Below are 69,070 nucleotides of genomic sequence, written 5' to 3'. Positions count from 1 at the left end.
TCGAGCCTGTGCAGCCGGCCGGTGGCGACGCTGGCGGCCCGGAGCAGGTCCTGCACGGTGGGGGCGGCGCGGAGCAGGTCGGCGACCTCCGCCTCGATGAGCTCATCCCGCGTCTTGGTGTTGCCCTTGATGATCACGTCGTGGACGCGGATGCCCACGGGGTCGGACGACAGCCTCCGGAACACGGACTGCACCCGCTCCCGCTCCGCCGCCGCGGCCGCGGGCCCGTCCAGCTCCTCCTCCTCCTCCTCCTCGTACTCCTCTCCATCCTCTTCGTACTCTTCCTCCGCGAACTCGGCTCCGGCTTCGGCAGTGGGCTCGTGGGGCTTGGCGTCCTTAGGCTTAGGGTTTTGGTCGGCGGCGGGTTCGGCGGCGGCAGACATGGTTGGGGTTTGGGGTAAGGTGGGGAGAGCGGCGCTTCTTCGTGTTTAGCAAGACGTGCGCCCCCCGTGGCGAATAAGCCGAATGAGCTGCCATTAAAGGATGGGCCTTGGGCTTTAGCGGGCTGGATTTGCACCGAACGCACCGGTGGCGCCTGACGGCCCACTTAAAATCAGGAAAAGAAGAACATTTCTGTGTCCCAATACAAATAGCAGAAATAAACACTCTTGGTTAAACCACACTTGCAGGATGTAACTATGTAAGTAGGAGCCAGTAGGTTGTTCTGAGATTTCACAGGTACATGATGCATTAAAACACTAGTCAAGTCAGCACCGTAACACATAATGAGAAACGATAATTAACCTCAGTAGGATGTTGTCAAGTCAGTAGTAGCACAAACAGCAACAGCATTTAACACCTCGTCCCCGCGTAAACCATCACCTAAAATTTGCTGCCGCTGATTCAGTACCTGTACTGCCAATGTTACTGTCATGTCCTGTGCTGGATCTGATCTGTTCGTCTAAAAACACTTGGGATTATATGCGGTTCTGCATCCACAGCGTCGATCTTCAGCGACAGCGAGCACAAATTCTCTTCTAGAATTGGACAGCACATTCTCAGCTGTAGCTCAACTCTTGTGTAGTTAGAGCAATCGAAATAATACTTTATCCAGTCACATCTTACATTTTGACCACCATTGATCTATTCTAATATGCTAACAAATAGAATAAATTTATGATGTTACGGAAGTATTTTTCAAGATGATCTATGAATATGATTTTTTTATGTTTCCGAACCACTTACTTTGAAAACCATTCATAATCAAAAGTTTCAAAATTTTGAACGAAAGCTGCTCAACAAGCGGCTGTGCAAGTGGTGGAGCCGTGGAGGTGCACACTTGCAAATAAGATAACCTTTCGCCACAAGCGCGCCGCGCGCGCCAGCTCCCCTTTCGGCAACCTCCATCGAGGCCTATAAACGCCTTCACGAGAAGTAGGGAGCTCACTCCATGGAGGTCCAACCGACCAACGCCCAACCACCATCGTCTCTAGAGCCTTTGCCGATTCGCTCCAGCAGTGCCCGCGCCCGCGCGCATATCGATCTCCAACCACCGGACCACGCAGCGCCTGCCTTTTATACGCCTCCCGCGTTGGTGGTGCGTGCATGCGATGCCGCCGTAGTAGTTGCTGCTGCTTACGGGGAGCGGCGGGCGGCGGCGGAATGGACGTCGCGGTGACCGTTGGCCCCGATCACCGGAGGCGGCGGAAGGGCAGCAGCGGGCACGTCGTCGCGCAGCTGCTCGAGTCGCCGCTCCCGACGCCGCGCCGCTCGTGCTGCGGGCGGGCCGCCGACGCGTCGCCCGCCTCGCGCCGCGGCCGCGCCGACGCGTCCCCGCAGCGCGGCCATGTGCCGTTCAAGTGGGAGAGCTCGCCGGGCGTGCCCAAGAGCGCGGCGTGTGCTGGCGGAGGAGGCAAGGAGCGGGAGGTGCCGCTGCTGCCGAAGCCACCGCCGGGGCGGTGCGGCGGCCCGTGCCGCGCGCGGGCCTGCCACCACAGCAACACCACCGACTCGAGCAGCGTCCATGACGACGACACCTTCTCCGAAGCTCTTGACAGGATCTCGTCCTCCGACCGGCTCGCCGCGCTCTCCGCACGGCTGAGCGCCATCGACGGCGTCTTCGGCTCGCGCCGCTCGCCGAGCTTCATCATGGACCGCTTCCTCCCGGCCGCCAATGCCATCGCCACCACGTCCGCGGACAAGCACCCGAGGAGGCGGTCGCCCTTGCTGCGCTCCAAGTCAAGGCACGCCAAGGACGCCGAGGCCCCGGCCAGAGCCAGGCACGACGTCGCGCACATACGGCGCCGCGCTCTCGCCCGCGAGCAGCCCAAACACACCCTGCCGCGCCAGTGCACGGACGCGGCAGCGGCACAGGCGCAGCCCCCGCCGCGCGTCAACGAGGACGCGCAAGGCGACCGGATGACCCCGAGGGCGTGCGGGTTCATGTTCTTCGTCCCCTGGAGCGCCAAGCCGGTGCTCCTCGGTTTCCAGCGTAGCCCGGCGCGTTCCCGGACGCCGCGCGCCGACGTCGTCTCTGCCGCCGCGTCCTCTCCTCCTCGCCGGAGCATCACGCTAGGCGATGTCCTGGAGAAGGAGCGGAAGCTACGCGACAGCGGCCTGTCGCGCTGGCACGATGAGAAGAGCGGCAGTGGCAAGGAGTGGTCGAATCCAGGGTGGGGCATGGCGCTCCTCGGCACGAGCAAGAGGTACTGCGCCGACGCAAGGAAGGCTCTGAGCAGGCTGACCCGCTCTGGAACGGACGGCGGCGACAGCCCAAGGATCGGCAGGGAGAGGCGGAGCGGTAAGCCAGGGGCCTCGATGCTGCGCTCGATGTCGGTCAAGATGCCGCCGTTGTCGCCGCCGTCCGAGTCGTGGCTCACCAACGCGCGGAGAAGCAATGCGGGGAATAACAGAAGATGATGGCACTTTTGATCGACGTGAGAGCCAAATTGCACATATTAGGGATGGCTGTTTTCATGTTTCTTTTCATATTCCACGCCTTCAATAAAACCAGCCGGTGATTGCCAATTTGCCTTTGGCATGCCACATGTATCGATTTCAAAACTGTGGAAATTAACAAATGTTTTTCAGTAGGAATGCTGAGAACACATATGCATGTGTTCACTTTGCTCATATTTGACTGATACAAGAAATGGTATAAACTTTACAGGTTTTCCAAGATTTATCTGCTCCTCATAGAGCAAAGAATGAAAGAATGCTTGGTAAATAAAAAAGAATGAAAGAATGGCGTACTCAGGCATATCTGTACAACTGTAAGCCCTGCCTAAAAGTACTAAACTGTACAATCTTCTATATTTCTCCTAGCAAATGGTCAGAATTGCAGAGTTGCTGCAAGTTAGCACAATTGACTGTCTCTATGCCGAAATGATTTCAAGTTCAGCCCACCACAGAGCACTTTTCCTCGGAATCGCCTGATCTTGAGTGATCCCAGTGATTTCTTGCATCCTCTTGGTTAGCTCTGCCATTGTCGGTCTCCGCCTTCGGTCCTCGGTTATGCATAAACGAATCAGCTCTGAGAATGCCCTGACATGCTCCTCAGGGACTGAATTTAGCGTTGGGTCGACCATACCCATCACGGGGCTAACACCATTAAGATATCTCTGTGACCATAGAACAAGGAGGCCATCATCGTCAGAATATGGACGCCTTCCAGAGATCGTCTCAAGTAGTAGCAAAGCGAACTTATACACTGTGCTGTACTCATCAGGAGCATCATCTTCATCTTCATCTTCATCTTCTTTCTTGCCAGCGCCAAAGCTGATGTCTGAAACCTTTGTGGCATCATCTTCAGTCAAGTATATGCATGAACTGTTTAGACTCCTTAGGGTTACAGGAATGTTCTGCTGGTGCCTGTAGCTCAGACAGTACACTACTCCCATAGCTATCCGTAGGCGCGATTGCCAATCCAAGTGCTCGGCTTCTTTAACTGCAATAACAATGTTTTGATGGTGCTTAGCAAAATACTAATATGAATATCACGTCAACAGTTGCTAATTCCATAAGCCCTAGTGTGAAGACTGTCAATAACAGATAACAAGGTCTTTGCAGCCTCACAATACCCCACAATGTACCCTTAAAACAAAAAGGTAGCTCACAATTGAATTTACCATGCAAGCGCTCGAATAGTGATCCATTTGAAACATATTCGAACACCATCATCCGAATAAATGGTGTTTCATCTTCACAGTAACCCACAAGGTTCATAAGATTCTTATGGTTTACCTTTGATAATGCTTCCACCTAGAAATGCAAAGTATAATCATGCTCAAAAACCAGCTCTTACAGTTTGGAAAAGGAATGGGAGAGAAAAACCAACTTATACCTTGTTCATGAAATGTGCTTCAGCTATAGCAGACCAACCTCCCGCGTAAGCTACCATTGTAGACACCACAGCTATTTCCGCTCCGCAGGGGAGAGTTCCTTTATACAGTGTAAATCCAGGTAGTGTGCCAATTATGTTGCTGAAACCTTCACAGGCTGTTTCAAGCTCAGACCGTCTGAATATAGTTATCCCTGCATAAATAGGGGTTAGAATTTGCCTCTGTTCTGTTTGTGTATTGGAGTAAAGCAATATGCAATGTTCACCCTAGCCATAAGCAAACTACAGAAATAGAAACGACTACAGAAAAGTTAGCATTGAACAAAACTGCATGGCAAAACATTAGCACATCTACCAACCTTCCATGGCAGTGGTTTGTAATTGCTTGCTTGAAGTGGTTGCAGACAAGGGTACAACAGTGCTAGTCTTCCTGTGGCAGTAGTAAAAGAAGCATACAGCTGACAAGGCTACCACCAAAAACCCAAAAGTTGCTCCAATCGATGCATATATTTTTGAACTACTGTTGCTCTTGTTCTCTTTGCTTTTAGTTTGCTCTATGGGGGGTGATGCAGGAGGGGTTGGAATGGGTTCAGGAGGAGATGGTGCCAGTGGAGAATTCAGCGGTGGAAACCCCCTCTGGAAGGGGGGTATCCTTACTCGATGCTCTGGAATGTGAATCATTTCGGAATCTTTTCGTTTGCTCAGTAACAGTCTTCTGACTCTGATCGTAGCAAACCTTGCAGTGAGTACCCTGTTTAACCAATTTATGTCTTGATTTTCAGATTCACATATCCTAGTTAGCTCATGTAATCCAACCGGTAAACCCCCGGAAAGCCTGTTGCCTTTAAGAAATCTGTACCTCGAACAATGAAATCAATGTCAGGTAGTGAAGTTAATCTGAGAGAAACACTTGTTACATGAAGTTCTCACTCACAGAAATTCTAGGGATAAAATGTTTTGCAAATCTGATGGAATTGATCCACTGAAATTATTATATCCCAGATCCAGCATCTTTATATCCTGTAGATGTCCTATTTCTGTAGGTATGATACCATAGAACGAGTTGTTGTGAAGAATGCTGTATGGGAAAACAAAACTAAATCAGGATACCAAGCAGTTGGTAAACCTTCCAAAAAGGCAAATACAAAACTGCAGATACAAACATTGAAATAAGATCTTTTTGGTTGAGTAGGCATGCACTATTCATCAGATGAACTTCCAACTGATGATAGGAAGAAGTTCTTTAAATTCAAATTTGTAAACCACAGGCTACAATAACCAAGGATTTTTTATTTTAAGAAAAAGGTCATCCAAGATAGGATTTGTAAGTGGATATTTGCATGACAACAGCTTATCTTTCTTTTTTTTTTTCAAACCCATTCTAAGGTATTCATTTGTTTAAGTTCCAACTAAACTCAAAGGTTTATTACAGTAAGCGCATCAAATAAGAAACAACCCTGCTTTATCTAACTAGATACTCAGAAAGAAAACTAAAACACTAGATGACATTCCTGAATTTACATCTGAAAGGCTTAAGATCCTGAGGCCATCAAAATTTAGAATTAAGAAATCATACTGATTAAAAGTTTCCAAATCAATGTGTAAAATACGCATCAGCAAAAGCAAAATACTCCTGAAGCAAGTATAGAATGTGCTTACAGAGATTTCATATGCACAAGCTTTCCAATCTCAGGAGGTAAAACACCCTTTAGACCAAGATTTGCTAAGTTCCTGCATAATTGCATACTCAGATTTAGGGTAACACATAGACATGATTAATTAGAAACAACCACATAGTATTACGCTCTAAATTCAAGCACAAAATAAATATCGCTACTTTACACTAGAGAAAACACGAATGCGTAGACGGACACCTCCACGGACTAAGCTATGATTCCTAACATCACAGGTTATTTTAGATAGTTCATAAATATATATCCACAAATGATTTTTTTTTGTGTGTACTTGTCTTTTGCTGTGCAAAAGAGAACAACTTACAGGGTCATGACCAGTCCATCATCAGAGCACTCCACACCGAACCAAGAACAAGGGCTCATACTCCCTTCATCCCAACTCTTGAGAGCGCCATACGGGTCCGCATCGACCACCTCTTTAAATTTCAGCAGAGCAGCACCTGCAATTCAGCAAAGAACCCCCAAAACATTGTCAAAACAAAGGTTGGAGGGACAAAAGAGTGAAAGACCCACCCAAGCAAGCGATCCAGACCACAAACCCAGTACCTTCATGATTGAGAGACGCGCACAGCTGAAACCCCATCAAGAACCAGAAGAAGAAACACACCGCCGGGACTCTCCTCCGACAAGTCCCCATGCCTGAAGTCTTAAGAGCAACTTCGCAAGAACACAACCCTAAAGAAGCACCAAAACCCGCTGGTTTTCCTCGAAGAACGAGTTGCTCCTCCAAGAATCAGCGCCGAAGATCCTACCTTTCCTCCGCCCTTGAGATGGATTCCACAAGAACAAGCCGCGTGGTTTGGGTCGGTGGCCAGAAAATGGAGAAGCGGATTACGGGAAGAAAGCCAATAGGACAGGCTAAAGAATTTCACAATAGCCGCCAGGAACGAGTCAATAAGCGGGCAGCTGCCCAATCCGCTCCTCCGAGAAGGACCCTATCTTGATGGATCGGTGGGGAAAAAAAATGCTGCCGGTGCTTTTCTTTAGCGGAAAATTGCGACCAGTACTTGCAGTAGACAAGGAAAAGGAGAGGCAAGAACAGGGGAAAGTGTGAAATGCAGGTGGAATGGAAAAGCGGAACGGGACGCGGAGTCCGACGTCACGTGGTCGTGGAAGTGGAAGCGCACGCTAAAGTGAAGGGAAACGTTCAAGTCGGTTGCGGGGAAGAGGCGGCTTCAGTTGATCAGTTCCTGTCGCTCTAAAGAATCAAAGCTATACTAGGCAATATAAAGGACGCGTTTGGAGGAGTTCCGGCCGGCTCCGGTTCCTGCTGACACCCGCACTGTTGTGTTAGAGGTTGGAGCCGGAGGATGCATAATTTGTTGCTCGATCGGCTCCTCCAATGTCGGTGAAGGAAGGAGAAGAGAGGAAATCAGCTCCTGTAATTAGTATCACTGTAGCACATGAACAATAATATATTAGGTGGAGCTGGAGCCGGCGAAAGCTCCACGAAATTGGCTCAAAATTGTGGGTTCTTCTGTTGACCAAGTCTAGAATATAATCCACGTTCTCATATACGGTATATCCACTTGGGTACAATTGAATTAGCCAGTTCCGACTGAGACTTTGGTCAATGGTTGTTGTCTTGTTGGAATGCGGACTGGGGGATGTTGCACGCGGATAGAGACGTATTTCGTGTGAAATGTGCGTGAATCTGCAGGTGGTATTAGTGTTTTTTCCCCTGTATAAGAGGGTTTTCTCAAAATTTAGGCGTTTTCCAGAATTTTTATCGTTTTCAAACCACTACACGAGTCACCGATGAGTTTTTTTCCCCTATAAGGTCAAAGTAACTGAAGATTTTACATCAGTACCTCTTTAAATATTGAAATCGGAAAACTACGAAACGTAACAAAGAAGAGGCCCGTGGCCGTCTTGGATTCCTGTTTGCCTATCGATTCAACTTATCGAGTGATTCCTGTCTCGTGAATTAGACTCCATCTGTGCAATTAGTTTTGTAATTAGACTATATTTAATACTCCTAATTAGTATCCAAACATTCGATGTGATAGGTACTAAAGTTTAGAGGGTGTATCCAAACACCCCCTTAATGATCAGACAAATAGAGCAAGATTGAACTGCTAGCCCACAAGCATAACAAAACCCGGTCTGGATCGGATATGGTCATGAGAGGTCAAGAGGAGAGTTTGGTTGGCCTCATTTGATAATACAAGAAAGATTTTCTGGCGGAAAATATGGTATTTATATATTTTTTCATCTCAGATTACTTGGTTTGGTTTTTTCTGATCATCATAAATTGTGACCAAGGTATTTTAAAATTGCAGGTGGTGATGAAAATTGAAAATGTTGATCCAGCAGAACATAAAAGGCAAAAGATGAAGTTCGAATATAGAAGAAAACAAGTACACAATGTGCATTACTTGATGTTTTTGATGATTTGAAAATTATTTTCAAATTGTGTGTGTGGGGTAGGGGTTGTTATTTATTATTTCTTATGCGCAACTTTGCCATCACACATCACAGTTTTGCCATACCGAGAGTGGTCGTACAACTATAAGTGGTTGTTATTTTAATGCAAATATTATACAATTGAAGAAGTATATTTGTCATTCATGGTAACACAAAGGAGGGAGGGAGATGCGGAAGGCACCGAGAGGACGGTGGCGGCATGGGTCCAATACGCCGGACGGTAGCGGGCGCATGGCTCGTTGGGTACTAGGGAAAAGGAAGGAGGGAACCAAGGCGAACTTCATCTGCTACATATGAGTATGGCTCGGACTACGCATCTGCTACATATGAGTATGGCTCGGACTGCGTAGGAGACAAGCGGCCTGCCCATTGTTTCCTCCTTGCACTAAGCGGTTTATGTGGTAAGTGACAATTGACGAATAAGGTATACACTAGGACTGTGCCCGTGCGTTGCTACGGGCAAAACAAATCATATCATCCGTTATTGAAAACCACTGTTAAAGTACCATTGCTTGATTGGAGAGAAGGTGTTATATCTTTACTGTGACAAACATAAGTCAAAACATTATTCAAAGAACTGACAACCTCCTTTTAGAGTTCCAGGGAGAAATCCCCAGCCCTTCACATTCATCAGGACCAATAGAGGTTTAAGTGACATTTTATAGCTGACAAATATAGCAAGACTCACTTGTCTATAGGTTATGGCTCTCAGCAAAAAAAAAACACAAAAAGCAACAGAAATGTTCTTAACATCACAGCTACATCCTGCATTATGAGAAAATAAGGCATCCACACCACAATCAGCTAGGAGATTTAACATGAGATACTATTTTGGATTTTGAACTGCTCAAATATCTACTATAGTACCATTGATAAGTAATACTGACCTGTATAACTTCTCTGAGTCTCTAATTGCAACCACGCAGCATGGAGAAAACACCAACTTCACAGTTGGTCTCAAATTGAATACCTAAAGGGTTTACATGCCAGAAGGTGCAGAGTAAAACATTCAAACACTAAGCTTCAAGAGCATCAAAGTATAGAAAAAAAAATCAACCTAAAAAGAATTTGCCATTTTCAGAAACATTACAATGAACAGGTTGCTGCTTTTTCTTTTATCAGACAAGCATGTTGGGTCAAATAAGCGAATTAGATCGAATGTAAACCAAATGTCTGAAGCCAAGAATGAACATAATTTTTTTAAGATAACAGATACTTTCTTCAGACAGAAAAATGACAGTTTCCTAAATCATGATTTTATCAACTTAAGCCCATATTAAGCCGCATTCAGATAGAGTAGAGAAGTAGAGATGAGCACTCCCTAGCTTTGCACAGGGTCAAATTATGCTCAGCAGATTGGTACTATCTATATGAATTATCCTATGCACGTCAACTCAAATAAGTTCAGTTGTAAGCAATGAAATTGCCCAATCTAGGACCCAATAAGCAGAAATGTAAACAAAGGCGAGGCACCTAATTTCCATTTGAGAGCTAAGCTACATATCTATCACAAGCTGCAACTTTGCACAAAATTCAACTGCAAGCAGTCAGCGTAGCTATATTCCAAAATTCATATTATACCTTTGATATTTGAAACCACAAGCAATATATGTCTGTATGTAGTGCTGCTGACCAAGCTGCATATAGGAAAACATTAGCTCCGCGCATGCATACAAGTACAATTTTTCTTCCCAGCTCAATACAAAGTCAACAATTACCCCTCATTCAGTAAAAATAGCTAGCTTTCAGTAATAGATGCAACCTGATATCCCACCATTCTTAAATAACCCATGACTTACCATTATTCCAGTAGAAACCAGTGGCTCCTTTCTAGAATAATTGAGCAAACATATGAGTTCTGTAGCAAAGCCCCTCATATTATGATATTGCATAAAGTATAATTTAGTCTAATTAAATGGAATTGAAGCTTGTACAAATTTGGGCTGGCTGGTATGAATCATCCTTGTGTAGCCAATGGCAAGGGTCATCCTACTCCACGTTGTCCATGAATCAATTTTTTAAAAGGCAATGAAATAAGGTCAGTAAGAAAATTAAGAAACCTGCCGCCGAAGGGCAAAATAATGCACTCTTCATGTGCACAATGAAATAATGAACCCACCACTGATGGATACATACTTTTTATAAACTTGTTTGATGCCTTGTGGAACTAAGATCATTTGACCCAGTTGTACATCTTTCAGTCAATTTGGTATTCATATAAACAGATAGCTCCATGCACCAGGGCTGATATATGGTCCATAAAAGAGAAGAACTAACCTTGACAACAATGTCCGACTTTGCTTCAGCCAGTGAATCCCTCAGGTCCTGAGCTTGGGCGGGACCCTGCAAAACGAACATCGATCTGTCGAGAACCAGAGTACAGAAATGGAGGAAGAAGTGATTATCTTGCCCCGAACCCAAATAGCAGTACAAATCCATCTGAAAATCGGTGCCATCTACTACATATGACAAAAAGTACTGACTTGCCCTCGTAGAATCCTCTCCCAGTAGCTTTGTGCACGATCCCATAGCTCACAGCACGGGGTAATGCCCGTCAATGCTGAAGTTGGACGCACTCTTCTGCCACTGCTTGTACAATACCCCGTATCTCTTCTTCCCTTCATTCTTCAGCAGTCCCTGGAAATCAGAATCACCAGCTGCTCATCGCACTCAGGCATTTCCACAAGCACCTGATTAGGAATCAGCAAGTTAGCAGAACTGAATTCGGGCAAGCATTCCCACAAACACCCTGCCAGCATTGAACAGATTACATGGTATGCAAAAATCAGATCGATCTCGCGGAGGTCGGAGTCCGGGATGAGGTCATCGTCACGTCCTTCCCAGATGATCTCGGCGGTGCGGCGGGAGCGCGCGAGCGGGCTGGTGAAGCAGGCGTGAAAGGAGTCGAAGAGGAGCATCTGGCGGGAGGTCTCGGCCTGATACTCACCCTTGGCCGTGAGCACGGATATGTCGGAGCTCCCCTGGATGCGGCCCTCCGCATTCCACGTGCTCTGCCACTGCCCGTGCCGCACCAGCACCACCCGCTTCGCCGCTCGCAATGGCGGGAGCGACGAGCCCGGGCGAGGGGCAGGGGACTTCTCTAGCTCGTACTGCAATCAAGATGCAATCTAGATGATTTCTCAAAAGCATTCAGATTATGAGATTGAATTGAAGCATTTCTTGCAAGTACATAGAACTCAAATACATAGAACCTGGCTCGTTGGCGCCGTGTCCCCGGCGAGGAGAGGAGGAGGGCGGGCTGGCGGCGTCGGCTATGTAGGGAGACCGTGCCGAGGAGGAGGGCGGGCGGGCAGCACCGGCTGCGCAGTGCGATGGAGGAGAGGAGGAGGACGGGCGAGGCTGGCTGCGCAGTGGTGGTGGCGGCGGCTGCAGCGGCGGCGGCGAAGCAGGCCGAGGGAGCCGAGGTCAGGTGGAATGCGGGCGGCGGCGGCGTTACAGGTCGAGCGAGCAGAGGTCAGGCGGATTGCGGGCGGCGTTGCAGGCCGAGCGAGACGAAGTGATGCGGATTGCAGGTGACGGCGGCGATGCAGGGCGAGGGAGGAGGAGTAGGCGAGCAAGGGTAACATCGGATGGCCGAGCGTGAAGCGCGGGGATGGAGTAGGAGCAGCGGACAGTGCGCGCGTTGGGCTTCAGATGGCGTTTCATCGGAGGGCGGACCGGGTTGTGCGGAGGACGCAGGAGCCAACGGACGAGTGAACGGAGTGGATGACAGACGACGTACGAAGTTTTTTCTCCTCTTTGGTTTTTTAGGAGTAGAGATTTGGGTAGGATTATTCTCACTTGTTTTTGCTGGTAAGCGGTTTATAATTCTAATCAAAGTTCTATAAAAGACATGTTCAGTAAATTTTTTTTAAATACGTGCGTGTCGCACCTGCGGTATACTAGTAACACCAATCCAGACCTCTGGATTGGTAAAACTGCAGGGGGCTCACGCGGGAACCAACCGCCCCGCCCGCCACCATGCTTTTCCCACCGGCGACTCCTCCAGCCGCCGGATCTCATAGCTGACCTCGCCGCCCGCCTGGCCTCACCCTCCAAAACTGATTTGCCCTCAACCAGCCCCTCCGCCGCACAACTCGCCGCCTCAATTGGAGGTCATCCTCCGATGAGCGTCGGCGCATGCAGAGCTCAATTTGGGGGCAACGGCTCCAGCCCGGCGGCGCGCCTCCGGCCACGGCCCGGCGCCACGCCTCCAGCCCCGCCGCCGGCAGCGACCTCGGGCAGCTCCGCCGGCCACGACCCCGCCGTGGGAGAAGCAGAGGAGCTAGCGGCGCGGGCTGAGCAGCGGCGGGCTGGCGCGGTCGGAGCAGGGGGCAGCCTGCGCGGGGAGGCCGAGGGGAGCTGCGGTTGGCCGGCGTGGGGAGAGCGGCCGCGCGGGGAGGAGCAGCGGGTGGCGATGGCCGGGAGTAGAGGACGGCGGGGGAGGAGAGCAGAGGATAAGGAGAAGAGAGCGGCGGGGAGGAAGAGGATAGGGAGAGGAGAAATCAATTTTGCAAATTAGGGGGTGCTTGATCTTTAGTCTGGACTAAAGTTATCGAATATTCGGAGGCTAATTAGCATGAGCTAATTATAAAACTAATTACACATGGAGGCTTATTCGCGAGATGAATCTATTAAGCCTAATTAATCCATCATGAGCACATGTTTACTGTAGTATCACATTGTCAAATTATGGACTAATTAGTCTTAATAGATTCGTCTCGCAAATTAGCCTCCATCTGTGCAATTAGTTTTGTAATTAGTCTATGTTTAATACTCCTAATTAGTATCTAAACATTCGATGTGATAGGAACCTTAGAGCAACTTCAAAAGTTCCCCAAAAAATTCTTCCCAAAATGAGGTATTGGGGGCTATGCTAAAAAATTTTCCCCCAAAAAACATATGAGGTCACAGCAGAATACTAAAAACTACTCTCCAATATTTTCCACGTCATCGTAATTGGGCCTACCTTCGAAACGAAGCCCCCTCTACCTTTGGATCTTCATCCAGATTTGCGCTAAAAAGGTTTGATTCAAGCTGCAGAGGGGCTTTTGTATCTTGAACAGTTTCTTCAACGCTCGAATCAACTAAAGGGGGTGTTTGGCTCCCCTAAGCTAAATTTTAGCCCCTATCACATCGGATGTTTGACACTAATTAGGAGTATTAAATATAGACTAATTACAAAACTAATTGCACAATCCCTAGGCTAAATTGCGAGACGAATCTATTAAGCCTAATTAGTCCATGATTTGATAATGTGTTGCTACAGTAACCATTCGCTAATGATGATTAATTAGGCTTAATTGATTCGTCTCGCGATTTAACCTAGGGATTCTGCAATTAATTTTTTAATTAACTTATGTTTAGTCCTCCTAATTAACATCCAAACATTTGATGTGACAGAGCAAAAGTTTAGCTCCTATCCCCAAAGTTTTGCTCTTCTCAATTGCATCCATGCCATTGTCATTGAAGAAGCTGAAGAATGGACAAGAGCTGAATTCTTCGTTTGAGAAGCTTGACATCAGTGTTCTTGGGCTGGATGAAGGAAGCATCCAATCCTCCATCAATGTTCTGTGGTTGTCAGTTCTGACCGAAACTTTTAAAGCAAAGTTGCAAACCGCGAGGTGAGGGACGCCCAGCCCGGCGCAGGTGTGGAGCACTGCGGGAGGAGGAACCTGTCCGGCACAGCACCCGCAGCGCGCATGAACACGAACGCCTCGCACCACGCGCGGACGCAGGTGCCAATCTCCCGCGCGTAGGGCCCGGCGAGGTCTCGCTCCCGCTCCTGCGTTGGCCGCGCATGCGCGTGGCACGGCTGACACATGCCCCTGGCTCCGCGGCGCGCCGTCGAGCAGGTAGTGGTGCTGCGCGTGGGTGGATGGGCGGCGGGAGGATGGAAAGAGGAGAAAAAAATGATGGATTGGGGGAGGAACGGCAATGCTAAAATATACGCGGTGGCAGACTATTTTTTAGCATCACTAAAAAATTGGGGAAGGTTTGAGTGTACTATTGGAGTTCGTTTTCTCTCTCTTTTTTTCCCCTAAAACAAGTATTGGAGGTAAGATTAACAGTCTCTTCGAGTTACTCTTAAGACTTAAGAGGGACTAAAGAATCCATCGGGACTTTAGCCTAAAAAAGATTTTGTTTGCGGAATAGTCCTTGGATGAATATTCATTTACCAAAGCTGTTGGAGAAGAGCACACTAATTATCTAAAATTTTTCTCTATCCTATACCTAAAATAAATTTTAGATCCGTTGAAGATGCTCTAAGAATGTGGGCAATCCGTGGAGATGCATATGCAGCCACCCAACATTTTGGGCAGCCGGAATCGCAAAGCAATACGCCAGCGCAAACCCTGAGCCGGCGCTGACTTTGTTGCCGCCGTGCCGAAACCGAACCGGACTTTATGTGTCTCCAGATTTCGCCCACGAGTTGCCAAGGAACCGACGGGATCTAGGGATCCACGGGCGACCTGGCGCTGGCGGCTGCTGCCTGAGCCTGACGACCTCCTCCCGAACGGGCGTCCTGGACCCGGCCGCCTCGCCGCGTCCGGCTGTGTTTCGGCAAAGCGTGGCGCGTCATCATCGTCGACGCCCTCCGTTTGCTGCGCACGGATCTCCTGCTGCTCTGCAGACGTGAGAGCCCTTCGCCAATCCGAGATCTATGCAACGGCCTCCTCTCGTTTATCCGAGCGGGCAGGCCAAGCCTAAACCACTGGGTAGCAGAATTTGTCGCGTGCCCAAGCCATTGATTACGATACGATCACAGAAAGAAATAGATGACCATAATGTCTTTTCTTTTCGTATGGTATCCTACTTCTCATTAATATGGAAACTATCTAGTTCTATGAATTACTCCAATTAATATATGAAAACAATTTAAATGGCTGGTGGGCTGGCATTCATCCATCAGCACCTCTGGACGTGAGTGCGTGCGCGCATAAAGAGGTAGAGATTGCATCCAGGCTTCTCTCCTCAGCGTGGTGGCAGAAATGGGGATGGCAAGGAAGGCGATGGCTTCAGGTCTCCTCACTCTGCTACTCCTCTTGAACTCAGGTAATACGGCGGCGTATCTTTCCGGACAATGTCTCATCAAGTCGCATGAAACCCCAAGCATCTGAGAACCCACTGCCGGTCTCTGGATCATGTGAAAATTAACTTAAATCTGCAGGCTTGGCGCCGGCTGTTCTTGGGTCGTCGGACGACGACTGCTGGGTGGACGACCACGTGCACTACGTCGTCTGCCTGAAGACGGAGAAGTGCCGGAGCAGCTGCGTGGAGCACGGCTCCGTGGACGGGCGCTGCCAATGGGGGTTCCCCAACCTGCTGCCCTTCTGCCAGTGCCTGCGCCCCAACTGCCCTCCAGAAGCGACGGGTGCTTCCGGTTAATTCAGCAGCAGCAAATAGCGAGGCGGCCATATTTGTTTCATAATTTGAAAATAAATTTAAACTTTTTTTATTTTTTCATTTTATTGTTATTGTTTTGTTCAAATGGCCCATACCAAGTATCATCTTTTTAATCATTATATTTTTTGGCATGAAACATGAATTGGTAATGATATTAATAACGATAGGGAATACCTTATTTAGAAATATACTTTTTTTTATCAAAAGTAATATATTTTTGCCTCGTAATGTGAATTTCTATCTGATAGTTTAGTCTGGGTGACAAAATATTCCTAGGTTTATGAAGAGGATATAGTTAAGATTGGGTCTTTACGTAGTGTTGAGAGGAGTCGTAAATAGACTTCAGTCTGACCTGGCCCATGGACCCGACCTGAGTCCCCTGCGATTTGGCCCGCCCACACTAGCTTCATGGACGGGTTTGGTCAATGAAAATCAGGTTCGAAAATTTTGGCCCAGCCCGAACCCACTTAGATAATTTATTTTATTTATTTTTCAACTAAAAAAGAACGGGAAGTCCGAGTCTGGTCAAAAAATTAGCACAACAATATTTACGGGACGATAGTGAGCCTACATTTTCAGTGCGTCCCGCAAAATGCTCATGCCTAGTCCTACATTTTCAGTGCGTCCCGCAAAATGCTCATGCCTAGTCATAAATACAGTCCGAACCCACTCAGCCCAATTATATTTCTAGTTGGGCTAGTTTCAAGCACATATTATTTCACTGGCCTCTTCAATTTTGTACTTGCACAGTGAGTTGGACAACCTACCCTCTAGCCATGATAATGTTGCATCTCCACTTTGTGTGCAGTTGGTGTGGTATCCAGGGGTTGATCTTATTAAATTCCCTCAACTCTTCCGCTTAGCAAATCATACCATCTACCTTTCTCTTTCTCTGATGTTGTTTTCACGGTGAATGTGGTGGTTTATTTTAGTATTAAGGGTGTATTTGGTTGCATGTATCATTTGATTCATATATGAAATGATTCAAAAATAAATAGTTATATTTTATTTGGTTGGACGAATTGTACCAACTCGTATAGGATAATATCATCCCACTTGGTATAACTATCTATTAAGAGGGGTGAACCGTATGGTTCAAGCAAATTGGTTAAACCATACCATCCAGGATCATCTATACATATATTATACGATGCATTCAACCAAACATACCCTAAGGATCTGTTTGGTTGGTTGGCTTCTAACCTGGCTAGAATATGGAGGAGCCTGGCTAATGGGTCTAACTAGGCAACCAAAAATAGGTTGGTTGGATCTGGGGAGCCTGGCTAGCCCTTAGCGAGGCAACCAAACATACCCTATGGTACTAAGATATACATATATACTCCATCCACTCTATAAAGCAGGTGTATTTTGTTTTAAAAGAATAAAACTTTGCAAATTTCAGAAAATAGAATTGTGGTTCATTTCCTTGTAGTATAACCAACCATTTTGGGTTTAAATCCTATATTCCGTACATGTGTTCCTATTTTTTTGTGGATTTAGCAATACTATTCTTTTAGTGGTTAGCGATGTGCCCATTGCTAACGACACGCTTGTGGGTGCGTTCGTCAATCTCAAATATGTCGGCCAATCCCCCTGAGGTTCTCATAGAGGAAGGTGTGTGCATACGTTCATAGGTTTGATTGCGCGTACATGTGTATAAGTGGTTGGAAAAATAAGTTTACACAATGACTTGAGCGCCAGCTCGTGAGAATCAATCCGGCTAGTGGGAGAATTCGAGTTGTACTCGGACTCGTTCCCGGAGCCATAGAATAGGTCGAAAATTTCGTTGAATTTTTTGACGAAATCCTTCAAAGCTTGGCGATGAAGGTTAATGTCGTAGTGCTTCTCCTCCGGAGCCGGCGTGATGTGACAGTGGAAGTTTCCAGCGCCATCTGCAACACAGACCCAAGAGCCGAAAACGAAAGTCGCGCCCGCTTCGAATGCGCAAAGGCAGAACGGATGCATTCCAAAGGAATGCTAGTGAGGAGAAAGGATCTGCAGTTCCTGATCATGGTTAAACTTGGTTAAAAAAAAAGAACCACAAAAAGTCAAGAAGATGTACTAAAAAAAATTTCAAACTGTACATGAGCTTTGTATAATGCGTTTATTTTAGAAGTAGGCATCATACATTCAGATGTAGCCAGATAGGACTACAACTATCAAAAATATACAATGATCAGGGTATCATTCTATTTAAAATTTAACGAGGAAAAATGATGTGAACTTGCAGGCTAAGGCAGTTGTGTCAAAAATATATTGTGTTCACAAACTTTTAAGGGTGGTGTTGGATTATTAGAAATTTCAGATCTCAGACGATCAAATGTTCAGATTGGAGCCACTTCCTACATCCAAAATTAACAAAAACTCAAGACTGAAAAGTATACTCAACCCACCCAAAACGAAGATATGCAGTTGGCCCTGTCAGACCCGGCAACCTACCAAGGGGTATTCGAGGTAGTGTTTTATGTACGGGGCTCGCCGAGATTAGAAACTCGATGGTGAACTCGAACACACGATTTAGACAGGTTCGGGACTGTGCGAGGGGTTTCTGGGCATCGAGCCCAACTTCTCGCTGTGGAAGTACTTCTTCACGGTGAGCCTGTACCAGAAGACGGAGAGGAGGGGGAACCAGCAGCGGTCGCCCCCGGTGCCGATCGGGTGCGTCGAAATCCACCTCCGCCATACTCGCTCCAAGGAGTATATGGCGATGAAGACCGCGGCGTCCCACAAGGGGTGGCACAACCAGTGGTTCTATCTGAAGAACTACTCAAACTCCCCCCTGCCGGAGTTCACCGGCCGCACCATCGACGTGGCGCCGGAGGTGTGGTCGTACGGCCCGGTTGAGAAGGAGAAGAAGCGGATCCTCGACCTGCTGCAGGCTATCGAGCAGTTGAAGCAGAGGGGGCTTACCGGCGCCGGGGTCATTGGGGCGTACCATGCCCGGCGGGTGGTGCCGCTGATGCTCCGGGTCCGTTCGCTCGCCGCCATGACTCCGGGCGCACCGACCGAGGGCACCGCTCTGGTGGCAGGCGCGCTCGCCGCCTCCGAGATCCAACAGCGGATTCGGGAGGCGTTGGAGGACAAGGACGCTGACTACCCGGTGCCTGGACACCCGCCGATGCACCTGGATGAGGGCTTCGTCGACCTGGTAATGGATTGGGGTGCCGACCTTCTTTTTTCGTGTTTCTTGGTCGTTGCTCTGACGCGAGGCTATCTCGTGTTTGTAGGGCATGCTGACCCGGGTTGTGGACTCGCGTCCGCCGGTGCCGGAGGACGCCGATCGGCGAACGCAAAACTGTCTCCTTGCCGAGGAGCAGAAGCGCCGTAAGGACAAGGAGACGGCGAAAAACAGGAAGAGGGCCGCCAAGGAGTTCCAACGGCGGCGGAGAGGGCAGGTCGTGTCAGATGACGACGACGACGATGACGATGATGATGATGAGGAAGATGAGGAAGATGATGAAGAGGAGGAAGAGCTGGTCTTATCCCCTCGGTCGGGTGCGCTCATAATCCGGGAGACGCGCCTGCAAGCGGCCGTGATGGATGAGGCGGAAGGACCGTCTGTCCGGGGCTCAGTTCCGCAAGGCTCCAGGGCCACGCCCCAGGGGTCGGTGCGGGGCGCCCCCCCAGGGGTCGGCGCGGGGCGCCTCCCAGGAGCCGGCACGGAGCGCCCCCCGGAGGTCTTTGGAGCCCGCCCCCGCCGTCGCCCAGGAGCCGACGCGGGACGTCCCCCCGGAGTCAGCGCGGAGCGCTCCCCGGAGGTCCACGGAGCCCGCCCCCGCTATCGCGCCTGAGACTCGAGGGCAGCGGAGCGGCGACAAGCGGCCGCTGCCAGATGCCCCGGGGTCGGCGTCCGGCTCCGAGGCGAAGCGCGCGCGCCGTCCTTGCTCCGGAGGAACGTAAGTTTGACTTCCTCGTGAACCTCGCTCTTGCCCCCCCCTTGCGTTCGTTTCCACTAACATTTATTTGTTGTTTGGTAGCGCCGCCCCCCGTGGTCTTGTCCTGCAGCTGGCGCCCAAGAAGGCGCTGCGGGTGTCGTCCGCCTCTGCAGGGCGGACCGCGGTCCCGCCCGTGGCGAGCGGCGGGGTCCCCGGTGGGGTCGCGGGTCCCACCGAGGAAGCGGCCCCTGTGACGGCGACCGGCGGAGAGGCGGCGTCATCAGGCGCGGGAGAGGGTGTGGACCCCGCTCCACCTTCCGCTTCCCCGGTCAACCCCTCGGTGCAGAGCGTCACTCCCCAGGGTCCTCAGGCTGGGGAAGTGATCGACCTCGACGCCGACGAGGCGGAGGGAACGGCGGCGACAGGAACAGGGACTGATGTTCCTGCAGCTGCGATGGGGACAGCGGCGGCGACGGAGGAGAGAGTGTCTGCCTCCGCGGTTGCGGCGGAGGGGGTAGCGGTGACGAAGGTGGGGACCTCTGCCCCGGAGGTCCCGGCTGAGGTGGCATTGGCGGCGGAGGCGGAAGTGCCCGCTCGAGGGGCTCCGGCAGGAGCGGAGGAGCCTCCCTCGGCGGTTGCGGTGGAGGGCGAGGTAGACGCGAGGATACCTGTTCCGTCGCCTGCGTCGGAGGCAGTGACGCCGTCGGGCGACCCCGTGGCGGCCCCGACGGCAACAGGTGCGCAGGCGCCGGGGCCGTCGGTGAACCCAGCGGCTTCCGGGATGGTGGAGTCTGCTTCGACGGCGGCGCCAGGATCGGCTCCCGCCTCGGCCTTGGCCGCTACCGTTCCCAGGGCGTGGAGAGGGTCTGTCCTGCGTTGGACGTCCCGTGAGGACCCGCCGAGGCACCTCTTCACCCTGGATGACGCCGCGGAGTGGCGCAAGTGGCAGGCGGTGCAGGGTGGCCTCACCAACGCCCGCGCGGCTCTGTCCTCGGTGATGGGGGCTTTGGACAACGTCATCCTCCCTGGTAGCTAGGTACGTCGCCCCTTTTGTCGATGATTGTCCCTTTCCCGTTGCCTTGCCCCTGATGGTGTATTGCTTTGCAGGCTCTCCAAGAGTGCAGTCGGGGGAAATCTGATTTCCTCCGGCTGGAGCGGGGGCTCTGGGAGCGCTTCAACTTGGAGAGGGAGTGAACCAAGGAGCTATCCATGCAGGTTGCTGCCGCCCAGGGGGTCATCAACGACCTGCAAAGGCGCGAGCAAGCGGCGTGGGAGGAGGCGCGGCGGTCGGAAGCCAAACTCCAAGCCGTCGTCGACAAGGCCCACCTCGATCGCGAGTTCCAGGCCGCTGCCGAAAAGGCCCGCCACGACGCCGAGGAGCTCGCACGGCTGAAGGGGGAGCATGAAGCCCTTCAGAAGACCGTCAAGCGCGTCCGGCGCGAGCGGCAAAAGGTTTGGCAGGACCGGGACGCTGAGAAGGTCCAGAAGGAGGAGGCCGAGAAGGTGGCGACTGACCTTGGGGTGGAGGTCGTCCAGCTTCAAGCGCAAGCGCGGGAGCTTCAGGCCTCTGTGGCACAGGGGCTCGACCGGGAGCGCCAGCTGAAGGCCCAGTCTGAGGGTAAGACTCTGTTCATTTCTTTTGTCTTTGTGATGTTGCGGTGATTTTCGATTTAGCGGGTTCTTCTGGGTGATCCTTGCAGGCGAGCTCACCCGGCTGAGGGAGGCGCTCGACGCGGAACGCATTGAGCACGGCGCCCTGCGGGATGCGGTCCGCGTCGTTTGCGACGACCTCGGCGTGGTCCAGGGGGAGGGGACGAGCTCGCTGGCAACTCGTGTCCTCGGGACGTACCGCCGGGCCCGCGAGATAGCCCTAGAGGCGCTCCATACCAGCGTGAGGCGAGCCTTTGGGGTCTCCGGCTCCAATTACTCCAGCATCAACTTCGCCGGGATGAGCGGGGGGTATGCCGCCGGCTACTCCGAGGCCGAGCTGGACGAGATCGACGCGTCGGTGCTCGACCCAGCGGAGGCCTTGGCGAAGCTCCTCGAGGATGAAGCCGTCCCGCCCGAAGATCCCCGGACGAGTTAACTGTATTGGGCTGGCGCCCCAGATGTAAATACATTAGTTTCAGACTTGTTTTGTGGTGGCCATAGAGGCCTCTTCTATAAATTGTCGCGAAAAAGTTTTCGATCCCCTTTCTAATTTTTTTGGCTTATAAAGTTTAGAGTGCTTTGTCGGGTGTGTCAGTAAGCATTGATGAGCGAAGGCATCGTAGCCGCTGTGGCGTAGGTTTTTTCGCAGTCCGATCAGTCTTGCCTGAACACCAGTCGTGCACTCTCTCCTTTTCATGCCCGAAAGTTCAGAAAGAGGGTCGGCCCGGGAAGAGAAAGTGTTTTGAGAGGATGTCAAGTGGCTTGGGCCGGAGCCCTTGATAGACCCCGAGGGATGTGCGACCCTGAGGCAGAGCCAGGGTCGGATATCCCTGAGTTCGAAGCGAAACTTGAATGGATCCAACTCAAAATTCTTTTTTCCGTAAAATTTTTAATTTACAGAAGCGTCTATGTACAAAACTTGAAAACAAAAGCTAGGGGTAGAAGCGTCTTAGCTGTTCTATGTTCCAAGCATTGCCGAAGATCTGCCCGTCGGGGGTCGCTAGCTTGTAGGTGCCTAGTCATAGTACTTGCGCGATGATGAAAGGACCTTCCCAGGGGGAGTTACCTTGTGCCGACCCGTGTTATCCTGGACGAGGCGGAGCACCAGGTCGCCGACGTTGAAGGCTCGGCCTTGTACCTTGCGGCTGTGGTAACGCCGTAGGGCCTGCTGATACTTAGCCGAGTGCAGCAGGGCTACGTCTCGTGCCTCGTCGAGTTGATCTCGTGCGTCTTCAAGCGATGTCTGGTTCCCTTGTTCGTCGTACGCCTTGACCCTCGGCGATCCGTATTCCAGATCGGTGGGCAGGATGGCCTCGGACCCGTAAACCATGAAGAACGGGGTGAAGCCAGTCGCCCGACTGGGGGTTGTCCTCAGGCTCCAAAGGACTGCGGGAAGCTCGGCGACCCATCGTCCGCCAAACTTTTTGAGGCGGTCGAAGATCCGCGGCTTGAGACCCTGGAGTATCATGCCGTTGGCTCGCTCGACCTGCCCGTTCGTGCGGGGGTGTGCCATGGCCGACCAGTCCACTCGGATGTAGTGGTCGTCGCAGAACTGAAGGAATTTCTTCCCGGTGAACTGCGTGCCGTTGTCGGTGATGATGGAATTGGGGATTCCGAAGCGGTGGATGATGTCAGTGAAGAACTGTACCGCCTGCTCGGACTTGATTTGCACCACCGGTCTTGCTTCGATCCACTTAGAGAACTTGTCAACGACGACAAGTAGGTGGGTGAAGCCCCCGGGCGCTTTCTTGAAGGGCCCGACGAGATCCAGCCCCCAGACCGTGAACGACCACGTGATGGGGATGGTTTGTAGCGCCTGCGCGGGCAGGTGAGTTTGGCACGCAAAGAATTGGCACCCCTCACAGGTGCGGACTACCTGGGTGGCGTCGGCGACCGCCGTCGGCCAGTAGAAACCTTGCCGGAAGGCGTTACCAACGAGGGTCCTTGGCGCAGCATGGTGGCCGCAGGCTCCGGCGTGGATGTCCTGGATCAGTGCCTTTCCCTGTTCGATCGGGATGCAGCGCTGGAGGATGCCGGTGTGGCTTCTCTTGTAGAGCTCCTGATCGATAACGGCGAAGGATTTGGCGCGACGCGCGATCCTACGGGCCTCTGTTTGTTTTGCCGGGAGCGTGTCGTGGACAAGGTAGTCGAGGTATGGGGCTCTCCAGTCGGCTGGGGGTTGGGCCCCGCCGCGGGGTCTGCCGCGATTTCCATGACCATGGGGCCAGAGGGATCGGCTTCCGGGGCCGAGTCAGGCGAAGCGGAGCCGACCCTGTCGTGGCTAATGTTCGGGCCTAGGACGGGTGGCGCGCTGCCGACCTCTCCTAAGTCGGGGTCCGACCCCGGGACCGGGGGTGCTTCGCTGACCCTCGCCGGCTCTGGGTGACGGATTGAAGGCTTGAACTGGTCGCTGACGAAGACGCCGTCGGGGACGGGCATTCGGCCGGATGCTGCCTTCGCCAGCTCGTCGGCGGCTTCGTTGAAGCGCCTTGCGATGTGATTGAGCTCCAGCCCGTCGAACTTGTCTTCAAGCTTGCGAACCTCATTGCAGTAGGCTGCCATCTTGGGGTCGTGGCAGCTCTACTCCTTCATGACTTGTTCGACGACTAGCTGGGAGTCGCCCCGGATGTCTAGCCGACGGATGCCCAGCTCGATGGCGATGTGCAGCCCGTTGAGGAGGGCCCCGTACTCGGCGACATTGTTGGATGCAGGAAAGTGGAGGCGGATCATGTACCTGATGCGCACGCCTAGAGGAGAGACGAAGACGAGACCCGCTCCGGCACGGGCCCTCATCAGCGACCCGTCGAAGTACATCGTCCAGTACTCCTGCTTCTCCGGCGCTGAAGGCATTTGGATCTCCGTCCACTCTACTACGAAATCGGCGAGTACCTAGGACTTGATGGCGGTGCGGGGAGCGTAGGTGATCCCCTGGTCCATGAGCTCGAGCGCCCACTTTGCGATCCATCCCGTGGCGTCTTGGTTCCGGATCACTTCACCTAGTGGGAACGACGAAACAACCGTTACCGGGTGGGAGGTGAAGTAGTGGCGCAGCTTCCTCTTCGTGATGAGGACGGCGTAGATGAGCTTCTGGATCTGTGGGTAGCGCGCCTTGGACTCGGACAAGACCTCGCTGATGAAATACACCGGGCGTTGTACCTTGAGAGCGTGTCCCTCCTCTTCTCGTTCCACCACCAGGGCCGCGCTAACCACCTGGGTGGTCGCCGTGATGTATAGCAGGAGGGGCTCGCCGTCGGTCGGCGGGACCAGGACCGGAGCATTCGTCAGAAGGTCCTTGAGTCGGTCAAGTTCCTCATGGGCCTCGTCGGTCCATTCGAAGCGGTCCGTCTTCTTCAGGAGTCGATAGAGAGGAAACCCCCGTTCGCCAAGGCGCGAGATGAAGCGGCTCAGCCCCTGTGTACGCACCTCCTCCCGGAGCTTCCATCCTAGCCCGGCTGCATGCCTTGCTAGGCCAGTTGGCCTCCCTGTCTCACGAGCATGTTTGCAATCCCTATCCTGTCTTGTTCATGGTCTAGGTCGTCATGCTCAAGTGCAATATCTAGCACATATGTGATATGCTGATGTTCCCTCTTCGAGTTCAATGTAATTCCCGTACAACAGGCAGCATCCATCGTGTCACCGCCGTGTGCCTCTTAGATTTGATTAGCATTAATATTATTGATGGTTGACCTTAATTAGTTCTCGCTATATACGGTGGGCCTCGCAAGGTGAGAGATGGTGTGGAGAAGGAACATATATAAGGCAAGACTGCAAGAGGGTGCATGGCAATGTGAGGATGTGCCCTACTCGTTTGGTGTTGGTGGAGTGATTATTTTTCTTCTCTCCTACATAATTCCAAATAGACAAAGGATGATGTATTTGTATGTGGCTAGATTCTACTTTTGACCTCGTCTATCATTACGCGTTGAGGGTGTGCAGGAATTGCCTTTTTTACTCTTTGACTAAATCATATGGATCTTGAAAATTATTGTTTTTATTTCAAAATTTATCTCTAAACAAATTACAATATAAATGGGTTCTTTATTTATGGAATACGATTCCCTATATCAATAAGAAATCAAAAACCCACTTTTCCATTATTTTTATTCTGAATTTAGTTATTTATTAGTTGCATTTAGCCTGTACACTTTATTTAGCTAATTTTCTTCCAACTGTATGGAAATCGGTAATTATTTGTCGTATTTGACATGGACTCTTTAGGTTGGTCTAGATCATTACACTATCAGAAATCTAATTGTGGACATTTTCTAAGATTAATATGGAAATTTCTAAAACTTTTAGCAAATGTGATGCTTCATTTAACACAGTCGTTTAAGTCTCCACCTTTTATCGAATTACAGATTTGTTTTCATCTTTAATTTCCACCACTGACTTCCGGCCACAAAATTAAATCCTATCCACCGTTGTGGTCCGGTTTTGTTGCTTCATGGCATGTGCGTACAATAGTGCCACCTGATCCTTTTTGTCTTTTTTGCCTGGTTGTCAATGTGTATATAAGGTTGATCGTTTTGCTATTTTAGTAGGTAGATAATTTTCCTACTATTATAATGTCTTTCCAATCGTATTACGTATAAACTAACTTGAATTAGAGTTGTATCTCAGTTTCAATACTGTATATTACCAACGTGTCGGTGTTTAGACCCGGCAACCTACCGAGGGGGATGCTCAAGGTAGTGTTTAGTGCGTGGGGATCATCGAGATCAGAAACTTCAAAGGTGAACTCAGACACACGATTTAGACAGGTTCGGACTGCTAGATTGCGTAATACCCTACGTCATGTGTGTTGGTTGGATTGAATTGCTTTGGAGAGGGGTTCCTGCCTCGTCTTATATTGCCGGGGCAGGGTTATAGGTCGGTTGTTTACAAGAATACTAGTCGGATTCGACTAGGCAAGTCCTACACTAATTGCTACGAGTAGTTTACTAATCCTTGACTAGTTGCTATCCTGCCATGTAGACTACGCCGTTCTGCACCGTAGCCTCCATATCTGACACGTCTCGGTGTCCAGCCCTATATCTAGGAGTGTCCAAACCTTCTGGTGGGTCCATAGATGTATGTACGACACAACGTGATGTCTTATTTTGTCTTGTTTCTTTTATTTAATTTCAAAGTTATATGTATTTATTTATCGTATTAGTTATGGAGTCTATGGGTTAGTCTAGACCGTCGGATCATCATAAAATCTAGGGATGCATATTCTTCTCTTTTCTGATTAACGTGGTAATTTCTATACCCTCTCGGTGAATATGATGGCTTCTTTCTTTTTAAACTATTGTATTAAAATAATAGACGGAGGAAACGGTGTCAAGGGCCGGTGTGTGTTCCCCATGGCCTATGGGTTGCTCGTGCACAGTACAGTGAGGAGGTTTATTTGCATGTAATTTTTTTGTTTGATTGGCAGTATGCAGTGTGCACACTGCAGAGAGGCATATGTGTTGTGCCATAAGTCCGTCAAGCTGGAAACGTCACCGTCTGGTTGGCGATGCTACATGTTGCTGAGATTTTTCACTTATCGTGTATGAGAACTGAGAGCCAGTAAACGAGCTCCCATACAATTTTACTTTATTTTTTAATGATGAAAAGGTGTGAACCAAGCTATACTGACAGGCAAATCGAGATTCAGATACAGTGGTGACAAAGTCGTGATTTTTGAGCCGAACAAAAATGATTTTGTTAGCTGAACGTACGTAGATAAAGTCAATCAGACACTTTTCAGACGGCCGGTTAAAAATTCATTGCGTATCATCCAGCGATCACGCGAAACAAATACATCAGCACTTTGTGCTGCCAAGAAATAAGCCTTATCTCTGACGGAAGAACGTACAGGTTCACCTGGATACCAAGGGGTGGCTGATGAGCCAGCTCGGCTCGTTAAGTCTCGCCTCGTTGTGGCTCGTTTGATTACGAGCTAGCTCGGTTACCGAGCTGAAAATTAAGTTTAGCTTAGTTCGTTAGCATCGAGTCCGCTCGTTTAGCTCACGAGCTGAGTATTGTTCAACAATAATGTTAAGATCAAATGAGATATTAACTAATATATAATATTTTAATCATATTTATAATATATAAAAGTATTTGCTTATGGAAATAAGTAATACAAGTCAATAAATTAGAATGACATAGACATTTGGAGACTTAAAATAGACTTTATTAGTATCATATTTGACTTAAAAGTTGAATAATAAGCTTATTTTAGCTAAATAATAATAATAATAATAATAATAATAATAATAATAATAATAATAATACCATTGTATTAATAAAATAAAAGTTTGGTATTGTTTTAGTTATTAAGTCTAATGAGTCAATCGAACACCTCACACGAGCGGCTCATTAAGAAAATAAGCTGAAATCAAAGTTTGGCCCGATTCGTTTAAAATATCAAGCCGAGCTGAACCTATCTGAGTCCGCTCACGAGCTTGAGCTTTTCTACCAACCCTATGAATACCATGGAAAACAAAACATGCTGCGACAACGAATGCATGCCCTGTGACGGCGCGACGGACAGTGAGGTTGGGAGAGTTTTAGGCAGATTACTCGTGCTCTCGCGAGCCGTCCAATGCAGGCAGGACGTGCGCTGGATATGAATTTGCTAAACTTGGATCACTGGTTACTTTTGGGTAACATAAGTTCTTTTGGTTAAATTTAGATTGAACATGTATGGATTGGTGGTTAACCGGTTTAGTAGAAAAATCCACCTACCGGTACCTCTGGTCAGGACGAGGCTTGGGGACTACATAAAGAGCTGGGTGCGTTCAACTTGTCCTCAGGCTTTTTTTTTTTTTTGAAATAAACAATCTGTCCTCAGGCTTGGCATCCTAGCAATGGCGACGTCAGGGAAAGCGATGGCCTCAGGCCTCCTCCTCTGCCTGCTCCTCGTGCACTCCGGTAAGCACATACACTACAGCGTCTCCTCGTCGATACATGCGTAACAATGCTTCCATGAAACTGTGCCAATAATTTACCTGCAGGCATGGTTGTTCTTGGATCGGACGACTGCTGGGTGAACAACAACGCGGACTATCCCATCTGCTTCCACCAGCCCAAGTGCCGGGGCCACTGCCAGGATAAGGGCAAGGTGGACGGGCGCTGCAACAGCAACTTCCCCAACCTTGTGCCCATCTGCGAGTGCCTGCTCCCCAACTGCAACCACTGATCGAGTACTTTGCATGACGCGTGCAGCAAGTACGTAGTATAATTACATGATTACATCTGTTGTTATATATTATTTGGACGGCCTGCAGCCTGAAGGTTGCCCTGCGAAGCAAGGCGACGTCTCTCGTTTGAAAACTGTAACTACTAGCATGGGAATCCTGTCGAATTCCTGTGGAACCCGTGGCCATTTCTGTAAAACTCGCGCTTCAGAAATGAGGCCTGCTAAATGTCATTGCTCATTGGAATCCATATCTGGTCAGTCATGACTCATGAATCAAAAGCTAGACCGGTCTAGCGAGACGAACCTATTAAGCCTAATTAATCCATCATTAGCAAATGTTTACTGAGCAACACATTGTCAAATCATGGACTAATTAGGCTTAATAGATTCGTCTCGCCGTTTAGCCTCCACTTATGTAATGTATTTTGTAAATAGTCTACGTTTAATACTCCTAATTAGTATCTAAACATTGATGTGACACTTGCTTAAAAATAAGCAAATAGAACCAAACCAGGCCGAAGCTAGCCGCGTGTTGTCAGCGGTCACGGCCCACGGTGAACCAATGAAACAGTTCACGAGCCGCCCGCCCATGAGTCTCGTGTCGCCATGCATGTCGAACCGAATCGAGCGATGCGCCCCTGCCAGGTGCTATCCGCATGAGTTGGAGGCGGCGTACACCGCATGGTCTGCACAGTGAATCGCTGAACCGGATCGAAAATCTTATACGGCGCGCGTTCGCCGCTACAGTTACCAGCGACCGAAAAAAAATAGCAGCAGTAGCAGCGACGGGCCGAAGGGGAAGAGGAGGCCAGGGGAGGAGGTGACTGCAGCGGCGAGGTCGCCGTCGCTGCCGCGGGCGGAGCTCGCGGCGGGGCGGGTTGGGGTTAGGGATTTGGGGTTGTTGGGGGAGGAGGCTCCATGGCCGGCAGCCTTAGAGAGATGGCCGCCCCGCCACCATGGCTACCCGCCGTGCCCGCGGCCGGAACCGGATGCCGCGTACTTGGGGCATGGATGCGTTGACGGCGCGTGAGTCTCGATCCGTTGGCACGTAGAGGGATAGTCGATGCGGCAGAGACCTTGCGCACGGCGTGGGTGATGGATGTTGTCAGTCAGGATCTGACCATCTTATGCCGCGAACTTTCGACGAACCTGAAAGAAGGGCAGCATTTGCTGGCCGTGCTTCCGCACGTTAAGGGAGAGAACGCGTTCGATCCTGCTGTTGTCAAGAGTCAAGACTCCGCCGCTCATCGTGCTCCTTCAGAAGACGGCGATGGCTTGTACTCGCATCGCATGGCTGCTCCTCGTGCATCCATCTCTCAGAATTCATTCACGGTGTGCTCACAGGCCTGCAGGTGCAATCGTCCGCGCTCGGAGCGGACGACTGCTGGTTCCTGGACAGCCACCGCTACCGCCTACCGCTACTGCTTCAGGGCCGCGAGGTGCAGGAGGGCGTGCGCTGCAAGCACGGGTTCCCCTACCTGGTGCCCCTGTGCCGCTGTGCGAGTGCATGCGCCCGCAGTGCGCAGTGCGCTGCCGGAGCGACCAGCCATGCCAAGCTCGGATCCATCCCTGAATAGTTTATAGTGAGGAGAGGTAGCGATGCCAATTCCATTAAGGCTCCGTTTGGATCATTGGAATTGAATTCCATCCTAATAATCATAATTTAGACACAAATTAATTAAGCTAATATAATTGTACGTGGAATATAGTTGTATATTATAGTTGGTGATATGGGAGAGATACTTGTATGCTGCACTTCTACTATAGAGAAGCGAGTCTAAGAACGTGCTATAAGAATTGAATTTCATCTAATAACCATAATCTATAGAATCAATTTCCATCTCCCACCCCATGAATTTAAGATAGGCTTATATCTAAACTTTGGAAAGTTGTGGAATACCACATTCCAACATAAATTAGCCTACTCCATTAAATAGATTCCAATTCCTTGGACCCAAACGGGGCCTAATACTATTCAGTAAGAATAAATTAAGCCCTTGTTTACTTCTCTCCAAACTCCCAACTTTGACACTATGCAAAAAGAAGATTTCCCATCACATCAAACTTGCGGTACATGCATGGAGTACTAAATGTAGACGAAATCAAAAACTAATTGCACAGTTTTGTTGTACTTTGCGAGACGAATCTTTTGAGCCTAATTAGTCAATATTTGGACAATAATTCACAAATACAAACGAAACGCTACAGTGTCGCATTTATGGCAAAATGCCAATTTAGCACCTCCCAACTTGGGAAGTAAACAAGGGCTAATTGTTCGCGTGGCCTTTTGACTTCTACTCCCTCCGTCTAAAAAAGAATGCAACTCTAACTTCTCGAGGAGTCAATTGATCAAATTTATAAAAAATACTAATATTCACTTCTCCAAATAGGTTCTCCAAATAGGTTTAGGATGAGAATATAATACATAATTAATTTATTAATATATATTTTGTACCATAAATATTAATACTATTTTGTATAAATTTGATCAAATTTTATTTTGTATAAATTTGATCAAATTTAAAATTGGTTGACTTCCCGTAGAGTTGCGTTCATATAGAGTTGCATTCTTTTCTAAGGATTACAATATGCACAGTAAACAATGCAAGGTTTTTACGGCGGTTAATGTAAACTGCTGGCATTTTAACCGTGTCCAAAGCCACCACGGCGCGAGAGCACGAGACTGCACGACGGTCAACGGACCAGAACCAGATCAAGCAGGCATGAGAAAAAGTGAAAAGCAGAGGCCTGGCCTGGACACTAGCCGGTGGCCTGGCCAGACAGACAGGCCAGTGATCGCTGCCTGCCTGCGTTCTTCACCACGTGACCACTCGCCTCCAACTCAAGGCTACAAGCCTCCAACCCGCCCAGCCCCCTCTTCTTTCTTCCTCCTTCCACCACCCGCACCCCCAGGGGCCACGGCCCTCCTGCGGGCCGCGTGGCGAGCCGGCACGCACGGGACCTATGGCACGAGACCCACCATGTCCCCCTCAAAAAAAAAAAAAAACGAGACCCACCATGTGCAAGCTGTTTAAATTTTCCTGATTCCAATCGCACCACCACTGGAACAGATCTCTCTCTCGGTCGGGAGCGCCGACCGCATGACGCGTTCGTCTACCGCTTTGCTCTGACCTCGCGTCGAACGAGCATCACATGATTGGCCGACGGCAGCAGTTGCAGATCGCACAAGCCCGGGGTGACCAGGTGACGCAAACACCAGTCCGCGGCGCGTCCCTTCCGCCTTCCGCGCGTTGCTCCGGGACGACGACACATAACCAAGCTAGCATTGGCGATCGGTCATTCAATCATAGGACGAGGGGAGGACATGCCGGAGGCGGACGGGACGACGGCTAAGCAACATGCATACCAAGCAATGGCGACGACGCCGAGGATGCAGGGAGGCACGGAGCTCATGCCGTGAGTTCGATGCAACTTCAAACGTACATACAGAGACAAGAAAAACCAGAGCTACGGATTATGATCTGGCTCCCCAAAGACTGATGAAAAACAGATTAACCAAGAGCACAAAGGAACTGAAACGGCTGTTCTAGTAGTGGTATTAATGTTCTACTATAATCCAAGGTTGGAGGAAATCTAATAAGTAACTCCAGAGCCCCAGCTCCTGATCTGCTGTAAACTGGCTTGAGAACACTAGTAATCGCTTAGCAGTAGCAATAACTACAGTACCAGACGCGGCACGAACGATCTCCTCCTAATCAAGTTTGATGGCGAGTGGAGTACAGAGTACTGCTAGTACTTCTAGAGAGAGTTTAGAGTTATTAGAGGTGGGGGGAGCCCGAACCAGGGGACCAAGCCGGATCTCGGATCTGGATCAGGCAGCGGCGGGGGCGCAGCAGCCGGGGCACCGGACGAGCCCGTTCTCGTTGCAGTCGGCGCAGGCGCGGAACCCGCCGCCGCCCTTGAGGCTGTACCGCTTGTGGCTACCGTCGCAGGCGCCGCAGAGTACGTACCGCTCGCCGCCGCAGCGGGCGCAGGCGGAGGGGAAGGCCGGGGAGGGGGCGACGATGCGGCGGAGCTCGCCGGACTCGTGGAGGCGCCGGACCTCCTCGGCGCCGCCGAGGTGGCGGCCGCCGACGAAGACCTGGGGCAGCGTCACGCGGCGGCGCTGCGGGTGGGGGAGCAGCGCCGCGAGCTCGGGGAGGAAGGCGGGGTCCATGGAGAGGTCCCGCTCGTCGACGGCGGCGCGGAGCCCCCGCAGGATGGCCCGCACGGCGCGGCAGTCCTCGTAGGTGCCGCGGACCACGCGGAGCGAGGTGAAGTAGAGGACCACCCGCCCGCCGCCGCCCCCGCCGGGGGCGGCGGGGTGGTGCTCCCCAGCGCAGCCGTTGGCGGGCGCGGTCGGGGACTGCTGGAGCGTGCGGAGGACCCGGAGCGCGGAGGCGGCGACGCGGATGCGGTGGAAGACGCGCGGCGACGGGGAGGAGGCGGAGGAGCACGGGGCCGCCGCGGGGGAGTCCGGCGCGAGCAGCGTCCGGAGGTCCTTGAGGGACGGGGATGGGAAGGAGAGGCGCGGGGACGCGACGAGCGCGGTGGAGGTGGTGGAGGCCGCGGCGGAGTCGGAGCTGCGCGTCTTGACCCACGACGACGGCCACATGGGCGGGATTGGGGAGGGGATGCGGGGAGCGCGTCGGGGAGACGGGAATGGGAGGGAGAGGTCTGCGCTGTCCCTCCCTGTGCGGGTTTGCTTCGCCTGTGCGTTGTGGTTGTTTCGGCCGGCTAAGGAGGCGTGCGGCGTGGGTTTTATGGGATGGGGTGAGCTTTCGTGCAATCCAGCCCACTAGAACAGTTGTTATCCATTCGACTCGTTTCCAATTTATTCCCACTCACGCTCATTATTTGTATGCAAATTCCAAACGGATGCGACTAGAGTTGCTAACTTGGTGGTTAAACTGTAGTTGCTAAACTTTAGTCATGGTTGTTTGGTTTTATGGGTTAAATAATATTTAATGAGGTGGACAATGACCTATTTACCCTTAATGAGAGAGAGGAGTATCTAGACAGGTATTAATGGAGGGTAAAGGGTGTCCACTCCACCTTTTAGCAAGGTTTAGCAACCTTGGGCTAAAATTTAGTAAGGTTTAGCATGGGTGTTTGGCAAATTTGGGACTAAATAGGACTAAACTTTGTTGCTAAAGTTTAGCAGGGTGGAACCAAACACCTCCTTAAAGATCGAGCTCAATAAGAGCCAAATCATAATAATATATGATTTTAAGCTAAAAATAGATAGAACTAAGTTGGATTATGAAGGAAACACGAGGGTCATGATCGGTTACCACCTCTCGACCCAAAGTCCAGAACAAGCTGATTGTATTCAAATATTATGTGTGATTTTTTTCATCTAGGTACATGTAGATACTCTCACGGAAGTACCTCTGATTTTTCATTTTGCTTGTACATTAGTTCGCTGCCTTTCCAATTATAAGAGTATATGTTTGGGGTTTGGTAATCTTTTCTCACGTTGAGCTCTTCGAAGCATCCAATAGAAAGTGATTTCTCCGGGAATCACCTTCCCAAGAAGAATAAAAAGATTCGACGAAAAAAAAGAGAGAATGACCGATCAGCTGATGGACTTCCAGAAATGAAAAACAACCTGAGGTCAAAAGGAACTTCCTGCTCGCTTTCAAAAGGGCTATGCTGGATTTGGCCCAGTTAGCATGTATCTTTCGGCCCTCATCCATTTGCATGCAACACACGGACCCCCCAGCTTGTGTCGAGCGTGCTTGAAGGCCTTTAAATGAAATGGGCCGGGCTAACATCCACGCCCTTTATTGAAATCGAAAGTAATCCTCGAGGAGAGGAGTTAGCTAGCAAAAAGGGCAAAGGACAGGAAAAAAGGAATGCGTTTGCCGGGAGTCGAACCCGGGTCTATTGCTTGGAAGGCAATTATCCTAACCGTTGGACTACAAACGCTTTGTGCTTAAAATTTTTTGATTATATATAAATTACCTATCACCGTAACATCTCGGCTTTAGGATCTCTCTTCTTTACACAGATGCCGAAACCGAAAGCATACAGGGTGAAAGCACGCAGCTTTGGGAATATGTAGCCTTTCACTGTTACAAAAGAAACCTGCCGGCTCCTAAAAAAATCCCCCCTCTGCATGCTGCTTTCGCGTACTTCTCATCTCAGAGAGTAGCTTTTACGTCCACCCCCGAATGGAAAACTGTTACCGCACCCTCCCCGACCGCCGTCGATACCGCATGCCATGTTTGGTTTGCCCCTTCAATCATCCAGGGGGCCCCGCCCCCTGCACGGATGCCCGGTGCCGTTGCGCGTCAAGTCGCCAGTGCAAAGGCGTCGCCGGCAGGCACGGAAGCCGCGCACCCCGCCCGGATCTGGCCAGCGTTCCATTCCATCGGGGCCGAGCTGGTGGCTACGATGTGATTCCAATTCCGTAGTCCACTAGCATCACCTGAGCACAGGGCACCTCGTCCGGCCCAAACCGGCCTGACAGCGACAAGGCACGCTGGCTTCAGGGCCTCAGGGGTTTCTGCTGATTGCTGAAAACCGTGGGTGCAGAAACCGGGGAGAGGTCTGAATGCATACAGCAATAGACATGGACCCGTTAACATCTCGCCGTCGCAATCAAACTTGCTGATACACACACGCATTGGATCCGTGGCCGATGGTAGATCGAGTGCTAGCTGTTCAAACAGACTGAAAACGATCTACGAGCTTCCAGCGGTAGAATGCTGACAGTGCCTTTCAGTCTTTGGCTGAATGAAAAAAGGGCAGACAAAACTCTCTTGCTTTTAGCAGATCGTGAGCGCCGGAGGCTGGAGATCCCATGGAATGGACAATTTTTGCCAGTTGTTTGAGAATTGAGAGGCCTGCTTGTCAAGTTGCGCGATGTGACACGGAATGAAGCTCGTCACGCGGCTGATCGAGCCACCGTGCCTATCGGCATTTATGCCATGACCCGGAGCTCTGAAAAAAGCAGTGGCCGTTACCGCCGGCCGGTAGCGTCGCTGTAGAGCAATCAAGCTGCATGCGCCTAAGTATACGGCGTACATTCTCGTGTGAAGTCTCCGTCTTGTCTGGAACTCTGGATCGCAAAAGTAAATCACAGGGTTCAGTCAGTGTGATGTCTGTTCAGGTCGTGTCAAACGATGACTCCTGGCCACAGCGACTCGTACGTGTCACTGTGTCAGTACATATGCAGACAACACTACCACACACGGAACCCCAACGTACGCACGGGCACGCGCGCGTGGCCACCGTCCCAGAACCAGACTCGCATGCCCGCGGTGCGGGCAGATCACCTGAGGAACTGCGTGCCGGTGCCGACGCCCCCAGCGTTCCGGCCGGTGCCGTGCGAGCGCCCCTCGATCGCCGGCATGAACGTCGTCCTGCTGTCCTGCGCGTATTACGCATGCTAGTTGCAAGGGGAGGGTTAATAATCACTTGATTGTGTGGCTATCGTACTAGTACTAGCTAGGGGACATGGCTATTCTTGCGCATTATATCTGCAACTGCATGGGTGGATGGCACGGCTTGATCCGTGCTACGATCGTGAATGCTTAAAGAACCGATATATATAAGGTTTTGACGTAAGTTAATTTATTCTAAATTTATCCACATTTATAGAGAAGAGTACTCACATCTTACATAGTTAGTACATATCAAATAATTAAGTAAATTATTAAAATATATTTATCTATTTATGCTTATTTCATATCGCAAATATTGTTGCTGATTTATATTAACTTGCCAAACTTAGAATATGTTGACTTAGAACAAACTAAAATACATTACATTTTTAGGACAGGGTGACAGTATGCTCATGGCTCATCATCATAATTTACTGGTTCAAGTAGTAACAACCAAATCATGATTACTACTCCTAATCATCCCACAGATGGCTCTAGCTCGCTATCCTGTGTGATCATTACAGAATTAAGCTATAATAATTCGGTTACACACTATGAGTGGTTACCGGAGGCGTGTGTTATTAAGTTTGGGCCATCACTCAACCTGGATCCAGGTGTTTTGCTAGGCCAAGAGTAGCTCCCACGGAATTCTATAGCCGACCGATAGAGTAGTAGGGGAAGTATTAGCAGTCTAGCTATGCCCTAGATTCTTTGTGTTTTTTGCGTCGGAATGATGTGTTTTCTTTCAGGACGCCCCTGGCCAAAGCCACGTTTCGACTTCGACTTCTTGTTGGGCGTCCAGGGTCTGATCGAGCAGAGGGAGCGACGCGTTTCGTGCGTAGCGCGCTCGTGTCGTCGTCTCGCGTCAAACTCGAACGCGACAGCGGACACATGACACAAAGCCCCCTGCTTTAATAGTTGGGTTTAATAGGCTCTGTCTTCGTCTCACACAGGGACAGGACAAACTGAAAAGAGGACCACATAGCTCTAAGACTCATGGAACGGATGATGGTGGTTTGCCATGTTATTTCGTGATGCTGAGGTGCTTCGTTGAAGATTATATAGACCGCGTTTCAATTACCAACGCACTGAACTCCCCCGATTACTCGCGGAAAGTCTCAAGCTCAACCTTTTTTAGGCTTATCATTTTGTCAAATCTCAACCGTGTACAACGACTGTACGTATTTGAATTTTGAAGTTCTGAACTTGTGCACACACACAGCCCACACACGCCATGCACGCGGGCGCGCGCAAACAGTTTATGACTTCACGAAGTGACAAGTATATATCTCATTCCTCCTGTCCCTTCATGCATAAGAAAGCAAAGAATTTAATTTTAGGGTGCATGTGCCTTTTTGGACATGAAGCTCGTGCCTAGGGCACGGATGCTTGTGGGCACTGGGTAGGGAATGCTCAACAGTTTTCTATCATTGAACTATTAGCCATTCTTCGAAATAAACCTTCTCTTATAGTAGAGTTGTCTAATACGCTGAAATTTATAAGGAAGGGTGAGAGACCTTTTTTTCATCACATCAATCAAGAACAAAATAAGTGGTATAAAGAAAACGCTACTTTGTATGAAAGTATGAAAGTCATGGTCATTGCATGGACCAGCCAACGAAGGAGGCAATCCTTTCTAAACTTGTGTTGGTTGGGTGTGTGTTTTTTTTTTTTTGTGTGTGTGTGGGGGGGGGGGGGGGGGGGGGCTAGAGCCCCCTAAACCCACCCCGATGCCGGACGAGCACGGGAGAAAATTATCTATATTATTTTTCATGAGCCAAGATGAAACTTGATCTTTAATCGTAAATTTGATCAAACCAAAGCAAAATCTAGTGAACCCTAGGATGTACTGTTGGTGATAGTTTCTATACAAATGCATAGCGTGGAAAATATATTCAAGATAAATCAAATAACCATCACTAGGTTAGAAATGATGTATTATAGCATTTAAGATTTTCTTTTTGTGTTGCCGAGCCTGACAGCACAAAGGGCCTTGGGACCAACATGTTGAAAACCGCTAGCATGGCTTGTGCTGGCGGTCTTGACTAGATGGCAACACAAATGCAACATATTTGTGGTGGCGGTTGCTTAGTCAACTGGCAGCACATAAGATTTTGTAGGTATGTCTCATCATGTAGTTGGTATTTTGTACTTAGTGATAATCTTTCGTCAATTGATTTTCTTATCTAATTTATAGATTTTGTGAAATTAATACTCAATGTAATGTAATATGCAAATGCAAATAAAAGATAATGTATAATAAAGTATGCAATAATGACTTTATTAGTTTCAACACCTACATTGTTACCGAGGTTAGGTGCCAATGATGACTTTGTTAATTTTAAAATCTATCGGTCTAGTCTCATGTATACATTTATAAGATGGGTGAGTGTGTGTGTATGATTATACTGTGGTTAAGAAAAATGTTTAATCCGGTGGCTACTATGTTGTATAAATACTCCATCTGTCCTAAAAAAAAGTTTTTCTAGTTTATTCTAAGTCAAACTTTCTTAAGTTTAATCAAATTTATAGCAAAAGGTATCAACTTTTATGAATTCAATTAGGTATCTTATCTTACTATTACTAATCAGTGACTCTTTTAGAGGCTTCACGTTAATCCTCATAAGAGACATTAACGAAAAATCAGAAATATTTGGCCATTAATCTAATATACTAATCATAATAGCCATTGAATCTATTATATTTCTAAAAATTACCCACCTACCCCTAAATCTATATCTAAGTTACCAATCTTAGCATTATAAAAAACTAAAGTAACCCTTAATCTCCATCTAAATTACCACCTATGTCATTATAAAAAATTAATCTAAAATAGCCCCTACATTTACATCTATATTTATTAAAAAACTATAGTGACCCATTAATCTAAATTCTAAAACTACCTCTATTAATATAGAAGATACTAACTTAAGGCATACATGCATGGTGTGTCTGACCATGTAGACCATGTATAGGACATATAGAAGAAGTGATGAGAATAAAATTTGTCGATTTCCATGTTAAGCACTTAGCTCAAAGAGTTCAATTAAAACACATGTTTGCAAGCACATATAGTGGTGTGATATAAGTTAGAAAAAAACTATAAATATGGATAAAAATGTATAGAAAGCCAATATATTACAATGGAATAAAGATAAGGTTGTCAATCTATGAGTATTGTGTTACAATATTTAACTAATGAGAGAAATAAATACAATAACATAAGTAATTATGGTTATTAGTTATGAGCCACAATTTTTTCATGAATTTCTATTACATATGTCAATATGTCACTAATGATTACTTGCTTTCTCGCATGAGTTGATGGGCTAGTATTGTGAAAATATATTACATGATAATCTGAAGATACTTGTTTGATATCATAAATATTATATAAATTTTACTACATTTAAAAAGTTTGAAACAAAACTAGAATGTTTTTTTAAAATGAGAGAGCATATTTTCGTGACGTCCAGCTCTCGTCCTGCCCGTGTGGCTGCGTCCCCACTGAATGACGTCAGCTCTCGGTGTGCATAGCGTTAGCCGTCAGGCAGCCTGCAGTTACAGTCAGGGCGCAGGTAGCGAGCTCACTGCTCACGGTCAAACTCAAATCCTATTCAGCTTCCGGAACCCGGGCGGCGGTGCGCCCGCGCGCGCCGCCCCTCTCGAACGGCACCTGAGTGAGAATTTTAGCAACGCGCATTCCTGCCACGCGCGCGCCGGTCGTAATCTGGCGAGAGAAAACTTGGCCGCCGCGTTGGCAGTTTTTACCCCTTCCTGTCCAGATGGGGTTAAGAAGCTAACCAATTTGCGAAGTAAAATAAGCATCAATCAGGCTAGTGCTCGGCGAAAGTAGATTAAAGCTGCTGATCGCCACCCGGCCCAGCCTATCTCGGCGGATCCGTGACGTACGCGCAAATCGCAATCGGGACTACTGCAGCAGCCAGCCCAGCTTAGGCCCTATTTAGTTGCTCGACCAAAATCACTGTGCTAGTACTGTAGCATACTGTAGCATTTCGTTTGTATTTGTGAATTATTATCCAAACATTGACTAATTAGGCTCAAAAGATTCGTCTCGCAAAGTACAACAAAACTGTGCAATTAGTTTTTGATTTCGTTTACATTTAGTACTCCATGCATGTACCGCAATTTTGATGTGATGAGGAATCTTCTTTCTGCATAGTGCCAAAGTTAGGATTTTGGAGGGAACTAAACAAGACTTTCCGTCGGAGTCTGCTTCGGGATAGAAAGGTGAGGTTAACCTAGCTAGGGGAATCCTCGTAGGTATTTGACCGGCTGCGGCTGGAATTAACCAGCACTGAGTACTGTTGCTTGGTCCCATGATCACGTATATGATTCACGTTTGAAATGCACAAGGGAGAACGATTTGGCGCCGCAAAGGGCCATCTTTTAGTCTAGGAGATGCATGCATGTACATGCATATGTGTGCATGTGCATCCATGCTGATGGAACTTTGCGACCTGAATCTGATGGAACTTCTGGATCGAGTAGCGAATGAGCAACCTGTGTGAACTCACAGTTGTTAAATTCTCTAGCTTGAGCCATTTTCAGTACTGATCAGTACAGTAGGCCGGAGGCTTTGTTCAAGCAGCTTGAGCGGATGAAGCGATTTCAGCCAGACACGTGTGTACGTGTGGAACTGAAGTTTCTTGGAAGAAATGCTCTCGGCTATGCAGCTCCCAGGTGAGGTAGGCTCTTGAGTACTGTCGAGAATGTTTCGGGCTAAAAATGCAGAGACATGGACGTCTCGCCTAATATTTCAAATTCTTTGACTACTTTATGCAGGAAAGGACACCATCGAGTTGGCAGTCTTCCACTAATAATCCAATGCAGTTACTATCATCCGATGGAAAAGGAGGTAGAGAGAATAGCAAGTTATGCCCAGCTGCTGCCAAACAATTCCCATTTTTCCTGTGTAAATCCGCGGTTTGTTGGCTGCCATGGAAACAAGGCAAAACCGCACGTCTCCTCGTTGAAAACATGCTAGCTGCTGAAAATTTCAGAGGCTGATCAAGTAAGTGAGATGGTACACCCTCATACGGTGAATACATTGACAAAGATGTCTGTATTTCAGCAATCTTTTCTCCCATTTTATCTTTTTTTTATTACCTGCAAGGTTCTCCCAGGCTATCTGCAGATTGGCAGTGGCAATGCCTTAACTTGGAAGCAAAAATGCACTACATGAAGAGCAGAAGCACTTATGCTTCATGCTGCAGTCCAATTTTCAGTTGACTGGAATTTCAGTGGGCTATACTCGAGTCCAATCCACTCAGCACTGAGCCTTCTTGGTCAACTTATACGTGGACTCGTGGAATACTCAACTTAGGCTATTTTCAGCAGAGAGTTTCATATATAGGATTGTGTTCAACATTGCCTCATCATCTACACATATTTTTCTTGATGAATGAAACCATACCTCCAATGCATAGTTTCATAGTTTCATGTCACAATTTCAATAAGGCATAGACATTAATTACAATGCAGTGGTTTGGATAAAAATTTTTGAAATGAAACTTTGTAGTCCTCAGTGGCAGTTCAAAACATTTCATCGTGATAAAACCCATCTCTTCTTTCTCCTCATAAATAGTCTCCCATTTCATCACATTTGCTAACGTGTCACATCATTATACGAATATGCGGATGACCATTTTTGGGAGCTGGTGAACTATAGCTCCACAAATTAAATGCACATGTTTAAACCACTTTATTTTGAAAAACAAACTTCAAACCAAATTTGTGTTGATCTTGGAGAGATGTTCCCAAAAAAATGGATATATATCTTGGCTGGAATAAGCCTATGCAAATTTGGCCTAACCCAATAAAGCCTACCGAGATAGGCCCGGTAACACTGTGCAAGCATGGGTAGAGCAAGCCCGTGAACTCCCCGGGTTTGGTTTAGCCCGACTGGATCGTAGCCAAAAACTCGAGCTCAACGCTGCCTATAGTTGGGTATGGGGCACGAATTTTAGGCTCAAAAAATATATATAGCTTTTTGCCAGCCCGACCCGAGCCTAGCCCAACCCACATTTCAAGTCTATGAATAGCCCTAGAGGAAAAAAAGGGTGCAGCAATAAAGCAAAGAAGAGGAACAACAAAAATTCAAGATTAGTTAAGTTGGAATAATGATTACATATCAAGAAGAAAATAGGAGGAATCAAGCGCAAGGACCAAAATAGTGTTGGTGGACAAATGTGTGTACAACCACAACTGATAGTGGCATTTCACACCAACAAAACTAACCTCGGTTCCAAAGAATGCAAGGGCTGGGAATTTTTAATATATTTGATCCTTTTTATTTAAAAAATTAATAGCAACACATATCAAAACTAAACTTTGAAGAAGTATCACCTTTGGTCACACCAACGTTATTGACCCCTCAACTTAGGTTGTGCCCACCAGAAGTGAGTCACACCAAACATTTTGGCATGACCTAAAACATATTTCCTAAAAAATTAGTTTTACATGTGCTATTATCAAGATTTTATAATAAAGAATGCTAAATAAAAAAATACCACAGGGGCTGCAAAACATACTGTGACAGTTTTCAGTGAGATAATAGCAATTAAAATTAGTGGTACTTCGCTACCCCTTATTATATTTTGGCAGCAAAAAGGAGCATATGCTATTCATCGCTCAATAGATAAGCTCAGATCAAAACTGGGTCTACAGAAAGATAAAATCAAATCAAAATGCGTCCTATAAAGCAGCAAGCAATATTATCTTTTGTATTCCCTTTCAAAAGAAAGCAACGTTATCGTGCACAGCACAGGTATACTATAGTTCTGTTACTGTCATGACCCTTTACTTTTTTAACAGCTACACAGATCCTGCTCACATAGCAAATTGCAAAAAACTTAATTGGAAAGTGACACATGAAGTCCAGGTGAGGATGTTTGATAAACAGAGACACGCAAAAGATTTAGATGGATCAGGGGGATAAATAAAACAGAGGAGCGCGTGACCGGCGTCTGTACAAACTGCATTTTTCTCCTGTAGCTGATGGCTGTTTGCTTGGAGCCTTTGAGAATACAACTTACACATAACACCCGGTCAATATTCTAAATCTAATACTCCCTCCGCCGTCCATACATATTAGTTGCTATTCTGTTTTCCCCCTAACTTTAACCTTTCCATCTTTGATCACCAATTTCTAGAAAATGGTATAGTTTAACATTAGAAGATTTTTCCTTTTAGATTCACTATGGGATGTACTTTCATGATACATAATTTGCATATTCTTAAACTATACGAATTTCTAGAAATTTTTGAAGCAGTTTCAAATTTTTTTTGAAGCGGCTAGAAATTGATAATCAAAGATATAAATACTCAATTTAGGATAAACATAGAACGGCAACTAATTTGAACCGGAGGGAGAATTGAATGTTTTAGCACACAGCTGTACGACTCTTTTTTATGTAATTTTATCAGCAGGACCTAAACTAGTTTATTACTTTATTTCAATTTTTTATATAAGATAACAAAAACATCCGACTCGGTGCATCTTTGGGGGGAAAAAAGGGTCCATTTCGACGGTGAAGTGCGGAGGATCGGAAAAGGAACGAAATGCAAAAGCTTGAAAACAACGTCCTCGCTGTATAGTGTATAGAAAAAGAAAAGGGGGTTTAAGAAGAATGTGTAGCTAGCCGAAACTTGAAATAGTACAAGGCTACAAGCCCTTCATGGCTATTCCCGTCCGACAAGCACCCTGGATGACACCGATGACACAGTACGCCACCACACCCCGGGGCGGCGGGGCCTATGAACGGTAGCCACATCTGACGCGCTCGAATGGTCGTACCACCTCGGCCGCCGGCGACGCCGCAGGCCGCAGCTGCCTGCCCCGCGGCAGCCCGGCACTGCTCACCTATACGCCGCCCGCCGTACGCGCGTGCGTGATCCCATGATCCCGCCCACGTACGCGTACGTACCCCCTACGCCGAGAGAGAGACGCGGACGCGGGCCCCCCCCACGTGAATGCCCGCCGGCCCCCACCCTCCACGCGCCTCCGCCTATCACCCTCACGCCTCTCCGTCCCCTTCACCTCGCTCGCAGCAGCGTTCAGTTCACCTCCCTTTCCTCCGCTCCACTCCCCCCCCGTCGCTCTCCCACCCGCATCCCATCGCGACCCAACCCCGCCCCGGACGCTGCTGGTGCCGCGCGTCTCCACTGATCTCCACGATACCGCGCGCTCGCCCGGCGCCCCGGCTCCGGCCCCGGCCGGCCGGGTGAGCGAGCTAGCTGCATGGATCCCCCGGGGCCAGCCGGGCCGTCCACGGCGGCGGGGGGCGACGCGCAGCAGCACCAGGTCCAGCCGCTGGCGCAGGCGCAGCCGCAGCAGGTCGCGCCGCCGGCGCCGCCGCAGCAGCTGAGCAGGTACGAGTCGCAGAAGCGGCGGGACTGGAACACGTTCCTGCAGTACCTGCGGAACCACCGCCCGCCGCTGACGCTGGCGCGGTGCAGCGGCGCGCACGTCATCGAGTTCCTCAAGTACCTGGACCAGTTCGGCAAGACCAAGGTGCACGCCGCCGAGTGCGCCTACTTCGGCCAGCCCAGCCCGCCGGCGCCGTGCCCGTGCCCGCTGCGCCAGGCCTGGGGCTCCCTCGACGCGCTCATCGGCCGCCTGCGCGCCGCGTACGAGGAGAGCGGGCACCCGCCGGAGTCCAACCCCTTCGCGGCCCGCGCCGTGCGGATCTACCTCCGCGAGGTCCGCGACGCGCAGGCCAAGGCGCGGGGCATACCCTACGAGAAGAAGAACCGCAAGCGCAAGCAGCCCGCGCCGACGACGGGCCCAGGGGAGGCGTCGTCGTCATCGGCCGCCGCGGCAGCAGCACGGGACGCGGCTGCCGCCAGCGGCGGAGGCGGGTCCAGTGGCGGCAGCGCGGCGGCGGCGGTGGGAGCTGCACCGACGACTGGCCAAGCGGGAGGGAGTGGCAGTACTACCGCCGCTGCTGCTGCACCGGCCAGCACATCCCGAGTATAGTAGAATCACTTTGCAAACCATGGTCTATTTGCTTCTGTACGTCTCGCTATACCTCGAGCTTTGCAACATTTGAGCTATTTCTTCTGCCATTTGGTTTCAGCGTCCTTCTTGCTCGATCTTTAGAAATTTCCTCTCTCCCTGCTTGTTCTTGTTTTTTTTGGCTGGATTTCTTCCTGCTCTTTTCTTGAGCTAGCCATTTTCACTATATATGCTGAATTAGCCAGCAGCTACTAGGTCAGTAATAATACATGGAAATTTGGCAAAAATTGTAGTAGCCAGGACGGCCGTCCTTGCTGTTTTGCTTATGTCTCCTGCATACCTATGGTGAGATCAAATAAGCAAGATTTGAGGTTAATTACTGGATCTTCTTGTGTGTTTGAGCACAGGATCTCTCTCCACCTCCTTTGACCGACTGTTTCGTTCTCTATAGTTCTTGGCCTTCCCGGCACATAAATAGTTACATATATGTAAACATACATGCATGTAGCGAGAGATGCCGTAGTACAAAGTACTCGCCCACACACCTCACTTAAATTCCGTGTTGTGCTTATACTGTGCAAATAGGTGCAAATTTAAAGCTTGCATCAATGGTGTTTGTGCCCTCCATCGCAAGCTTCTGGTACAAGCGCTGCCGAATCCACACTGCCACCAATTAATTCTTATCCCAAATCTCCCCGTCGTCCTCCCATTAAGCCAGCCCTGCATCTGCATGCGCTTCTGGCTTAACACACATGCTGATCAGCTAGTTCCATCACTTGACAGTTCAGTGAGCAACTAGGATAATGGCGCGGCTGGTTCAGTCAGTCCCCATGGCTGGACGTACGGAGCTTGCCAAGTGGCCATGCACGACGCAGGCCATGTCCTCCTGCTGGCGGCGTCGTACCTGATAAACCTGAGCGAGAGCGAGGCGTCTTAAATAAAACAGCGGGAGGAGCTCGGATGGAGGAAGAAGATCTGCGGTCGCACTGGTCCCCCGCCGGATTGGACTGACTGTTGGATGGCTTCCGAGAGTCAGGCCCATGGCGCTGACCACACGTGCGCGCGCGCGCGTCCACCACTGTCTCTCTCATCTCTGCGAGGAGGATCTCACTCCCACTGATAACCAAATCATGCAGTCTCGCATCAGCCAGCAGCCCAGCTAGCACACTCTCTCACTGTTTCAGCTAGCTGGATCTGCATGCTTCTTTTCTCCGGATCAGTTTTTTTTTCCCGGCTCCGATCGACGTGCGCGCGCACTCGTCTGCATGGCTGGTGGTGCAACTCGTTCTCCAGATCAGTTTAATATGCACGCAGATCAGCAGTTTTCAGAAAAATTTACAGATCCGAGAGTCAGAATGCGTCAGTTAATTTTGACGATCTGTAACCTCTTTTAACCTTCTGATCTCTCTCCGAATCCCGGTCGCATTCCCGATCTGGCCCTGATCGACCTCATCCCCGGCCGCAGGCCTTTTTTCCCCCCTTGCCGTCCTCGCCTATCCCCCTCTCTCTCTCTCCCATTTGTGTGCAGAGCCATGTTTCTTTTTCGAGGAGAAAGAGGGGCGACAGAGCGGAAGAGGAAGAAGAACAGTAGCTAGCCTTTTTCCTTCCCCACACTTTCTTTCTCTCGCGACGGGACGCGCGCGCACGGTGGGGCCAGCCGCGCCGGCCCCGCGCTGGGCTAGGCCTGCCTGATCGATGGCGAGGAAAGGGAAGCTAATGAATCGCCCCCCTTGTCTTTTCCATCCATGCATGGCCCCTCATCAACCATCACACCCTCCTCTCCAGCCTTCACACCCGTCGACAGATCTCGCTGCGATCAGCTCGATCGATCGGGCTAGCTCTGCACTGTGGCTGAGCACTGTGCTTGCACTTCGCCCCCGGCCCATTCTTTCCCGGAGCATCTCCTTCATTCGCTTGGCGCCATGGCCCCCACCGTGCGAGCTCGCTCGCATTGCTTGCTATAGTGGTGTTGCTCACTGAAGAAGCCCAGCTCCCCGTGTGACTGCTTTCAATTCTCGCATGCCGGGTCTTGTCTGGAATCAATGTGGTAGACCACCACACCTGCCTGCTTCGTGCTCGATCCGCCGATGGAGATCGATCGGCAGCTCGACAGAGTTTTAAATCTTGGCTGGCTGCTATTGTTCACCCAATAATTGAAAAGCGTAAGCTAGGTATGGCTAGATGAAGGATTGCAACAAGGTTAGGGTGGTTGTGCTTTTGTTGCCTTTGATTCTGATCACTGATGATCTGGCACCCAACGTTCCTATACGGCACTGTGGGCCGTACGGAGAGCAGGAGAGGCAGCGGCGGCTAGGGGAATTGTTCTTGGAGAGAGTGACGGCAGGGCAGGCATCATTGGATTCTCGATCTGTGATGATTGGGGCCGTGACATAAAAATTTGCGCCCGTACAATTCGCTGCCGCATATATAGGCTAACGTACAAGCCACCCTTTGCTCGTCGCTTTGTTCTTTCCTGTCCTTGATCTCCTTACATATTTATATATATGTAAAGACAGAGAGAGAGAGAGAGAGATTACTAGCTAAGTAGCTAGCAAACTGATCATCATTGAACAGAAGCATTTAGGTTGCTTGTTTAGTGAAGCAACATGCATTAGACGCGCTTGCATCTATAGTTTATGCTTCATGGCTGTCCTACGTGCAATACCGATCGATCAATGCTGCTGCATTGCATCTTCTTACTGGTGATTGAATAATAGCGATTAGTATGCTATTAGCTAGCCTGTCGTCGTGGTTGCTGACTAGATAAAAATATGCAGGCAAGTAAGTAACATGGGGCCTCTTGTACGGCGGCACTACTTCTATTAGTATCCGGTGCATGCTGTGTCACTGTGGCTGTTGCTAGCGAATGAGGAACTGCACAAAGCTTGCCGATGCTCCCACATCCCGCTGCTATCTTCCTTTTCAGAACCTGCAGCGAGTGCAGGGTGTGGTGCAAACAGTACACGAGTTACTGTGTGTCGGGGCCAGCATGGGATATGATGGACGAAGCTAAGGTAGAACACAGACACGCAGCTTTCTTTGCGAGAATAATCCATAGCAATGGACCCAGGCCAAACCCTGCAGTGCTAGTGTGCTACTACAAGAAATGTTACCGTTTCATTTCCTTCATGAATTCGAGGGGGAGCCACTGAGCCAGCCTGCTGACCCCTACACCTGCTTGCTATCATGACGCTTCTTATTCAATTCACGAGTTGAGTTACAGTAGGAACTGTGATGTGAAACCTTATTAGGGTATTGCAACCACTGCTTGATTCCTAAGCTGATTGGATGGTGCCGTTAGATTGCTTTGTGATAATTAATTTATTCTGATGTTGCTTGGAGATGCAGGTGACTGCGCAGCTATCTCACACTTACAGGACAAGATCGTATCTGGTTATTTTATTGTAAGATAGATACCACCAATAGTAGTACCTGTAAGGAGTATATTAGGAATTCTTTATTATTGTGTTGCTCCAAGGACAATTAAATAGGGAGTAACCCCTCTAGCTAGGGGGCGTTTGGTTCACTTTGCTTATTTTTAGCACGTGTCACATCGAATGTTTAGACACTAATTAGGAGTATTAAACGTAGACTATTTACAAAACCCATTACATAAGTGGAGGCTAAATGGCGAGACGAATCTATTAAGCCTAATTAATCCATCATTAGCAAATGTTTACTGTAGCAACACATTGTCAAATCATGGAATAATTAGGCTTAATAGATTCGTCTCGCCATTTAGCCTCCACTTATGCAATGGGTTTTGTAAATAGTCTACGTTTAATACTCTTAATTAGTATCTAAACATTCGATATGACGGGTGCTAAAAATAAGTCAGAGGAACCAAACACCCCCCTAGTCTGTTGTTTTTTGTTCGACGTCCTAGGATTTGCGCCATCAAATTATTTCTATATTAGAACAATATTACATGATTTATCTTTCAATTGCTACAGAAAAGTAAGTACAGTTTCATTAGCATATTTGGAGAAAACAAAAATTGAACGGAAAAGGACATCGTACATCCATACATATATACAAGAAGGGAGGGAGTAATATCGATCCTTCAAAATATTCTTGATATGAAAAAAAATTGTATAAATACCTCTCCTTTGTTAGTTACTTCCTGTATCATTTTAGCGATGTACAGGAATTTAGGTGGCAATGTGTCAATACTATGATTTGCAAAACGTTTTTCATAGCATATAAGCATTGAGAGCCAAATATAACATGTAAAAGTATGCTGCATCAATGGTGACCACCATTCCATTTGTTTACAGTATACCATCGCACCTGTATGTGCAAATCCAACTGGCAATGCTTATGCATTCCATTATGCTTGTGATTTTCTACTTCAAGCCATCTAGTGGTTCATTTGCCCTATTGTTTTCCCCTAAGATTTGACAGAGATGTGTAATCCAATATATTATACATGCGCGGGTAGGAACTTATTAGTGGCCTGGTACTGCTTCATATCGTATTGCCCCTCACTATCCTTTCAAACTAACAGACTATTATCGTTATATCTTTTTAATTTAACTTTTGATGAAAAGATGCGTAATATCTTTCCATTTATGGGTGCACTGTTAATTCCTCATTGGTAAGCAGTACAGCTAGGTTGCCCCAAGGGAATGATAATGCATGTTGTTTGTACCATTTCATTTTTATTTATTTAGTATATTTGAGAAAATGGAAGTATTTGAGAGGACTGTACTATAGGTTTTTAGCTTTCTATAGGAGGCACGCAGATATAGAATAACCATAGGCCCAAAGCTTAGCCGGCCGGGTTGAGCAGCAGGCAGAATGATTCTCTCTCTCTCTCCAGTGCAGCGAGCACTCAATATCTGCGGAGCTAGCGAATTTAATCGTGGGGCCGGACCGTGTCACCAAGATCATTTCTAATTATTTTCACCAAATTATGCGCTATGATAACATGGTACGGACGCTTTATGGGAGCATAGGAGCAACCGGAAGAATATTTCAGCGTTAGCGCAGTATATATACCCATGGCGTCGTTCACAGCAAAAAAAAAAAAAGTAAAAAAAGATTGCTCGTCACGCAAACAAGAGGGCGTCAGCTAGCATGCTTATCGAATCCCCGTGCGACTGCGTTGCGTGGACAGTTTATATGTTTATCATTGGGATTGGGAATACACAGTAACCTACTGTGTATTGTACTAGTGTTTGCTGTCTGCTCCCTGGGGGCCAAATGAAACTGCTATAGGTAGGTACGGAGTACGTAACGTAACTGGAGCTTGATGTGTGTGCCCTACGTCGTTATTACCAAGATTTCACGATGCTGAAGAAGTGAAAATCATGCTGGGGTACGGTCCGTAATCAGTACACATGCACACATCAGGTCGGGGAGGACGGACGGCTTTGCTGAACCGCGACTGTTATTCACTACGGCCGTCGTCACTGGTACCGCTGCGCCCGAAACACGGGTGTGTACCGGCCGGCCGATCTCCGGGCGCAGCGCCGGCCGGCCGCGTACGGTCCACGGCCACGCCTGGGGTGGCATGCGGGTGATCGTACTACTACGTTCGTCGTGCGCGGCGAGAGAAAGAAACGTGCTGGTGCGCCGCGGCAGCATGTGCCGGACGTGCATTGATGGGTACGTGCTGCTGCTTGGCCGGTACGGTGTTTCTTGATCAGGTGGAGCCGGCCGGCAACAGCGCGTGCAGGAGAGGGAGGGGGCCCGGCCGGTGCGGGTTACGCCTTCAGCAGGGGTGTGCCGACTGCGGCCGACCCCTGCGCTGCACGGCCGCACCCATTCAGCAACCTGCGAGAGCCTGCACGCCCGGGGTCCGGGGTTGCTACAGCCTGCAGAAGTACAGGCGGCACAGAATTCATGGCCTGAGATGTCTGCGGGCTGCCCCATCCACGCTGCCCCTTCCGTTCCCTTCCAGGACGTCGATGGCTCGAAGCCACCCCTGAGCCGCACACTCCTCCAGCTTCCCTCGGCCCTTGATCAAGATCAGATCCTCAGCCCCTTCGTCTCACCTGATCTGCATCCACCACTTCCGATCCCGGTGGCGACCGGACCTTTAGCCTCGCTGCCAAATGCCAAGGACCCAATGTGCCACTGCCTCTCAACCTCACGTGGCCTAGGGCCTTGTTTAGTTGGCAAATTTGGGAGGTGCAAAATTACTGTGTCAGCACTGTAGCACACTGTAGCGTTTCGTTTGTATTTGTGAATTATGGTCCAAATATTGACTAATTAGGCTCAAAAGATTCGTCTCGCAAAGTACAACAAAACTGTGCAATTAGTTTTTAATTTCGTCTACATTTAGTACTCCATACATGTACTGCAAATTTGATGTGATGGGGAATCTTCTTTTTGCATAGTATCAAAGTTGGGAGTTGGGGGTAACTAAACATGGCCTAGGTCAATTCTAAACGGTACCGCCTTTGGTCGGAAATCTGTCACATTCTGACTGATGGGATTTGCCTGCGGCTAGTTGAAGCCTCTGGTCACATCTAAGGTATTAAAGTTTAACACATGTCCATGTTTGATGCTAATTAGGAGTATTAAACATATGCTAATTATAAATAATTAGGCTTAATAAATTCGTCTCGCGAATTAGCCTCCATCTGTGTAATTAATTTTATAATTAACTTATTTTTAGTCTTTCTAATTAGCCTTCGAAGGTTCGATGTGACATAGATTAGACTTTAGCTCAAGGATCCAATCACCCTCTGACAACTTTCTTTGAACGAAAGGGGACCAGAGAGGACTATTTCATAGGGCAGTTTCACAAAGGACTGCTCTCCTGCAATCACAGCAGAAGTGCCGCGCCCTGGCCTCCTCTCCGATTCGTTGATAACTTGATTATACAAGGAAACAGCCAGGAGTTCCTTGTGTCGGAAGATTTGGCATCCCGTTCTTTCTACATTTCCAAAACGATGAGCAAGATTATTACTCCACACAGAGATCGAGCTTTGTGTATCTGTAGGTAACCAGGCAGGAGGTGCTGGATACTAGCGATTAGGTTTCATAGGTTTCATAATCTGAATATGCACAGAAGTAGAAATAACTCCAGGGAGCCTACTAATTTCATAATGTATTAGCAGAGCCGAACCATGAGAACAAAAGGAGCACACGGTCATTGTTTCGAAAAAAAGGAGCACACGGTTATTCCAAAGATTGTAAATGAATGTACAGAAGTTACTGATGAACAAGTATACAAACATGAAACATGTTTCAAGCCCGTGTGCGCATTTGACAAAAAAAGAATGTTTTAGCTCAACTTCTTATCAGAAGTATGTATTTACTGTACCGATAAGTAACCATCTACAACTGACCAGTGTCTGTGGCTCTGTGCCGTATAAAGAATCTATCTGATTAGAACTCAAAGAATCAAAGAATTGTTGTTCGTTGATGACTCTCCTGAAAGTATGATCTATGTCATCCTGATCTGGAAGCTGGTTTACCGGGACGCCAGAAACTCTTTTTAGCAACAAGAAATTGCTGTTTCACAACGACAGTTTCATAGTGCAGAGACTTGAGGACTGGTCGCGTCCTTTTTATCATTTCTATGGTGTCTTTCAGCACAAACCATCTTCCAGGTCTCAGGATCCTGTCGATTTCAGCTGCTACTTCAATGATGTCACACCTGAATAAAAGACACAAATATCACCACAGGTTTCTGACAGAACAGGGGTATGAACAGTAAAGGTTCTGAAGGCGTGCAAATTCACCTGTTTGTAAGACTTGCAACGAGATTACTCATGTGGAGAAGATCATAGGTACGAGGATAGGTGTTGAAAGATTCACACCAGTCATGATATGCTCCAATCAAACCTCTGTTGAAAATAACTGGTAGGGTATCTGGCTGATCAATTGGTACAATATTCATAACCCATAAAGGTTGATCAATGAGTGCTGCTGCAAACCTGGTTCAACACAAGCCTGATAAGCACTCCCATCATTAAATGGAGTCTCCAATTAGTTTGATAGCAATTCATCGTTATGCATACCAGCATGCATCCAACTAAAAATTAAGATCTTCAGTACCAGCGTATCACTAAGTAATATAATTCGATAAAAAGTAACCACTTAAGCCATCACTGAAGCAAGGATAATTCAGTTCAAGCCTTCATGCTATGGTCTATCACGAATTATCAACATCTCACTAACAAAAACCTTCAGATTGAAAGTCAAAAGCCTCTTGTCACATTTCTGTTAATTCCCTGGTGCTCAATGTACCAGAAATAATAGAAAGATACATGATGCATTATGAGCATTAATATTTCCATGTCATACAGAGTAAATTTAACTAGTTAAGAGAAGTAGCAGCAGAAATTCATCTTTACTTACCCTCCAAAACCAGCATTCATGTCCATTATATTACGAATACTTGACCAATTAAGTGGGAAGTCGCTGAAATATACTTCTGAAACAACCTGTTTCCAATACTCTGTATCAGCCTCAAACGCCTCTTTGTTAGAAGCAGAATCACCAGGCACACTTGCATATCTGACATTAAGTCTTTCAGGCCATGGAACAGGCCAGTTGGTTCTTTCATCCAAACTGGAGGCGGAAGTTGTGAAAATGCAACTATCGAGAGGAGCGTACCTGCAAAAGGAAAGATAATAAGGGCAATTGGTATACATGGCATTAGACAAACTGTGGCATCCATTATTTATGTTATCTACATCTATAGACAGGACAGGATGTAGATGGCATACATCAACGCTATTTGTCAGTGAACCAGTATAGTCATAATCAGAAATAGGCAATTGGAGGCGACAAGACCATTTCCATAAGATGTGACCTACCAAGGAAAACGTGACCCATCTGTCTTGGAGCATAGAGGGGGTTCATTGCTTTTTCTCTCAGCATAGCAAGAATTTGATGTTGGCTTTTGATATATAACAACTGCAATTCCATTGAGAACTTGAGATTTTACCACTGTTCTCCAGCAGATTGATTTAGTCAGAGTAACCATTGCTGCACATGCAGAAAAGGACATTTCAATCAGCATGGAGAAATATTCACCATATAAATGATAAGATTCAACCAAAATTGAGGATGTTGAATAGCAGTTCTCAAGCGAATATGACAGCCACGAACCATTCCAGTCATCCTGGTCTCTTTTTTCTTGACGATACACAGGGGTTGCAGACCAAATGAAATAACCTCCAGGCCTTAGCACTCTATTAAGCTCCAACAACGGTTTTCCACCTGCCATCCAAAGCAGCAAATTAGTTAAGCAAAAACTTTTCAATGTGAATAAAGAATACACTATACAACAGAACAGAAAAATATAGATACTACAGTAGTTTGGCTGCTTATGAATATTGTGAAGAAATAGAATACTTACCATTTGCATACCAATGGACCCTGCACCTTGCACAGTGTACAACATCAAATGCATTATCAGGAAACGGAAGCTTTTGTGTTCCTATCACTGCTAGAAATGCTGGAATTCCACGCTCTAATGCAAACTGTATCTGAGCTTCATGCTCATCTTTTGGGGCAAATGACATAGTAATGACATTCCTGTCAAGCAAGTATCCACCAAAGCTGGCAACACCACATCCAACATCCAAGACAGTTCTTGTATGCGTTCCCCAATGAATGGCGGGCATAGTCTATAGAGGAAGTTTATCAAAAGGAAGTTACAAAACAAAAAGGAAAAAGAAAAAGAAAAAACAGTAAGTTCTTATGAAAACTGATGGCCTAATACTTAAGAAACGCCATCATAAGTAACTTTTTTTTATAAATGCAAGTGCACCCTTTATGGTAAACCCTTGAACCCTGAACAGTGAAGACTAGACAGTGAATATACTGAGGATTAGCAATGAAATTGACCTAAGGATATATATATATATATATATATATATATATATATATATATATATATATATGAGCATTGGCACTATCTGTTTTATAAATATATACAATGCACGCAACTCACTAGGCCATCAAACTACTTGATGGATTTTCTCAGCAGAGTTAAGCTGAGTCTCAACATAGAGAAAAGTGATATGGTAATGTTTACCTGTTCAATAAACTGGATGTATCTTCCCACACCGTCTTTGAATTGAGTTCCACCTCCAGGGAAAACAAGATAATCACCAGACCTTGTAACCCAGTTCTGATCCTTCTTATATTCCACCAGCTTTGGGTGAGGGACATTGTTGTACCAAATCTGGATTTGCAGTGAAGTGAAACACAATCAGATAGTCAGTTGCCTAATACTCCCTCCATTCAGAAATGTTAGACATATTTTGACAGAGGAAATTATTAAGAGGAATTAAGAAACATATCGATAAAGGAGCCATTAGCTGATGTCAATTATCTTTTTCCCGACAGAAGATTTCAGTGATTGAAAGTAGTTCCTAGAAAGCCGAAAATTATTTATCAAAGGGTTTAAGAGTCCATGTGCAGAAAGAGTATTCTCTGTATCAATGCTATATACTAGAGATTGATGATCCCCAGAGGTATGCTCTGTGCAGCATAGGTATAGCAACTTCAAAAACAGAGAACGTTCTTAGTTTGTAGTGCAAATCGAGTATTCTAATATGAGAATCAAAAGGTTTTTTTGGGGTCCCAATCATTGGCATGTGGTTATCACACTAAAATATTACTAGCATCGCTAGCAGCCCAACCAAACAACCATCCTAATGATCATGATTCATGAGCGAAGCATCATGTAAGCAAAAGAGCTACCAATACTATAAGCGAATAAATCAAAGGGGATCAACAACCAGAGGCACTTCCCTCCCTTACCGACAAAGGCAAGCGAAGCTATCGCGGGAGGTCCTCACCATGTCACGGCTGCGCGGCCACGGCACGGGCATCCGGTACCCGAACGGCAGCGGCACCAGGCACCTGGGCCGCGGCGCCACGGGGCAGTGGCGCTCCCGGTGCTCCATGTGCCGCCTCGACCGCAGCGCCTTGATCGCCCGCACGTTGTCCAGGCACGGGATGTAGTCCGTCCACGACACGCCCCTCCCCAGCCTGCTGCACGTCTCCCACCTCACGCTCACCGGCGGTTCCTCGCCGTCCCCATCTGTCCCCGCCGCGGCGACGCTTGTGCCCGTCTTCCCTTCCGCTTCCGCCTCGACACCCCTGGCGCCGCTGCTGTCGTCTGCTCCCGGCGAGCCGCTGGCGCCACGGGCTTCCGTGGCTGTTGGCTGCGATGCCTCCGCTTCGGCGGTGGCGAGCGGGCCGGCTGGTTGCGAGTGAGGTGGGCTTCCGCGGGTGGGTACTGGGGTGAGGCTCTGCTGCTGAGGCGAAGGTAGGGAGGGGGCTGAGGCCGAGACGCGGGAGGGGAGGAAGGCCAGGGATCCGGGCGAGGGGTCGAGGAAGAGGAAGAGGAGGACGATGATGGCGGAGATGAAGAGGAAAAGCGAGAGCGAGACGAGGAAGGGCCGCCTCGCGCGGTCGGAGGACGGGACGGCCATCGCCGCTGCGGTGTGGTGCGAATTGTGATCTGGTCGGGGAGTGCCGGAGTGGAGCCACACCGGAGGAGGGGGGAAGAAGAAGGCGGCAGTGGTGGTGGGGTTCGGCGGGTGGGTGGGTGGAGTGGAAGTGGAAGCGGACCGTCGCGGCCACAGCTGCTGCGTTGGCTGCCGCGGTGGAAGATGACGGGCGGGTGGGTGGATGGTGTACGTCGTTTTCCAATGGTGGTGGCAACGAGCTTTTGGTTTGTTTTTGTTTGAATTTTTGCTACTGAGTTTGTTAACATTTGTGTGATCTAGAATGGTGTTCAGCTCTGATTTCTGAAGGTTAAGGCCAGAGGAGTAGGAGTAGTTCGTAACGGCTGGTGAGATGTTGAGTTGATTGATGTTTTTTTTTAAAAAAGGAACAGCTCATCTAATTGGCTGTTTTATTAGATCAGTAATCTATTTAAGTTTGCTAATCAGTTTTGATTCCCGGTTGTGAGCTTTGACACTGCGATTTCTCATAACATCCAAGCAACCATTCACCCAGGCCATATGTCCATCAGCCCGTGCAATCATTGTGACAGAAACAATTAATTACTCAGTGTAACAGAATGAATCGTACGAGAACCGAAGGCAAAGTGTAACTGCTACAGTACTTGCTCCACCAAAACTCCGTAGGTGTCAGGACTACTACTGTTGTTGCGTCACCTAAAGTCTAGTACAGTACATGGCCACGCACCTGAAATCCGTAGGTGCTTCACCCTTACAACTGAAGTGGTCTGTCAGTCACTGCCGCTAGGAATGTCGGAGGGCCAAGATTCAGTGACAGGAGCTAAACAGAAACAAACAAATAACCCTACATGTTCCTCCGTGAGGCAAAATTTTTTGGAGCATCAGTCACTAGATTGGAAACTATCTGATCAGCGATTGTGCGCGCTGCTGGCGCTGGTCCTCCTCCAACTTTTCTTTGGGCGAGAGCTTGTCGCCGATCAGTGTGACCTTCCAGCAGTCCGCTTGGAGGATGAAAACCGAACCAGCTTTTGGTACGACTGCAGGTTCGAAATAAGCCACTTAGAAGCTCTGCAGTTGGTGTAACAGAATTTTACATGTCTTCATGCGAATAGATATCAATGACAACAAGCCTCTGGAGCCAGATAGGTTATCTGACAAGTGACAATAACATTGATGCATTTGTAACGAGATGAAAAAAAAATCATCGCCGCATCAACCTCTGATGATGAGGATTTCAAATTCAGGATGATACAGGTGTTGAGAGAGCCTCTATTAGAACTACTATGTTATTTCTTAACAAATCAAGAAGAATGATTTAGCAGTGCTCGCAGTAAATAGAAGCTAGCAATAGAAAACCAAGGCTGAACAATCACTTTAAGAGCCATTTTGACACACAAAACAAAATACAACCTATACAAGTAGTTCACAGCACAGCATAAAGAAGAGAAGGAAAAGTACCTCGGAAATGATTGTCCTCTGATATAATTCCAAAAGTCTCTGCAGTATCCCGAATCATAATGCCACTTACACCTTGATATGAAGCAGCTTTGCATTCTGCCACTGGATACCACAAAGCCACATACAACATGACCGAGTTAAAGAAAGTCAGAAAGAAGGAACAATCCAGCGTGCAACTAGTTCGAGCATATGAATCACCTATTAGAAGGGCCCCGTGAAGATCTGCAGAAAGGAGGTTTTCGGACAATTGCTTTTTCCTGTGGGGAAGACAGGGTCACAGGGCATGCTATTAGCTCATATAAGGGACAGAAAAGGCACCATGATGGATTCAGGTACAAGTTTTCAAAAAACTCGAGTTGATCTCCTGCTCTGATTGTGCTTGTTTTGGGCTTATGGCCCTCAGGCTCATATTTTCTATCTTGATTTTAATTGTTCGACTCTTCAAGTTTGTTAATATTTCATAAAAGTGCTTATAGCATTATACTATAATTAATAGTCTCTCACAACACTGTTAATGGTACCAAATGTCCGGGCAAATTGCCCCTAAAGTTAGTACTTAGTAGGTTTCTGTTCAAGGAGCTGCTAGGGTCTTTGAGTGGTCTCAGTGTTGTTAACACAAGAAAGTGCACAGTAGTATATTTGATTATTTCTTACTATTTAATACGGAAGACAGCCTGCAATTGAGATCCATTGAAGTTCTACAATCAACCTAGCACTACAGCATTTTATAAAAACTAATTAAATCAGAGAATTAAGATCAAGAGATCAAAAGCAGCAGAACATTCAGAGTTTAACTGTCTTTTATTTTGTTGAAGCACAAGACAGAATGGGATCTTATTTTCCACGGAAAGAAGAACAAAAAGATAGATAAAAGATTCAGAATAACAGATAGAATAATAGTGTAACATCATACGGGGTAATTTTTGTAAGCTCTCTGATATATGTCTTCCACATCTCATGCATTGGCTTATAGAGGTCATACCTGCAAGACCAAGAATGACGTGTAAAAGAAGTGATGATTCCAAAGGTGATAACATATTATGTGGAGAGTTGAGCAAAGATATAAACTTTAATTTAGTTGTTATTTGTAACTCTCAAGGAACTCAGTTTTAATATCGTTCATATCATAAAAAGAAACCAAAAGATAAAATGATCTTTTGGTGGTGATTGGTCATTTTAAGGGCAACTCTCGAACAAGACTTACTTGTGGAATGTACCATCTAAATCAAATGAACCACATTTCTTATGTTGCTTCAAAGACATGTGCTGTTTTGATCGCTTTGAGTGAATCAACAAAGATCTTGCTTGGGCATCCACTAGTCTAGGACCCCTCTGAACATAGTTATCCAAAAGGATCCCCTTTTCCATCTTTAACTTTTTGGCTCCCTTGGTAATTTTCCCAGAATCTCCACCTTTCTGAATTATGTCATATATAACACTGTGAACAACCTCTGTGCTATCAAAATCCTACACCAAAGTTCACAACAGTAAATATGAGAGGTTTTTCATCACAAATAACGGTAAATTTGAGACAGACAACCCATATCACAGGAATATTTACCGAAATGCCATCTTGGAGCAAATTGTCATGAAGGGAACATGAAAGTTCAGCATACACAGGGTTGATTTCTTCACCTACAAAGTTCACAAGTATTTGTTACATAGCCTTGCACATGAACACAGAAAGGTAGGGAGGTTACCTGAGGATGCAGAAGATTTTTGTTGACGACTGCAGCTGGAAAATGCTACACCTAAAAAGGAGGCAGCAGTATGATAAAAAAATAGACACAAACAAAAACTTGCATGGTTGCATCATAAAGAAAAATGACAAAACTGAACCTTTATGAGACGAGGGCAGGGCAGATGTTTGACGAGGAGTGACTTCTGGAGCTTTGCCTTTCCTTGGCGTATCAAATTTAGGCTTCGGGGCATCAAAATTGTTCCTCTTATGGCTCTTAAGCTGTTCATCTTGTAATTTCTTGGCTTTTGCAGCAGTATACTGTTGCTTAAGGGCTTCTAATGTGCGCTTCTTCTGATCAGTGACAGTTGACATTGGTCCTTTAATAAGCAGGATCTGATACCGAAACAACTTAGTACCTTAACAGCATAATAAACATTCCAGAATAGTTGCAATCTATGCAGCACGGATACGGATACGCGTATCGGTATTGGAAGGATACGGATACGCAGATACGGCAATTTCTTAAACAACCCGATACGCGGATACGTTTTAACTATTTTTTTAATAAATAAATAACAATGCATATTAAATTGCAAAATAGATGTTCAAATTCAACATAGAGACATTTAAGGTCTATTACACTGAGAATAACATGATAGCAGGTTCTAATTTAGGAGAGTTTGGGAGCCTGGGACTGCAATCAATCAATATAAACTCATATCCAGATTCTGGAGATTGGCCAATTATCATCGCGTTACCTCCTACTTGCAATCTATATGCTACTATTCTCCAAGCAATTGTATTTGAACCAGTTAAGTATTGAAAAGAAAGGATAATCAACAACTGCGCAATAGCCAACATTATAAAGATCACACTGCCCCTGAACTTAATCCACCATCCATGCTTGCATGGGCCCTTATTCTGTAGACTATGGATTATACTTCCAAATTGCCTGGATACACTACACAGAAAATGTAAATCTCTATGCACTTTACGGATGCTATGCTACCATTACTGGGAGGAACTCACGGTTCACGGGAGGCCTGCACTACCACTATCGGAGGAAGTCACGCACCTGAACAGGGCTGGGGCTCCTTACGCGGAGGCCGACGGGAGTAATCACGGGCGGACGGAGGCCGACGGGAGGCAGCCTGCGGCCGGCGGGAGGCGGCCTCGCGGCCCGTGGCCGCGGGAGGCGGACGGCGGCTGGCAGGAGGCGGCCTCACGGACGGCGGCTAGCGGACGGCGGCCGACGAGAGGCGGAGGCGCTGCGTCAGCCGTCAGGTCGAGCGGGAGGATGCGGCGATGCGCTGCGTGAGGGGGCTGCGCGTGGGAGAGCCGACGCCCGACGGGTCACGGGAGTAGGGCAGGAGGTGGGATGTGCTGTGATGTTGGGCCGGCTGGGCCGAATCCAGGCGCGGAAACGTTTCCGATCCGAAGTTTTCGGCCCATTTAATCGGGGATACGTGGGTACGCCACGGATATGTATCCGGAGCGTATCCGTATCGGACACGTATCCGATACGGGATACGGTCCCCAGGTGGAGTATCCGTGTTTCGTAGGTTGCAATTGCGGAAGCACAACCAGTCCTAACTATAATCTGATACTGAAACAAGCTGGTACCATAACGAGCATGACACAGAGCTGAGGATAGTTTCAGTTGCATGCCAAATCTTTTAACTGCCACCAAACCAGACTACTGCTGAACTACCAGTAGACAAAATTAATCAAACGGTCAAGGTAAGTTTTGGAAGACATGGGTGCCACCAGAGTTTTTTTCTCACGGCTAGCAATCCAAGACCAACTATGGACGTCTCTGACTCTGACCACCTCACAAGACGAGGGTGAGAACACAGTCCCACATGTCCATTGTGCAGACAAGAACCAGATCTTGTGCCAAGCGGGAGACCCAAGATTATAACCCAGAGTATGCCTAGCCCTAAGCTAATACTACAATATGCAATTCCATATAATCAGGGGCAGATCTAGGACCCGGGCTGGGGGGGCTGCAGCCCAGGTCCAGCCCATGCAATCCCTTTGTATATATATGTGATGTTTACTGGTCAGTCCATGAGATATATCTAGCTAAAGAAGGAAAAGCCCAGGAGGCTAGCATTAGCAGTCCAGGAGCCTCACGTCAAGCTATCGAGCCGCTCTTGGCGTCGCTGCTTTGGTCATTTGCGTAGAGCCTCACATGTTCAGCCCGGGGCTTGATCCAATTCTGGCTCCACCCCCGGATATAATGAAAAATACAATGCGGTAACACAACTATAAAATGTGCCAAGCAATTCAGTATACAAGTATAAAATAAGTAAAAGTACGATAATATATTTAAAAGGTTATTCAACAAATAAGTGCGAAAAGACAATACAATGTCTTAGTTCTTCATGGCACGACTTTCTAACAATAGTAGCAAAAACAAATGATGATTTCAGGCGACCTATAAATCTCAATCAAAGCTACCTGGGACAGCAAACCCATGACAGAAGAACAAACTGTAGAAGCAAGGATACGCACAGCGGCACTAATTGGTACATCTAAACACTAAAGCATCATTTCTTTGACCCAGAATAGTCTAGATCGATCCGAATTCCAAGCCCAACTAGAGCACAGCGCCACAATGTGCACGAACAGGCAGGAGCAAGAGCAACAACAGATGAACTGATGAAGCTAAACTGGACTACAGGCACCAAATTAATAAAATCAAACGAAGCAAGCAGGAATTGTAATCCGGAAGAAGTTTGGGTACAGCAGCAGCAGTACCAGTGGTAGCCGCACGGGGCGCCGGACGGCGCGGGCGCACAGCTGGGGCGCGGGACCGCGGTAGCCCGTTCGGCCGCGGGGCGTCTGCGGTCGTCCGCCGGCCGGCGCGGCCGGCACGACGCCGGCGCTCGGGGCTGCGCCGCTGCGGCGCGGCGGGCGCTGGCGGCTTCAGCGGCCTGGAGAATGGGGCGGCGTGCCGGCGTATGTCGAGCGGGCAGGCGGCGTGCGTCGGGTGCCGTCTGGCCGAGTCGGGTTCCGAAGCTTTTCCGTTTCGCGCACTACGAATTGGGTATTGGGCTCCGGCCTGTGGGCTGACGCGCGCTACTAGAATTTATCTAGACCCAAGCTGTACTAGGAAGTTTTCTAGGCACAGCTGTTGTCGAGCGAGCTGCGAGCTTGCCTGAGCTTTTTTCGAGTGGTAGTTACTTTTTTTTTATAAATTGCACCCACCGTATATCAACCGTAAAATGTTCAATCCACTGTAAAATATTCAATCTAGTTCAATAACTTGATAGATGGGTGCATAACTTGATAGATGGGTGCAGATCGATAAAAAACTTGTAAAAGGCTCAATTTAGTGCAATAACTTGGCAAATTGATACATCCGCAGTCCAAATATTATAACATGTGCTAATACTGAGTCACATTGTATTCGCGTCAAAACAAGTTATTGAGCATTATTTATCTATTGATATTCGTGTCACAAAGGTAACGTATTCAACACCTTATGTTTTAGGAAATTAATATTATATCTTCGTATCAATTATCTTTTTATACGATAGTTTAATTTTGATTAGGAATATTTAATTTCATATTCAATACTGATAAGTTTACCCTCACTATTTTATATGTTTGATTATATGATTTTTGTTTAGCTAAAAATAATATGTTAATATATACTAATGGTATCTTTAAGAAGTTTGGCATAAATATTTTTTAAAGCCTTGTGTACTTATTTAGAAAGTAAAAATGAGCAAAAGAACATAAACATACATGGTTCTTTACATTACTTTAGTCTTTCGGTAATGCCAATTGCATAATTCTAAAATTTGATTCAATTTTATCTAATGAATAAATAAATTATGTGCACAGTTGAGAAGCAACGAATTGATCACGATCATTGACTTTTATTAACAAAAATTAAGAATTATTGATTGCAAGAAAATTTACATTTCCATGTACTTTGCTTAATATGTTGCCGTTGCAACGTTTGGACTGTAGGTTCACAAAATTGCCAAGTTATTGCACTAACTTGAGCATTTTACAAGTTGCTGGACTAATCTACACCCACCTATCAAGTTATTGTACTGAATTGAGCATTTTACAAGTTGTTGAATCAATTTGCACACATCTAACAAGTTGTTGTATGGTGTGTACAATTTACTTTTTTTTAAGAGTAGTAATTACCATAGCATTATAAGTACATTATTAACTGCAACATTAAAATATTTTAATTATTTCTGGTATTTTCTCGGATGTGTAACAGGCTTACAGCATTGCTGAGCTCAATGTTGACACGAAAAAAAATTACTAAGATGCGACGTCTTGGTTTTGATCACTCGATTTCTAAGTGCCAAGTGGGCTGGCAAATATTGACGTTTTTTCATGAGGGAATAGAACCAAGAATGGAAGTAAAAAATTATAGAGATTGCTTTAAAAAGCCCCGGCATGTAATTTTCATAACATAAAAAAATAAAGAAGCATCCCCTTGCCGATTGATTCATTGCCCCTTATCATACGCTAGTGGGACAATGGATTTGCATATAGGGAGTTGAAATTTTTTCGGTGGGCAAGAGCGGGTTTGCAAAATGAAAACTAGTACCTTGATTTGTTGTCCCAGAGCCAATAACTACTCTCTCCGTCTGTCAAAAGTAAAATTTCTCTCATTTTGATCAAATTTGTAGGAAAATACATCAACATCTATGAATATCAAATCAAATTCATTAAATCCACCATGAAATGTCTTGTTATTGCATATATTTGATATTATTAATATCAGGGGCGGAGCCAAGCTGTTTTTGTGGTGTCCTAGGATACCAATAGGCTTTGATAATCTCTATAGAAATGAATGTTTATTTGTGGTAAATAGATAAGATGGTACTATGATGCCATAGAGGTGACACTAATGGCCCTTAAGCACGGATCCGCCATTGATTGATGTTAATACATTATTGTACAAGCTTGATCAAAATTGGAGAATTTTGGCTTTAGAAAAAACTAAAACGACATGCATTTTGTAAAGAATGGAGTAATATACACAAGGATGTGTATGTCAACTATCATTTTGTAAACGATGGTCAAAATGTGTTTGGTCAACTTTATAGACAACTAATATACACAAAAGTCTTAATATTTTTATCATATAGGAAAGATATCCGTAGCTTGGCCATAACTATAGTTTCGAATGGCTGTATTTTCAATATATTTCAAAGAAAAAATAGAAAAAATAAGGGGTTATTGTGTTCTTGCTCCTGTTTTGAACCCCAATTATGATTTTACCCCCGTTTTCTTCACCTTTTGTTTTTACACCTATTTTTTGAAAACGAAGACTCAGTTTACCCCTACTCCGTGAACATGTAACGTAACGGTGTTAAAAAAGTTGAAAGAAGTACGCCCCTACTTTTTTAAGAATCTGTTTAACTGCATATATCTAAGCAGCATTTCAATAGAAAATTTGCTAACAAAAATTTAAAAGACATTAGCTGCCACTCTTGCTACACATGGCAAGCCACATCCTCCAGCTAGCGTGAACTGAGCATGCGAAATGACTTCTCTGCGCCGCTGTGTTCTTCTACCCCTTCTCTCCTTTTCTGTTGTTTCCATCCGTGGAGCCCCACCTGGAGGCTGGAGTTTGCCGCTGCGCGTCCTGTTGCAGAGGCTGCTGCGAAGTCACGGAGACGACGGCTTCACCGGGAATCAAGGTTGAAAGGTCGTATCCACATATGAATTCCAATAGGGGTGTTTGGATATTAGGGTTAAAGTTTAGCCTTAGATATTCGGATGCTAATTAGGAAGACTAAACATAAACTAATTATAAAACTAATTGCAGAACCTCTAGACTAATTTGTGAGACGAATCTATTAAACCTAATTAATACATCGTTAGCAAATGGTTACTATAGCACCATATTGTAAAATCATGAACTAATTAGGCTTAATAGATTCGTCTCACGAATTAGACTCCATCTGTATAATTAGTTTTGTAATTAGACTACGTTTAATATTTCTAATTAGTATCTAAACATCCGACATGACAGAGCTAAACTTAGCCCTCCAGTGAAATACCTCCTACTTGCCATGAGTCATCGCCTTATCGGGTTGGGAAGGCAATCGGTCAATCAAGTCAAGCAAGCAAGCCAGCTAGCAAATCGCATCAGATCGGGAAGGTAGCAGGGCAAGTGAGCGCGTACTCATAGGCCCCGTTTGTATCCGCTTATAAGCGGCTTATCGGTGGAAATAAGTGAGAATCCCGCCAAACGCTTTGCTTATTTCCACCGATTCTCGCTTATGTGGTAAGCCGCTTCAACGATTTGAACTACGAGAAGCGAAAAGCGAGAAAATCTTCGCTTAGATTATAATCCAAGCGTGGCTAGGAAAAGCGTATACAAACAGGGCCATAGTCGAGCAAGTATGGAGCAGCAGGCTGCTCACCTCAAATCGACCACACAAACAGCAATCGGAAATAGAAGAACGACTCGACTGCATCGAAAGATCTGCCGACCAGATTGAAGCCCGTCTCCGGCTCCCGGCCACCTGCCCGGGACGCGTCCTCACGCCGCTTGCCTCCGCTGGCACGCGCGCTCCCCGCGCCTCACCCGACAGCCCGCAGCCGCTGCACCCAGCTGCCCGCCGCCCGCCACCCGCCACCCGCAAGAGTTGAGAGAGAGAAGACCCCGAGACGGATCTTCGTTTTTGAAAAGTAGGGTAAAAATACGAAGCGGAAGAAAACGGGGTAAAATCACAATTGAGGTTTAAAATAGGAGCAAGAATGCAATAGCTCAAAAAAATAATGTGCAATAGCTAAAAAAATAATGATCAATGACATGGGTTTGGAGACCGTATCCAAAACATCAATCAATCTATACTGTAAAGATTAAAACCTTTCTCACCCAAATCGGAGCCACCATACCACTCACGTTGGACCCACATGTCATGTATTTGAAAGAGAGGATCCGTAAAAACTGCGAGTTAAAAAATATTATGCCAAAAATATAATTCTTTTCTCACCATGTGCGATCCTACCCGTATGCTGTACCCGCTGCGTCCAAAATCCACGTCAAAGCTCTTGGCCGTGCTCCCCTGCTTCGCCCCCAACCCCCCCACCCCCCTATCGCCGTAGCGTCCGCACTCCCCCACCCGCCGAACGGCCCTCGGCCTCCCCCACGTCCCGCCCAACCGATTAAGCCCGGCCACGCCGTGCTCCGTGCCCTAGGTCGTGGGATCTCGGGGAGCAAAGCGCCGCCCCTCCGAGAACAGGGACCGTCTTTTTCGAGAATACGCAGGAGAGCTACGTATCTTTATATTGAGAAGATAAAACGATCGAAAACGTTAGAGTACGACACGGGCCAACCGGGCGCACGCACACGGAAAACAAACTGTGAAGGTTTAACTTAGAAAAAAAAACTCGAGCGAATAGCAGGAAGGAAACTGTAAGAAGAACAGTTCTAAGCGTCTAGCAGGCGTGCTGCCCCCGGCCACCCAAGTAGTGCCAGGTGCTTTGCTCCAGCGCCGCACCACAAATGTGCTTGCTCACTGATCTCACAGGCCAGCTGCCCATGGAGCTTTGCCGGCGACCTGTTAAAGACCCTGCTGTTACGCTCCTTCCAAATGCTTCACGAGATCAACATAAAAACCGAGTCGATTCCTCTCTTCTTTAGAGAATCCACAGCACTCCTCATGTGAAGCCAGAAGTCGGTGATGCTAAAATCCTGCGAGGGAGGCTGATTCAGTAAGTTCAGGACTGAAGCAATTGCTTGCCAGACCTGCATTGTGAATGAGCATTGCGCGAATATGTGATTTGAAGTCTCAGGTTCTTGTGTGCACAGGCAGCATGCTCCTGCAGTCCCCGTCAATGTCTCTGTTCAGCCGTCCATAGGCGGTCCTTTAACTGCTAACCACATAAAGAACTTCACTTTCAGAGGCGCCCACGCTCTCCAAATGAATTTGTGTGCAGCAAACTTGACAGCTCCTTGGAATAAGGCCCTGTAGGCCGATCTAGCCGTGTAGTTGCCGGATGGAATCCATCTCCAGTACACGATGTCCTCGACCCCAGGTGCTAGCTGAATTCCATTCAGGGCATGCCAAAGGTGGACATATTCAGTAAGCGCCTGCACTGTAGCGAATCCGACAACGTCCTTTATCCATTGCTTTTGGTGTAGAGCTTCAGCCACAGTGCGCCGTCTTCTGATCCTTGGCCTTATGAGATTGCAGAGATGTGGCGCCAAGGTACAAGGAGAGGAATCACCATACCATCTATCTGACCAAAATAAAGCCAGATTCCCATCTCCCAACTGAACTTCAATGGAGGCATGAAACATCTGTTGGAGCACTTGGTCATGCTGAAAATCCAACTGCATACGTCTCCATGGTCTGTTATGATCTGTCTTTTGCAACCAGAGCCACCTGAGTCTGAGAGCAAAGGAGGCTAGACGAAGATCAGCAATTCCCAGACCCCCAAAGTCAGTTGGTCTGCAGGCTGTAGTCCAGGCAACTAGACAGTGGCCACCTCGAGCTTCCTGCTTGCCTTCCCAAAGAAATCCTCTTCTGCGCTTGTCAATTTCCTTGAACACCCAATCTGGGATCTTCAAGGAAATCAAGGTGTGTATGCAGATGGAGCTCATCACAACTTTGACAGTAGTTAACCTGCCAGCCCGATTCATCAATGGTGCTCTCCAAGTTGGAATGCTAGCAAGTACCTTGTCTAAAGGGGTTGCAGGTGTGATTTTTTCAGCCGGCCAACTGTCAATGGCAAACCCAAGTACTGAATTGGAAATTCAGCAATCCTAGCTGGCAGGATGTGGCTGACCCTATTTAGTTGATCTTCAGAACAAGCAATTGGGGCAATCAAGCTTTTCTGCAGGTTAGTGTGCAAGCCAGTAGCAGCCCCAAAGAACTGCAATATCTCCCTGACAGTGACCATATCTTGCACTTGAGGAGCTACAAACAAAACCACATCATCTGCATATATTGAGCATTGGTGGTGAATCGCTTGGTCAGGTGGTGTTGTCAACACTCCTCGCTGCACTGCTGTTCTGAAGAGCCTGTGCAGCACTTCCATGAGCATTATGAATAGCATTGGGGAAAGGGGATCCCCTTGCCTCAAACCCCTGGAGTTATGAATCAGCTGCCCAGGATTTCCATTCAGTAGCACTCTTGTAGAGGCTGTTGAGACCAATGCAGTTATCCAATCCCTCCACTTACTGCCAAAGCCAAGTGCTTGCAAAAAGAACAGGGACCGTCGCGCGATGGTGGAGACGGTCGACGAGAGGCTCCACCAGCGCCAGGGCGCGGCCTCCTTCGTCGCGGCCAACAGGACGCTACTCGCCGCCGAGTGGGTCGTAGTATTCGTGCTAATGTTCCTGTGGCAGAGCGCCTCGATATCCCACAGCAGCGTCGGCATCGGCAGCGGCGAGGGTGTGTTCGTCAGCCTCTTGTCGGCACTACTCCCGCCATCGCGCCCCGTGCCGTGGCTTCACCTGACCTACCCACAAGAAGTAAGCGTCTCAATTTTCTGATGACCCAGCGCTGGCCTGTTGCCGAATTTTGGGTTCTGACGTCAATATGTCTGTTCTTCAGTGAACGATAAGAAGTTAAGAACGGTTCGACTTTAGAGTTCAGCAAAAGCATAGCTTTGTAATGGCTTGCAATTCGTGCGGAGCCGTTCCGCACCA

General features: G+C 47.8%; 7 protein-coding genes and 1 non-coding gene across 12 annotated transcripts in view; 1 reads left to right on the top strand and 7 right to left on the bottom strand.

The window, feature by feature from the left end:
- LOC117848136 (uncharacterized) overlaps positions 1 to 455 on the bottom strand; it is a 3,912-nt gene extending 3,457 nt beyond the window's left edge. The window contains exon 1 of the mRNA XM_034729464.2: positions 1 to 455. This exon is cut by the window's left edge and continues 133 nt beyond it. Within this exon, the coding sequence (XP_034585355.1) occupies positions 1 to 383 (383 nt within the window). The 5' untranslated portion in view covers positions 384 to 455.
- A 2,567-nt stretch (positions 456 to 3,022) lies between these two features.
- Positions 3,023 to 7,144, bottom strand: LOC117850287 (protein MALE DISCOVERER 1). 2 transcript variants are annotated; one of them, XM_034732113.2, is made up of 8 exons: positions 6,520 to 7,142; positions 6,278 to 6,413; positions 5,939 to 6,010; positions 5,214 to 5,357; positions 4,639 to 5,132; positions 4,283 to 4,473; positions 4,068 to 4,200; positions 3,023 to 3,886 (listed from the first exon to the last, which is right to left on the bottom strand). In XM_034732113.2, exons 1-8 carry the CDS (start codon positions 6,608 to 6,610, stop codon positions 3,315 to 3,317), a joined length of 1,833 nt encoding a protein of 610 aa, XP_034588004.1. In that variant the 5' UTR covers positions 6,611 to 7,142; the 3' UTR covers positions 3,023 to 3,314. The 2 variants fall into 2 exon arrangements, with proteins under 2 accessions (XP_034588004.1, XP_034588005.1); XM_034732114.2 differs by lacking the exon at positions 5,214 to 5,357 and having other exon boundaries at positions 6,520 to 7,144.
- Positions 7,145 to 22,226: 15,082 nt separating this feature from the next.
- LOC140222170 (uncharacterized) lies at positions 22,227 to 23,894 on the bottom strand. The gene is made up of 4 exons (XM_072292376.1): positions 23,615 to 23,894; positions 23,095 to 23,504; positions 22,660 to 22,908; positions 22,227 to 22,238 (listed from the first exon to the last, which is right to left on the bottom strand). The coding sequence occupies exons 1-4, from the start codon at positions 23,892 to 23,894 to the stop codon at positions 22,227 to 22,229; spliced, it is 951 nt and encodes a 316-aa protein (XP_072148477.1).
- Positions 23,895 to 32,033: 8,139 nt separating this feature from the next.
- LOC117847311 (uncharacterized protein At5g39865-like) lies at positions 32,034 to 33,389 on the bottom strand. Its single transcript, XM_034728499.2, has one exon. It carries the CDS (start codon positions 33,116 to 33,118, stop codon positions 32,336 to 32,338), a length of 783 nt encoding a protein of 260 aa, XP_034584390.1. The 5' UTR covers positions 33,119 to 33,389; the 3' UTR covers positions 32,034 to 32,335.
- Positions 33,390 to 34,362: 973 nt separating this feature from the next.
- Positions 34,363 to 34,434, bottom strand: TRNAG-UCC (transfer RNA glycine (anticodon UCC)). The gene has a single exon. It is a non-coding gene; the product is annotated as a tRNA-Gly (tRNA).
- Positions 34,435 to 43,956: 9,522 nt separating this feature from the next.
- LOC117847515 (protein G1-like7) lies at positions 43,957 to 45,250 on the top strand. The gene has a single exon (XM_034728728.2). It carries the CDS (start codon positions 44,158 to 44,160, stop codon positions 44,893 to 44,895), a length of 738 nt encoding a protein of 245 aa, XP_034584619.1. The 5' UTR covers positions 43,957 to 44,157; the 3' UTR covers positions 44,896 to 45,250.
- A 6,805-nt stretch (positions 45,251 to 52,055) lies between these two features.
- Positions 52,056 to 56,409, bottom strand: LOC117848525 (probable methyltransferase PMT23). Its single transcript, XM_034729958.2, has 8 exons — positions 55,647 to 56,409; positions 54,878 to 55,027; positions 54,197 to 54,467; positions 53,947 to 54,057; positions 53,652 to 53,823; positions 53,191 to 53,448; positions 52,572 to 52,766; positions 52,056 to 52,486 (listed from the first exon to the last, which is right to left on the bottom strand). Exons 1-8 carry the CDS (start codon positions 56,283 to 56,285, stop codon positions 52,279 to 52,281), a joined length of 2,004 nt encoding a protein of 667 aa, XP_034585849.1. The 5' UTR covers positions 56,286 to 56,409; the 3' UTR covers positions 52,056 to 52,278.
- Positions 56,410 to 56,842: 433 nt separating this feature from the next.
- Positions 56,843 to 62,143, bottom strand: LOC117848526 (ribonuclease MRP protein subunit POP4). Of its 4 annotated transcripts, none has more exons than XM_034729961.2 (9): positions 60,494 to 62,143; positions 59,577 to 59,811; positions 59,438 to 59,488; positions 59,299 to 59,372; positions 58,942 to 59,204; positions 58,651 to 58,719; positions 57,936 to 57,994; positions 57,738 to 57,833; positions 56,843 to 57,347 (listed from the first exon to the last, which is right to left on the bottom strand). In XM_034729961.2, exons 2-9 carry the CDS (start codon positions 59,788 to 59,790, stop codon positions 57,124 to 57,126), a joined length of 1,050 nt encoding a protein of 349 aa, XP_034585852.1. In that variant the 5' UTR covers positions 59,791 to 59,811; positions 60,494 to 62,143; the 3' UTR covers positions 56,843 to 57,123. The 4 variants fall into 4 exon arrangements, with proteins under 4 accessions (XP_034585852.1, XP_034585851.1, XP_034585854.1 ...); XM_034729960.2 differs by having other exon boundaries at positions 57,738 to 57,839; positions 60,494 to 62,139; XM_034729963.2 differs by having other exon boundaries at positions 56,843 to 57,316; positions 60,494 to 62,139.
- Between the last annotated feature and the right edge of the window lie 6,927 nt (positions 62,144 to 69,070).

The sequence above is a fragment of the Setaria viridis genome, chromosome 3 (genome assembly GCF_005286985.2).
Source record: "Setaria viridis chromosome 3, Setaria_viridis_v4.0, whole genome shotgun sequence".
Classification (NCBI taxonomy): domain Eukaryota; kingdom Viridiplantae; phylum Streptophyta; class Magnoliopsida; order Poales; family Poaceae; genus Setaria; species Setaria viridis.
This window is presented reverse-complemented; position numbering and strand designations above follow the sequence as displayed.

What these genes read in the sequence shown, in the direction of transcription:
- LOC117848526 (XM_034729960.2), bottom strand. Translation starts at nt 59,790, where the DNA reads ATGTCAACTGTCACTGATCAGAAGAAGCGCACATTAGAAGCCCTTAAG. An exon ending in GAGCTTACAAAAATTACCCC is followed by an intron (nt 57,995 to 58,650) that starts GTATGATGTTAC and finishes TCTTCCCCACAG; the next exon opens with GAAAAAGCAATTGTCCGAAA. An exon ending in TCACGGGGCCCTTCTAATAG is followed by an intron (nt 57,840 to 57,935) that starts GTGATTCATATG and finishes TGTGGTATCCAG; the next exon opens with TGGCAGAATGCAAAGCTGCT.
- LOC117850287 (XM_034732113.2), bottom strand. Translation starts at nt 6,610, where the DNA reads ATGGGGACTTGTCGGAGGAGAGTCCCGGCGGTGTGTTTCTTCTTCTGG. An exon ending in CGCGTCTCTCAATCATGAAG is followed by an intron (nt 6,414 to 6,519) that starts GTACTGGGTTTG and finishes GCTGAATTGCAG; the next exon opens with GTGCTGCTCTGCTGAAATTT. An exon ending in GATGGACTGGTCATGACCCT is followed by an intron (nt 6,011 to 6,277) that starts GTAAGTTGTTCT and finishes GCAATTATGCAG; the next exon opens with GAACTTAGCAAATCTTGGTC.
- LOC117847311 (XM_034728499.2), bottom strand. Translation starts at nt 33,118, where the DNA reads ATGTGGCCGTCGTCGTGGGTCAAGACGCGCAGCTCCGACTCCGCCGCG.
- LOC140222170 (XM_072292376.1), bottom strand. Translation starts at nt 23,894, where the DNA reads ATGGCAGCCTACTGCAATGAGGTTCGCAAGCTTGAAGACAAGTTCGAC. An exon ending in CGTCCTAGGCCCGAACATTA is followed by an intron (nt 23,505 to 23,614) that starts GCCACGACAGGG and finishes CCCAACCCCCAG; the next exon opens with CCGACTGGAGAGCCCCATAC. An exon ending in CGGTCTGGGGGCTGGATCTC is followed by an intron (nt 22,909 to 23,094) that starts GTCGGGCCCTTC and finishes AACGGCACGCAG; the next exon opens with TTCACCGGGAAGAAATTCCT.
- LOC117848525 (XM_034729958.2), bottom strand. Translation starts at nt 56,285, where the DNA reads ATGGCCGTCCCGTCCTCCGACCGCGCGAGGCGGCCCTTCCTCGTCTCG. An exon ending in AGACCAGGATGACTGGAATG is followed by an intron (nt 53,824 to 53,946) that starts GTTCGTGGCTGT and finishes CTGCATGTGCAG; the next exon opens with CAATGGTTACTCTGACTAAA. An exon ending in ATGAATGCTGGTTTTGGAGG is followed by an intron (nt 52,767 to 53,190) that starts GTAAGTAAAGAT and finishes GTGTTGAACCAG; the next exon opens with GTTTGCAGCAGCACTCATTG.
- LOC117847515 (XM_034728728.2), top strand. Translation starts at nt 44,158, where the DNA reads ATGGATCCCCCGGGGCCAGCCGGGCCGTCCACGGCGGCGGGGGGCGAC.